Consider the following 67523-nt stretch of genomic DNA (forward strand, 5'->3'; position numbering starts at 1 on the left):
GGTAGCTTGGCGTACATTCCAGTTGGGGAGAGGCCCTTTGCAGTTGATGTTCAGGCTTTGGCCAATCGGATGGTGAGGTTAGATATTTCGGAGCCTAGTAGGGTGTTGGCTTGTGTAGTTTCTCGGTCTTCCTTGTATGACCGCATCAAAGAGCGCCAATATGATGATCCACATTTGCTTGTCCTGAAGGACAGGGTTCAGCACGATGATGCTAGGGATGTGACTATTGATGATGACAGCGTGATGAGGATGCAGGGCCGGATTTGTGTGCCCAAAGTGGATGGGCTTCGGGAGTTGATATTAGAGGAGGCCCACAGTTCGCGGTATTCCATTCATCCGGGTGCCGCCAAGATGTATCAGGATTTGAGGCAGCATTACTGGTGGATGAGAATGAAGAAAGATATAGTGAGTTATGTAGCTCGGTGTCTCAACTGTCAGCAGGTCAAATATGAGCATCAGAGACCCGGTGGTGTACTTCAGCGAATAGATATTCCCGAGTGGAAGTGGGAGAGGATTACTATGGATTTTGTGAGTGGTCTCCCTCGTACATCAAAGAAGTATGATTCGATTTGGGTGATTGTGGATCGGCTGACCAAGTCCGCGCATTTCATTCCGGTGTGTACTACCTATTCTTCGGAGCGGTTGGCAGAGATTTTCATCGAGGAGATTGTTAGGCTGCATGGGGTCCCAGTTTCTATCATCTCGGATAGGGGCACTCAGTTTACTTCCCATTTCTGGAAGACGTTTCAGCAAGAATTGGGTACACAGGTAGAGCTGAACACAGCATTTCATCCCCAGCCGGACGGGCAGTCCGAGCGTACCATTCAGATATTGGAGGACATGTTGCATGCCTGTTATTGATTTTGGAGGTTCTTGGGCTGAGTTCTTGCCACTTGCAGAGTTTGCGTACAACAACAGCTATCAGTCCAGCATTCAGATGGCACCGTATGAGGCCTTATATGGGAGACGGTGTAGATCTCCGGTTGGTTGGTTTGAGCCCCGCGAGGCTAGACTATCGGGGACAGAGTTGGTTCAGGATGCCTTAGAGAAGGTGAAAGTGATCCAGGAGAGACTTCGTACAGCTCAGTCACGTCAGAAGATTTATGCGGACCGGAAGGTTCGAGACGTATCCTACATGGTGGGCGAGAAGGTCTTGTTGAAGGTTTCGCCTATGAAGGGCGTTATGAGATTTGGAAAGAAAGGAAAGTTGAGTCTACGGTTCATTGGTCCTTTTGAGATACTTAGCAGAGTTGGGGAGGTGGCCTACATGCTTGCTTTGCCACCCAGCTTGTCGGTAGTTCACCCGGTATTTCACGTTTCTATGCTCCGGAAATATGTTGGGGACCCGTCCCATGTGTTAGACATCAGCACGGTTCAGTTGGATGATGACTTGACATATGATGTGGAGCCAGTGGCTATTTTGGGTCGTCAGGTTCGGAGATTGAGATCAAAGGATATAGCTTCGGTAAAGGTGCAGTGGAGAGGTCGGCCCGTAGAGGAAGCTACTTGGGAGACTGAGCAGGAGATGCGGAGCAGATATCCTCACCTATTTGAGACCTCAGGTATGCTTCTCGACCCGCTCGAGGATGAGCGTTTGTTTAAGTTGGGGAGGATGTGACGACCCAACCCGTCGTCTCATGTATTACAGCCTGTTTCCCCCATTTATTGCTCTTTCATGTTTTATTATCAGCAACGGGTGAGTTAGAGTTGAATTGAATTGGTTTGGGTAGGAAATGAGACACTTAGTCTCTTTAAGGAAGGTTTGATTTGGAAAAGTCAACCGAACATTGACTTATTAGTTAGAAGGCTCGGATGTGAATTCCGATGATTCGATTAGCTTCGGGAGGTGATTTGTAACTTAGGAGTGCGATCAGAATTGAATTTGGAGGTTCGGTGTAGAATTAGGCTTGAATTGGCGAAGGTTGAATTTTGGCGAATTCCGGTTGGTAGGTGGGATTTTGATCCGGGGGTCGGAATGGAATTCCGAGAGTTGCAGTAGCTTCGCTAGGTGATATTGGATGTGCGGGTAAAATTTTAGGTCATTTGGACGTCGTTTGGTTGGGTTTTTGATCGAATGCGTAATTCGGAAGTTTTTAAGAAACTTAGGCTTGAATTCGATGTGATTTGAGAGTTTTAGCGTTGTTTGATGTGTTTTAAGGATGAGAACAAGTTTGAATGAAGTTTTAGGATGTATTGGTATTTTTGGTTGAGGTCCCGGGGGCCTCGGGGTGAATTCGGGTGGTTGAATGAGAGGTTTTGAGGTGTGTTGCAGGTCTGTTGCTGCTGTCATCTGGTATTTCCGCTTCTGCGGAAATGGACCGCAGAAGCGGGTGAGCGATCGCAAAAGCGGTCCTTGAGGGCTTGGCAATTTCCGCAGAAGCGGACGTGGATCCGCAAATGCGGCGACCGCAGAAGCGGTTCTAGACCGCATAAGCGGTCCGGAGAAATTTAAGTGAGATCGCAGAAGCGGTCGTTTGGTCGCATATGCGGTGACCGCAGGTGCGGCATGATAACCGCAGAAGCGGAAAACGGTCTGGGTTTAAGTGAACAGTGTTTTCAGGATTTTTAAAGGGAAGAAAAATATTTTGGACTTCGGCTTAGGCGGTTTCTTGGGCGATTTTGAAGAGAATTCGAAGGGACTTCATCAGGTATGAACTATTGGACTCGGATTATGTTTATATAGTAAAAAATCATGGATTGAACACTGAAATTTAAGGGATTAAATGCCAAAAATGGAGATTAGGGCTTGAAACTTAAGAGAGCTTAAATTGATGATTGGAGGGGCCAAATGGACTCCGATTTTGGTGAATTTTATATGTATGGACTCGTGGAGAGACGAGGAACCCGGTGATGTGAATCTCGTAATTTTTCGAGAAGTGGGCCCGGGGCTCAGATTTTGCCAACTTCGTGAATTTTGGTATTTTTCGAGTCTTTTCGATTGGGTTATGTTTCTTTAGCCTATTGTAATGTATTCGTTGTGGTTTTAATCAGATTCGGCGTGCGAAAAGGTTGATTCGAAAGGCAAAGGCATAGCGAGCTAGACTTGTGGCCGACTTGAGGTGAGTAATAGATGTAGATGATGACCTGAGGGTTTGAAACCCCGTTATATCACATTGTGACGCTATATTGAGGCGAGACACGTACTCTATGACGAGTGCGGGGTCGATTGTGACCTAGTCCGTTCCGATTGATGTTCGTACTGTGTTCTTGACTAGAAATTGTTTGGTAATCATCCTACTTGGATTTTTATTAATTTGTTTGGGGCTTTGTGCCTATCATGTGCATCCTTCAGGGATCCTTATCACTGTTTCCATGATGCTTAGCATATTTCATGATATCAGTCCTGAGCTAGACACTGCCTCGAAATGATTAGTAAACAAATAAAGGTTTATACACTTAGCTCTATAATTCCTAATAATTGAAACTAAAAATGAACAATTTGACTGTGCCCGAGTGGCTTGCATGCATATATATATCTGGACTGAGTGTGGATCGGGCTGCACGCCGCAGCGAATGTTACGATGATATTGCGCTTGGGCTGTAGGAGCCCCTCCGGAGTCTGAACCCCCACAGTGAGCGCGGGTACCCAAATGGATCGGGCTGCGCGCCGCAGCGGTCATGTGCATTGCATTGCATTGCATTCATGCATTTATACCTGTTTGTCTTACTTGTCCTGGTATTGTTGTTGTTCCACCGTTTTATGTGCTGAATCGCTGATTATAGCTTTATATTGTGATATTTCGGAATTTCTTACTTTCAGCCATTATATATGTTTATTACTCACTGAGTTGGAAGTACTCACTTTACTCCCTGCACCATGTGTGCAGATTCAGGTGCTCCGGAGACTTAGTGGAGCTGTTTGCTGTTTTCGTGAAGTTTATTTTCAGGAGTTGTTAAGGTAGCTGCCTGACGTCCGCAGGACCCAACTCCTCCCCTTTATTTTATTTATCTTTCCATATCCTAGACTTCTTTATTACTATGGATATATTACTCTGTTACACCTAGAGGCTCTAGACTCGTGACTCCAGATCTATTGGGAAATATTTGGAATATTCGTTATTATTTTTCGTACTATTTTATTTAGATTCGGATTGGAACCTTGACATTTGCCATCTTAATCGTATTATTTGTTAATGGATTACGTATTTGGGTTGAGAGTATTTAATTGGTCGGGCTTGCCTAGCATCAGTGTTGGGCGCCATCACGACCGGGATTGGGGTCGTGACATAACTTCTGTGGTATGACAACTGTAATCAGCGTTTTAAACAGAACTTCTGGTTCTGATAGATATCATTAGGAGTGGCAAACAGGCGGGGCGGGGCGGATATGGTTCGGGTCGAAAACGGGTAATAAAAAGCGTATAAATTATGCGACCCGACCCATATTTAATAAGGATAAAAACGGGTTAACCGGCGGATAATATGGGTAACCATATTATCCATAACTTCTTGCATATGATCACTTTTGTGAGAATCCTTAGTCTCCCTAACTTGAGGAACCCCCAATTTGAGGCTTTACAAATAGCCTCTTGATCGATCGATTGATTGGATCGAAGTACGAAGGGGTAGATTGAAGTCTGAGATCAGCCCAAGAATAAGGCCGAGCAATTACCGACTACCCTCTTACTCGCACGCCTACCAACTAGAATGAGGACAGTCAGACTAACCCCAAAAAATAACTATCACTCGAGAAAGCGCCCCCCTTTCTGCCTTCCTTCGGGAAGAATCAAAGTTTTTCTCCTCTGCAAAGCTATCAATGCTTTATTCAAGATCTTTAGCAGTCGATCGTTCATTCTCCCTCCCCAGTGGCTTTCGAAAGCTCGACATGAAAGAATAAAGAAAATTAAAAGTTAGACTCATTAGTTATCCAGAAATTCAAAAATAGTCAGATGTACAAGTGGTCATTCAAAAATAGCCACAGTTTCAAAAGTAGTCGAAATCTAGCCACTTTTCATGTAAAGATAAATCTGAACGAAAATACTGTTCAAAATCCGAAAAAATACTCTAGTATAATATACTGGAATTCCAGCATAATTTACTGGAGTTCCAGTATAATATACCGTCCAGCATAATATACTGTAACTTTTCGCGTGTTGGAGTTCCAGCATAATATGTTGTACACAAGTGCACCAATCTCCAGTATATTATGCTGGAACTTTCCATATGGCAGCAAAATAGTGGCTATTTGTCAATGACTTTGCAAACCTAGCTATTTTTGAATGACCAGTCCGGAAACTGGCTAGCCTGTGCTATTTTTACATTGGTTATCCATTTTCTAAATGGATAATATGGTTCTTATCTATATTTGGTCCGTTTTTAAAAAAGTTCATTATCCAACCCATTTCTTAGTGGATAAGGATAATACGAGTGGTTAGCTGGTATCTTTTAACCATTTTGTCACAGCCTAGATATCATCAACAAAAGGAAAGGAATTAAATCTATGGTATAGCAACAAAAATCACCCTTGTACTGGTCTCTAAGGATGTGGATGTGGATGTGACTGCAAATGAAAACTATAACTCAAGTAGATTTTTTTGAGGGGAAAGGGTCAAATTTGCTCATGCACAATTGGAAATTGAACAGTTATCCTTCGGTAAAATGTGATCTAATTTCGGGAAAATCTTATTTTTTCCATTGATCTTTAATAGAGTTTCAACTTGAGGATAATTTTAAATCATAATCAAACATTGAGGGGTAAATTTGGATATTTTTTCTCGAAGAATTTGGGCACGTAGAGCCCACCTATTTTATTTAGGTGCTCCATTAACAAAGGCAATTATGAAATAATTTGCTAACAGCAAAAGAATGAATGAACCAAGAGTGTAACGGAGGGCAAAATAAGCTATTTCGAATATTATATAGGTGAATTTGGACCTTTGCCCTATTAAAACAATGGAATCCATACAATACCAAATCCAATCGCACAGTTTGTGTGCATAATATTGTTCCAAAAGGTTTTTCTAAAATAAGATTTTTTAAAACCAAAAATCCACCTAAAGATAAGATTTAAATAAACTTAGAAACCCCAATGTCTCCTTCAAGGATAAAGTGAAACAACTTATTATATCATTTAGGAATTTTTACATTCCTATGCCATATAGGAAACTATATTACCCTCAATGTTTAAGGTTTGATATAATTACATTTAGTATACCTAATTACTAATTCTATACCATAAGATGTTTTAACTGTACATTAATTGTACCTTATATCACTCCTTAATTTATGGTATTGTATATTCCTCCATATCCCCACCCCACACGTTTCTCTCTCATAAACCCACACCCTCACCTACGTATCACCACAGTGTAATTACACCAAATTACTCCACAAGTCAGTTTCGCTTCAAAATGATTCAACATTATTATCAGATACAAATCTTGAACATATTGTATTTGGTATTGCATCTAACGAAAAGCATGGTCTACTAGGAAAGAATTAGTTAAAATGTGGTGGAAGGCTGGTTCAAAAATGAGGGGTTGTATTTTTCTTGAAAAAATGCCATCCAATTACACAAATAATACTACAGAAAATGATTCTTTACCTTCGATTTGCATTTCTGGGGACACAACAAGATTTAAATATACGTTTAGAGGTGGAACCCCATCAACAATTCGTGTTGCGCGAGTTGTGACTGAGACGGTGGCATTAAATCATTCAAATGTCAGGTGGTATATTTTTGGGTTGGGTGTTGTTGTAAATAATTAAAAATATGGTTTGGAGTTTATATCTCAATTTTGAGGGGTTTTGGTGAAGATTAAACTTGGTTTTGGCTGAATTTCAAATTGAAACTCGAAGAAGAAGAAGAAGAAGAAGAAGAAGAAGAAGAAGAAGACGACATGACATACATTATATTGCAGAAATTGTAGATAAATTGTAGACTGTTGTTTATTTATTTTTGAGCTTTGTGTTTTTGTGTTAAAAGTTTTTATGGGAGCTTGTTATTCCACTTCGTCTGTTTTGGAGCTAACTTGTGCAGAGGAGAAGATGTTTTTTAAGTTATATATAATGTTATACCTTTAAATTCAAGGAATTATGGTTGTATTGTATTTAAAGAGGCGTGAATTTTTAGAATAGGTTGAATGTGAGGAATGAGTCAAATAAGACTCACAATGGCTTGTTTTCTACATTTAATCTATAAAAGAATTACATATCATTTGAAAAATTAATATGAAAATACAGAATTTCAATGTTTCTACAAATTATTTACAAAATTTCTTAGGAAGATCTATCCCTTCATCATGTTTTTTGGATTCCATATTTTGTATAGCAGTTTCGTAAGGAGTAACAAGAGCATATAGGAGAATCACAGAATTGTAGCATAATCGGGATTTTTGACATAATTGCATTTTTTGCAGAAGATTTGTAGAAGTTTTAGTCGTTTTTGATTTGTGAAAACAGAAAACAAAGCATCTACAATCAGAATACAAATAATCTACAATTTATCGATAAAATATCTACAAACTGGGTACATTGAATTTTAATATCCCAATTTCCATTCAATTGCAGCATAAGTGAGATTTTCGACATAATTGCGTTTTTTGCAGAAGATTTGTAGATGTTTTAGTCGTTTTTAATTTGTGAAAACAGAAAACAAAGCATCTACAATCAGAATACAAATAATCTACAATTTATCTATAAAATATCTACAAAATGGGTACATTAAATTTTAATATCCCATTCAATTGTAGCATAATTGGGAATTTTGACATAATTGCGTTTTTTCAGAAGATTTGTAGAAGTTTTAGTCGTTTTTTATTAGTGAAACAGAAAATAAAGCATCTACAATCAGAATACAAATAATCTACAATTTATCTACAAAATATCTACAAACTGGGTACATATTTGGACTCGACATGCTTCCCCTGAAATGTATGTTTCACATTTTTTATACATATTTTTGTCCAAAACAGTACTAAATCATCCACTTTAGTACAATTTGTATACAATGTTGTTCAACTTTCATACAATAGGTAAATGAATAAAAGAAAAATAAATAAACAACAGTCTACAATTTTTCTACAATTTCTGCATATAATGTATGTCATGTCTTCTTCTTCTTCTTCTTCTTCTTCTTCTTCTTCTTCTTCTTCTTCTTCTTCTTCTTCTTCGAGTTTCAATCTGAAATTCAGTCAAAACCAAGTCTAATCTTCACCAAAACCCCTCAAAATTGAGATATAAACTCCAAACCATATTCCCGATTATTTTCAACAACACCCAATCCAAATAAATAATGATTTTTGAAAACCCAAATTTGAATTCAAAGCTTTCAAGCTTTTTAATGGCTGTCAATGGTGGAATTGCTGCTCTCTTTTCATTTGCTTTGTATTACTGAAATTTAGGATTGAGAGATAGAGAGAGATGTAGAGAGAATTCTGGAAACAGAGTGTATCGCAAAAACAGAGTATGGAAAATCTTGTTCTGCGTTGTGGAAGATCAGAGTGAAGGCGACGATAATTATGGAATGTGTGTGATCTGCGTTTGTGGAAGATCTTGAAGAATATTTAATTCCCCAATTTTAGCGCGCCTAAGTAAGGAATCCTACAGCTACAATGATTCCTTATTTAATGCATGTCTATATTTTGGGGGAATACTATTAGCATGAAGGGTAATATGCAAATTATGAACATATTTGGTATTATAGTTTCCTATATGGTATAGGAACGAAAATTTCCCTATCATTTATTCACTTCAAATTTATTTGAGCCGTGCAGTACCGGTTATCATGCAGAAAATATAAGTTCTACGTAATGGTATATTAAATATTTAAATAATTTAGTGACTTACTAGTTACGAATAAATTTCTCAATAAATATTGTAATAAATAATCACATAATAACTAATCTACAATCACATGGTAGTTGTGTATAACTTATTAATATGGTGAAAAGAATTTTATGCAAAATAGAATTTTTTTTACATGAATTACTTACTCTAAAAAGATAAATTTTGTCTTTAAATCATTCAACTCCTATTTTTTTTAATGTAATTACTATTTCACATTCTATTACCTATAAAATTATATATAAAATTTTGCATAACTTAGAGCTTATTTGCAAGCGTCTAGGATGCCAAAACTATTTCTCCCAAAAAAGCATATTTTAAAAAATTTGAAGTGCTTAGCCAAGATGGAAAAGTGCTTTCGAGCAGTAGCAGAAGCAGTTTTTCTGCTTTTCGGTAGAAGCTTCAAATTCTAGCTTCTTCCAAGAAGGAGAAACAGAAAATTATTTTTTTAAGATAAATATCCTTACCATAAATTTATATTTATCAAATTATCTCTCATTAATTTGATGTTTTTCTTTTCTTTTTCTATTTTTACCACTCCTTAATTTATTTATTTATTTATGCCATACTTTTATTCTTCTTCTCTATTCCTCTTTAGGATAATCTCTCTACTATAGATCTTTTTCTTTTTTTATATCTAGTGATTTGAACTGAATGATGTATTTGAGATATTTAAAAGGGAAAAAGATCATATTTATCCCTTTACTTTGATAAATTATTCATGTTAATCCCTCATTCTACTTTCGGTTCAAATATGTGTCTACCGTCAGTAAAGTATACAAAATCGCTCCTAACCCTAACAGATTTCCTACGTGGCAGTAGGACCCCTCAATTAATGTGCAAACTGGGCAAATACCAACCCCAATTGTAGAGACCCATGCTCATTTTTTTTTGACCCATGCCCATTTCTTTGACCCCACCCTTCCTGCTTACCCTCTTCTTCTCTTTCCTCTTCATTAATGGCTGGCTACCTCTCTTCTTTCCTAGAACCCATAACAGAATTTTTAAGGCAAGAGAAGGAAAGTTAGGTCCAGAATTGCCAACTGGAGATTACAACATCAATAACAAAGCATTATAATCACTGTACTATGGAGTATTTAGGTTTTTATGAGTTGGGTTACCATTGAAATGTACAAAAAAAATCGAGACAAAATAAATTAGAGAAATCAACTAAATGTTCTCTGAATCTGAGTTCATCAACATCTAATACACAATTAAACCACTCGACCGAACTGGACACATTGAAACAGAAAAGAAAAAGAATGAGAAAAATAACATAAATGGGGATGGGGTCATCCAAGTTTTGTCACTGTCCAAAGGGATTTTCCGGTGGTCGGCATTCTCAAAGATTTTCTCAATTAAAAGTTAACACCATCGCCAAGATCCTGCAATCAAGAATCACAAAAGAAAAAGTCCAATATTCCCACTGAACTTTTGTACATAAGATAAGAAACCAAAAACCATGGTTATCTTATGATCAGCCATAATTTCCCAGCTCCAAAATGAAAGAGGAAAAAAAAAGGAAGAACAAGAACTGGAAAAGAAGAATGACAGATTAGGGGCGATTTTGTATACTTTACTAACGGTAGGTGCATATTTGGATCGAAAATAAAATAAAGGATTAACGTGAATAATTTATCAAGTAGAGGATTAAATCTGACCTTTTATCATCACGTAAACTATAAGTAACTATAGATATTCAATTCATTGCTTTGGTATACTATAGTCCATATTTTATATTTTATATTTTATATAAATAAAATTTTAAGATTAATTAATTATTTTATAATAAATATTCTATTTTAATAATATTAATTGTAAACTGAACCTCAATATTATATATTCCTAACTTGAAACTGAGATGTACTTTATAGAAAAATAGGTCATACACAATTTGCTTATCCAATATTAATTAAAAAGAATATTTCTTAAATGAATTGGCCAAACACAAACTACTACTCTCCAATAATACTTTTTCAAAAGATATATTTTAAACAAAAGTACTCTTAAGAGCATGTTTGGATGAGCTTAAAAGCTGGTCAAACTAACTTTTAAGCACTTTTTAACTTTTAGTAGTGTTTGGCAACCAAATAAAGGGCTTAAAAAAAGTTAAAATCTGCTTGAAAAAGCCAAACCAACAAGTTGGATAAATCCAACTTTTTTGAAATTGGCTTAAAAGCCACATTGCTTTGACCAAAGATATTACATTCTTATCCCTTATAATTTTTCTTAATCCCGAAATTACCCCTCAGTATAAAAAAACCTAAAACATACAATATCTTTCTTTTCTCCCTTCTTGTTGCAGACTCTGCGTTCTTCTTCCTCTTCTTGTTGCAGACTCTCCCCAACTTCAGCTCCAATTTGAAAGCATCTTCAGTCCAGTAAGTTTAATTTTCCTGTTGAATTTCAATTCCTAGTGTGTTTTTAAAGTTTTGGATTAAATTTGATGGGAAACCCCCTTTTTATTTGGCTTTTTCTTGGGTTTTGACATGAATTTGTGACTAATTGTTCAACTTTTCCTTGGATTAATTTCAACTCTATCGTTTCACAAGAAAAGGCATATTATAAAGTGTTTTTCTGCTTTGTTTTTTCTTTTGGGTACAATGAATATAGTTTTCAGTCAACCAAAAAATCTTGTTGATAAAAGACAATTTTCATGTTAATAAGTAAAATGTACGTATATTAACATGAAAATTGTACATAAGATGGGAAAATGTACATATATTTATAAAAATTTAACATGGAATTTTATAAATATTAAACTAAAATTCCATGTTAATAAGATGGGAAAATTTGTTGGCGAAGTTGAGGCAGAGTCCAATTTTGGGTTTGTTCCTTTCAATAGTGCTTGCTATTGTAAGCTCATGGCGTCATTATCAAAGATGGTGGACTGTTTGTATTTTGGGTCTCAAGCAATTTTATTCCTTGAACAAGAATCTGGAGAAATTGACAATTTTGTTGGAAAGAAACTGTAAATAAGCTAGATGCTGATTTCATGCTTTTCAAAGATTTTATTGGCTCTTTTATGAAATATTTTGAGGTAGGCTATGGTGTTTGTTGCTAATGGTTTGCTCCTAGAACCTAGTTCATCAAGATGGATGCTCGAACTTGTTGCTTTGATTTTGTAATTGGTGTTTCTTCTGCCTCCAGTTCATACAGGGGGCAAACATATTTACCAACAGCACAATTTTTTGAAAAAGAATAGCAGTTTTGTGTAAGTTCTTAGTTTTGTGTTGCCTTCTTTAGTTCATCACGGAGCCTCAAAGCAAACACTAAAGGCATTCTTTCTGTCAAACACAAGGCCCTTTTAAGCTTTCTTTATGCAACTGTAGTCTTAGCTTCTTGGTTGTTCTGCTTTCTTCAGATTATTTACATTCAATCATGCCGGACAATGCTAAGTGGGACGATAATACACATATTATATTTCTTGAGTTATGTGAGCAAGAGGATATACACTCTCTCATAGAGTTTATGTCTAGCGAAAACACTGCTACATCTCCTGCAGTTGATGAGACATCCATCGAGAAGTGTATTGGCACGTTAGAACAAATTTCTGATATTCTAGCTGGGAGTGAAATTTACAATTTTACTATGAATATGTTCCGCAAGAAAAATAACCGACAAATATTTTTGGAGATGCCTATTGATGAAGCTCGCAAGTCTTGGTTGGAGTTTAACTATCGGTTATACTTCAAGAAAAATGGATAATGTATCGTTGCGGTTGAGTATTTCTATTATTCCGTGTTCTAACATTGTGATTGTATGTGTAAACGTTATTATAGTTTTATGTGTAAACTTTATATATTGTTTCTTGTTTAGACGTTGTGATTGTATCATTAAACTTTTATTTAATTAAAGCTTCTGTTTGTTGAGCTTCTATTGTTAAGCTTCAGTTAACATCATTTGTAAAGCTTCAATAATGCTTCAGTAACTTCAATTAGCTTTTACTTAGCTTCCCTTTACTCTATGTTTGTATAGCTTCAGCTAAGGTTATGTTTAGAAAGCTTCGGTTAACTTTCTGTTTTCATTTTCAGTAAAATGGAGAGTTCGAACTCTAGTGACATAGTAGATCCTTATCCAAGTTATTCATCAAACGATGAAGATGAAGAAGAATTGGAAGAAATACAAAAGGAGCAAGATGAGAAGGAATGGACGGCTTTATTTCAAATAGCAGGTAAATTGATTTTGATGTATTACGAAAAATACCTATACAAGGAACCTTGTCGTACATCTAGTCGCTCTGGAAATGTATTTATTCAAGAGATATTAAGAGGAAACGAGACTCGTTTTTATGAAAATTTTCGATTGAGGAAGTCGGTGTTTGTTGATCTATCGAATGACTTAACTGAAAAGTATGGGCTTAAACCCACACGTGGAATGTCTATACACGAGATGTTAGGCATGTTCTTGATAACTTGTGTACATGGAGCTGGAAATCGATTGATACAGGAAATCTTTCAACATTCGGGAGAAACAATTCATATACACTTTCATAGTATTTTAAAGGCTATTTGTGAGATTGCAAGAGATATAATTAGACCACATCAAAATTATAATGATGGTGCAGGAGCTCACAAGCCATGTAATGGTCGATATCTCCCTTTCTTTAGAGTAGGAAACATTTTTACATAATTATTTTTTATTAAACTTATAACTTAACTTTTATAAGTATTACTAACTTAAGTTAAATTTATACTTGTAAATGTATGTAGGATTGTATTGGAGCACTTGATGGCACACATGTTAAAGCAAGATTACCGCAAGGTTAAGAGATACCATATAATGGACGTAAAGGTTATCCGACTCAAAATATTCTTGCTGTCGTAGATTTTAATATGTGTTTTACATTTGCATGGGTTGGGTGGGAAGGAGCAGCTCACGATAGTCGTATATTTGGTGAGGCCCTTCGTAGACCGGAACTCAACTTTCCACATCCAATTGGAAATAAGAATTATCTAGTTGATGCAGGATATCCGCACATGAAGGGATATATGGCTCCATACAAAGGAGATAATCTGAGATATCACCTAGCAAAATTCCGCCGCGGTGCAACAAGACAATTGCGAGAACCAAGAGAGCGAATTGAAAAATTTAACTATTTGCATTCTTCTTGTAGAAATATTGTAGAGCGCACATTTGGGGTTTGGAAAGCAAGATGGTCTATTTTGCGAGATATGGCTTTCTATCACATTGACACTCAAAGAAGCATCGTACTTGATACTATGGCCATTCATAACTATATTAGAAAGAAATGTAATATGGATGATGCATTCCGAGCAACTGAGAATGGGAGATATGTTCCATCTATTGATCCTGATATTGGTACATCTTTGAGAGCTAATAACAATATAAATACGAAAAATATGGAAGAGCAAAGTGATCTTGTTTGGATGGGCCTTCACGATTTGATTGCTAATGAAATTTGTGAAGCTTGATACTTGTAGTTGTATGAATCTTTTAAAACACTAATATTTATTATTTTACATTCCAATTGAGAAATGTTATTTTGTTTCGTTCTCTAGAAATATGCATATAATGACCTAACTTTCTATAGAATTTGAGAAATCAGTGTTCTGAAAATTTGATGCATTGATTTTATATGTTGAATCTTTATTAGTTAGAGGAACAAATTATTTTTCTTTCCTCTAGTGTACAAGCTAAAAATGAGAGTTCAAGAATTATATTTGTAAAAGCTATCTTAAGTAATCATTTAAATTGAAATTAAATTAAAATATAAATTATTTTTTATTTGCATTAATTTTGAATCAAATATATTATAGTAAACAACTCCTTTATAATGTTAACAGCTTTAAAGATATTTATGTCTTTTTAACAGAAAAAAGTTCTTACCAAACACTTGTTTACCAAACACTTCAACAGCTTTTTTTAAGTTTCAACACTTTTCTTTTGATAAAATTTTAAACTTTATTTCCTGGAAAACAAATACATGCACTAATCAGTACAAAAAAACCTTCACTATATAGTTGGACATGCATCCCCAACCTATATATACTACTTTCACTAATCAAATCAACTACACACTATCAGAATCTATCTAAGGATAAAAATTCAATGTTTGTAGCTTCTTCTCCAAATTTAACCACATTGAACCCCTGCAATGTATATCTTGTACTATCATTCTCACCAACTCTTCGGCCTTTCTTTTCTTCTTTCTGAAAATCCTCCAATTCCTTTCCTGCTATAAGTAGTATACAGCTCCAGCTAGAATCATTCTATATATAACTGCGTCTGATCTTCTTCCTGTTGCATATTTACTGGCCCAACTTATTTCTTCAGACCATATCTTGGCTTTCCTTCCTATTCCAGCCCAATACAATACTTTCTCCCACACATTGCTTGAGTATTTGCACGTAAAGAACAAGTGATTATGGTCTTCATCAGCTTCTTCACATAACACACTCTGCATTCGTAATACTTTCCCATTTCATTAATCTGTCCTTTGTATATAACCTGTTCTGGACAGCTATATACATAATGAATAACCACCTTGGACTACTCAGTTGTTGCATATTAATCTCCTCCATGTGGCCTTTGTGAATTCACCCCTCATCTTGTTATACACCTCTCTGATTGAATACTTTTTTCCCATTCATCACTTCTGCTATATTGATTCTTGCTTCTGTCAGGTCTTTCACAGCTTTTAGTATCTTCTAAGTTGTCCATGCTGCTCGGTTAGCCTTCACATCCCATGTTATCTCTTTCTTTATATAGTAAGTATGCATCCATTTGATCCATAGTCTGTCTTTCTTATTGCATAGGTTCTACAGCTGTTTCAGGACTGCTGCTTTGTTCCAAGTCACTATATCTGTTATGTTCAGGCCCCATGCAGTTTTTGGCCAGCAAAGTTGTGTCCATGCAACCAAAGCCTTCTTGCTCCCCTCTGCCTCCCCTGTCCATAGAAATCTTTTGCAAATGCTTTCAATTTTCAGTAGAATCTTCTTTGGCAATTGGAACACCTGTGACCAGAATGATTGGATAGATAATAACACACTTTTAATCATTTGTAACCTCCCTGCATATGATAAAAATCTTGCAGTCCAGCTTTGCACTTTTGCTAAAATTTTGTCCAGTAAAGGTTGACATTGATTAACTGACAATCTTTTAGCACTAAGTGGTACTCCGAGGTATCTGAAAGGTAAAGAGCCCAAAGAGAAACCCAAACTATTCAGTATTTGCTGTTGCACATGTCCTGATACACCTCCAAAATATATACAACTCTTTCCTTGATTTGCTATCAAACCTGATGAGGAAGAGAATTGTTGAAAGCATTCATTTAACATTTGTGCTGATATGAGATCACCTCTACAGAAGAGTAGAAGATTATCTGCAAAACTGAGTTGCAAGATATTGAGTTTCTCACATTTCGGATGAAAGTTAAAGTCTGGATTATTCTTCAAATCCTTCATTAACCTTGTAAGATATTCCATGGCTAACACAAATAGGTAAGGAGACAAAGGGTCCCCTTGCCTCACCCCACGTTTGGCATCAAAAGGAGTAGTTAGCTTACCATTTATCACTATTGAATAAGTGACTGTAGAAACACAAGCCGTTATCCATTTAAGAAATTGATCTGGTATGTTCATTGCTGCAAGTACTTGCTCTAAGAAAACCCACTCCAAGGAATCATATGCCTTCTGCATGTCTATCTTGATCATGCACCTTGGGGATATACCTTTCCGACCATAACCTTTCACCAATTCATGTCCTAATAATATGTTGTCATTTAGAATTCTTCCTGGTACAAAGGCTGCTTGACTTCAATCCACCAGATAATCCATTACCTTTTGCAACCGACTAGTAATCATCTTAGAAATGATCTTATACAGGACATTACAACAAGATATGGGTCTATACTGCTTAATGGACTCTGGGTTCTTTACTTTTGGAATAAGAGTGACAAGGGTGTTATTGAGTGGTTTATGCATTTCACTCTTTTTGAAAAACTCCAGTACAACTGTTGTGATCTCATGTTGTGACGATCCGACCCGTCGTCACGTGAGTTACCGCCCGTTTTCCCCATGTTATGCTTCTTTAAGTTTTATTATCAGTATTTGATGTGTTAGAGTTGGTTTGGAATGGTTTTGATAAGAAATGAGACACTTAGTCTCTTTTAAGAAGGCTTAAGTTGGAAAAGTCAACCGGATGTTGACTTTTGTGTTAGAGGGCTCGGATTTGAATTCCGATGATTTGGTTAGCTTCGGGGGATGATTTGTGACTTAGGAGTGCGATCGGAATTGATTTTGGAGGTTCGGTGTAGAATTAGGCTTGAATTGGCGAAGTTAGTATTTTGGCGAATTCCGGTTGGTAGGTGAAATTTTGATCCGGGGGTCGGAATGAGATTCCGAGAGTTGCAGTAGCTTCGTTAGGTGATTTTGGATGTGTGTGCAAAATTTCAGGTCATTCGGAGGTGTTTTGGTTGGGTTTCTGATCGAATGCGTGTTTCGGAAGTTTTAGAAGAACTTAGGCTTGAATTCGATGAGAAATGATGGTTTTAGTGTTGTTTGAGGTGTTTCAATGATTGGAGCAAGTTTGAATAAGGTATTGGATCATGCTTGTATTTTTGGTTGAGGTCCCGAGGGCCTCGGGGTGATTTCGGATGGCTAACGGGAAGTTTTGAACTTAAGAGATTTGCAGAACCTGTGCTGCTTCTGGTATTTTCGCTTCTGCGGAATTGGGACCGCAGAAGCGAGAGGAGAGACGCAGAAGCGGCAGGGACCGCAGGTGCGGAATTGGTGACCGCATCTGCGGAGTCACTGATGCGACAGGAGGACCGCAGGTGCGGTATTTGAGCTCTTATGGGGATCCGCAGATGCGTTAATTTGTCCGCAGAAGCGGGAGGCGCAGGAGCGAATGTTAAACCGCAGAAGCGGATATGTCCGCAAAAGCGGTGTATTGACCGCAAAAGCGGGAGCCGCAGATGCGGCCATGGAGCCGCAGATGCGGAAATAACTGGTCAGAATAGTTTTTATTTCCCGTCGCGAATTTTTGAAAGGGTTTCATATTTTCACTTCGGACTTGGAGAATTTGGGCGAGTTGGAGGAGAGGAATCAAGGGACTTCATTGAGGTAAGAATTTCTAAACCAAAAACACGATTTTATGGTGCAAACACATGAAATTAGACTGAAAACTCAAGGATTTAAGGTCAAAAATGGTGGTTTAGGGCTTGAAACCTAAGAGAACAAAATGGGAATTTGAGGGGTCATTTGGACTCCGATTTTGGTGTCCTTTATAAGTATAGACTCGCGCGAGATAAGGAATCCGGTGATGTAAAATTTATAATTTTTCGAGAAGTGGGCCCGGGGCTCGGGTTTTGCCAACTTCGTGATTTTCGATGTTTTTCGAGTCTTTTCGATTGGGTTATATTCCCTTAGCATATTGTGACGTATTCGTTGTGGTTTTGGTCAGATTCGACGCGCGAAGAGGTGAATTCGAAAGGCAAGGGCATAGCAAGCTAGGACTTTGGCCGGCTTGAGGTTAGTAATAAATGTAAATGTTGTGTTGAGGGTTTGAAACCCCGAATTTGCACAACGTAGTGCTATGTGAGGTGACTTGCACGCCGGATAACGGGCGTGGGGTAGAGCACCGTCGGGGATTGTGACTTGGTCCGTCCCGCTTAATAAAAATTAATACCTATTTGTTTGTAGTTTCGTGATATCCTTATAAAAATGGATTAAATTGTTATCATGGGGCCTTGTGCCAACTACTTGAATCCTTCAGAGATTGTTTTAATGATTTCTTACCATATTCATAAATATTAAACTCAGTCCTGGTATTTAATATTGTGTTTGCAAACTCAGCCTTTTTTCTTAAATTAGAAATTAAGTTAATATTTTAAATGAAGTTTGGGCTGAATATTTTTATACTATTGTGCCGAAAGGCTTATGTGATTTTTGGACTGAGTATGGGATCGGGCTGCACGCCACAGCAGTATTATAATGATATTGATATGAGGCCAAGGGCCGGTTTGATGCCACGAGATGGCTTATTATTGCGCTTGGGCCGTAAGGGGCCCCTCCCGGAGTCTGCACACTCCCAGTGAGCGCCGTCGACGTTAAATAAATGGAGCGGGCTGCACGGCCGCAGCGGGGTACTGGAGGTACCAGTTTATGTGTTGCATTGCATACTTGATTGCCATTTACTTATTTATCTGCTGTGATATTCTATAATTGTTTTTCATTAGTTTATTGAGTTGATATTATTTAGATTGAGCTGCTGTAATTACAGCTTACTTTGTGCCTGTCCAGGATTTCTTACTCTCAACCCTTATTTATGTTTATTACTTTCTGGGTTGGAAGTACTCACAATACTCCCTTCACCTTGTGTGCAGATTCAGGTACACCACAGGGTGAGTGAGGACTTGTTTAGCGGAGCAGCATTTATCCGGGAGTATCGAGGTAGCTGCATGGCGTTCGCAGCCTTGATCTCTCCCATCCATTTTATCCTTTTATTCGTATTTTTCTTTCCTAGACGGACTTGTGATAGGTGAATATTCCGTTTTAGAGGCTCATGTTCGTGACACCAGATCTGTGGGCTATTTAGTATTTTATCTTGGGATTTTTGAATGTTAAAAATTATTTCAGAGGTTCCGCATTTAAATTGCTGTTTTTACTTGTGAATATTCATTTATCCACCTAGGTTATTTGGTCAAGGTTGTGTAAATGGTCGGGCTTGCCTAGCAGTGTGTTGGGCGCCATCACGACCGGAGTTGGGGTTGTGACACATGTCCAATTATCTTCCAAGACTTCTTGAAAAAATAAGCATTTAACCCATCATCCCCTGGTGCTTTTGAATCTTCAATCCCCTGCAAAGCTTCATATACTTCCTCCTTTGTAAATTGCTTTGTTAGTTCTAGCTGGTGCTTCCTTGTAAGTACAGGGCCTCTTTTCATAATAGTGAGGTTAATGGCAGGTAGTCTTCTAGTTGATTCACCCAATAGCCTCTTATACAACCCAATGACTTCCTGCTCCACTCCATCTTCATTTGTTATCCAGTTTCCTCCCTCATCCTTTATCATTTTGATTTGATTTTGTGCTGCTCTCCCTTTCATGTTTGCAAAGAATAATGCTGTATTTGAATCACCTAGTTTGAGCCATTGTACCCGTGACTTTTGCTTATAGATTCCTTCCTCTATCGTACTCCATTTTTCCAGTTCTTTCCTAGCTTTCTTCTCTGCTTCAAACATATCCCTACTCAAAGTAGTCTGCCTCATTTGAGCTTGCACATTTGCCAATTCTTCTCTCTTTTGTTGCACCTTCTTTGTTATCCTTGTATATTCCTGCCTGTTTAAACTCTTAAGACCATATTTTACCTTCTTTAGATTCTGTATTATACCTTCCATCTTATTGCCCTTATATTTCCGACCATTCTGTACTATTTTGTCAAACTCATCATGTTCAGCTAGGCAATTGTAGAACTTGAACGCTCTCCTTCTGTTATCATTTTCCTGCTCTAATTCAATACTCAATGGTGAGTGGTCTGAAAACTGAGGATCTAGAACTTGTACTTGCATTGGTGCCATTTCTAGCATCCATTTGGCATTCACTATCCCTCTATCTATTCTACTATATACATGGTTATTTGTCCATGTATACCCCCTTCCCACTGTGACTAATTCCGTCATTTGGCACTCCATCATAAATTCTCTGAAGTCCTTTATTTCATTCATATGTACTTCAGTACCATTCATTCTGTCCTCCATATCCTTGATTGCATTGAAATCACCCATGATCAACCAAGGTACTGTCATTTGTTCTTCCAGCTCCCTCAAATTGTTCCACAAATCACATCTATTAGCTGTTGTATGTAATCCATACACAGCTGTAAATGCAAACAGGACAGTGCCGTTCCTATTTTTTACTATTCCATGTATGAATTGCTGATGAACCTTCAATTGTGAAAACATTATCTTGTTAGAATCCCACATCAGCCATATTCTACCTTTACCATTCACTGAGCTGTTTGCACACCACTTCCAACCTGCAACTATTTTTGTAATCATATTATTAATCATCTCATCTTTAATTGTATGCTCTATTATTGCAATCATAGTTACTTTATTCTCCTTTATAAACTCCTTCATCTCCCTTTGTTTATACACTTTGTTGAAACCCCTAACATTCCACGTGACTATCTTCATACTGTTATGATTGTTTGAGGTTCTTGTCCTGTATTCTCCAGCATCCTCTCCTGCTCATCAACTTTATCTGCCCAATTGTTTTGCTCCATCATTGAATCCCCCCTCAAAGGGGTAAATCCATTTGTGATTTTTAAAGTACCTTGTTGGTGGTTGCTCTGCTTGTTATGTGAACTTCTTCCACTTGCTTTCTGCCATGTTTCCTTATCATTTTCCTCTTTATCATTCTGCTCTTGCTCCCCTTGATTTCCTTTCTCCTCCTCATTTTGTTTATTTTGTTCCTTTGCTACCCATTGTACTGTAGGCTTCTGCATCTTAGCTTGTTGCATTTGTCCTCCCTTCTTTTGCATTATTCTTTGCTGCTTTTGTTGTTCATACCCCTGAACTTTATCTTGTGCTTCCCCATGTCCATTCATATTGTTACAATCATGTCCTACCATACAGCATTTTTGGCAGTAGGTTGGAACCCAGTCATATTCCACTTTCTGTTCAAAATTCTTCCCCGATGGATCCTGTACCACAATACTCATAGGAAGTTCTTTAGATATGTCCATTTCTATAAACACCCTCGCACACGAAATTCTAGCTGCACTAGAGGTGCATTCATCAGCATAAATTGGACATCCTAAAGCACTTGCTATCCTACTTAATGTGATTTCCCCCCAACAATTCAACGGCAAATTTGGGAAACTCACCCATAATGGTATATCCTTCAACACTTCATCATAGAAATTAAATTCAGCAGTCCATGATTTAAGTATAATAGGTTTATTATCTATTGTGTGTGGTCCTGTGTACAGGACTTCATTCTTATCCTCAATCGTGTTGAACAAAACCACAAAATAGCCCTCATTGTGATAGTATACTCTAGGTTTAGCAGCAAAATTCCAATTCGAGGCTATGAATCTCTCTATTGTCCCAATTGATGGTGACGCTCCAATGACATACATCACCACTGCCTTTTTCCACTTCTCATTCTCCTCTTCCATTTCTTCCTGCTATAATTGGACCTTTTTAATCCCATCCTGAATCATTGGAGGGATAAAAATAAGATTCATTCCTCTTTCCGCCAACCTATTCCCTGCAAACAGTTTTGCCCATGGTTTCTCTAATTTCCCTTCAGTTTTCTCACGTTTTCCCTGCTCTTTCTGTTCTTGTGTTCCTTGCCTACTCGTACTAGCCCTCACCTTTGCTGATACTTGATCTGTGACCTCCTTCCCAACAGCTTCATCAACAGTATTCAATGTAACAGTGTTCAATGGAACAGTACTTTTTGATCCAAACATCCCAATTGTTGCTGTAGGCGTCAAATTTGGAGAATTCCTGTTGTTACTACTCAGATTCACCGGTGTTTTCGACTTTGTTGCTTCAAACCCAGCTGAATCTGCTTGCATCAAACTTTTCCCTCTATCGTTACTTAGGGTTTCCTTTGTAGCATTACTCTTTCCTTGACCATTGCTACTACTTCCTAAACCTACAAACTCCGCCAATTGCATCTTTGTCGTGTTTTTCCTTGGTCGTCCTCATCCCATTTCCGATCAGCGTATTTTAGCATTCACACTTAAAATGCGCCGAGAGAAGGAGAGATAATACTATACTTTAGGAATCCTTAGTTTCAACACTTTTATCCAAACAGGTAAGTGATTATTTATAAAACTAGTATTTATAAACGTGCGTTGCACGTTAAATCCTGTCAATTTTACATCACAAGAAATGTTAGATAATATTATTTGTAATTATGTAACATTTGTTGTATGAGGTACAAAATCCAATATTTGAAATAAAGTGACCATATATCTTTATTTATTGTCACTTACAAATATACAGATGCTAAAAATTGTTACTAAAAGCTTAAATTGAACGAATTTCAATATTTTTTTTTGTAAAAATTTGCTTTTGTTGTGCCTTTTTACTATAGGAACGTGAATAAACTTTTAGTCTTTGAATATATCAATAAATATATAAAAAATATTAATTGTTAGCCTTGCATTCTATCTACATTGCTTCTTTAAATTTGTATACAATTGTTCTCTTTTGAAAACTAAATTCTAATTATTCTAACATGTACAATTAAGTAATGACATCAAATTTTGCAATTCGATTGAAGCCGCATTGTGATTACATGAAAGTTCCAACTATAAATTTTGTCCTAAGATTACCATTTTTTTAAGTAGAAGCCGATTTTATTTCTCACAAATTTGTGTTATAGACTCACTGACTTACTTGATATGTTGGATTTTATATCACGTTAATTTATTCACCATACTAAGGCTTTGTGTTATTATAAACTCTTTTAAATATCTGTAAGAGTAATTATTTTATAATTCAGTACTAAAATTCCCAATTTCAATGGACTCCACTCCAAAAATTTACTACGCTTCATATGCTAATTAGTTCAGATTCCCCCTAACTCTTTCGCGATTTTTTTCTCCCTTAAATTATTACTCAAGTACATTAATGTAAATAGTGAACGATGTTAGGTCATATTAATTAGAACTTTTAAAATGATATACAATTTTATATCGAGCATAACATGCAGAAGCTCACGTCGTTCACAATCTTTATTTAGTTTGTAGTTACAAATTAAGCACAAGTCCAAAGGTCATACTGCTCACAATTTTTCCATTTCGATTCTTAATTTTCCCAATTATTTCAATTTGGTTTGAATTTTGTTAAAAAGTTAACCATATGCCAAATTATGATATATTTATTAAAAAAATAATTATACTTAAAAAGTAGAGAAATTTACACTTTGTAATGAAAAATATGTAGTTCGGCTAGGTTTTTTTTCTCCTATTGTTTCTTAATTTCCCAGAATGATCTGCATAGAGATAAATTCGGTATTTTAAATGGAAAATAAAAGATTTTATGGAAAGACATATGAAAAGAGATAGTTCTTTAACCAATTCATATTGAAATTTGATTCAGATCCATTGTTTTCACAATTTTTACTAATCCAAAGTTATTAAATACTATAAATTATTGCTAAATAACTAAGTAAAAAACAACAATATTTTTTCAGCTTCACGTCCAATCTAAGTTGATGTAGTATGAACAAAAGTCATTACCGAAGCTCGGATAATAGCACAAACAGTCAATAACATTTTTATACGACAGAAGTCAACACCAAGTAAATTTATTGAAGCTTACCTTTGAGATTTGCTGGTATAGCTTCCTTTTTCCAAAAGTTGCATGGAAATATAATGAGTTGCTTGCTAATGGCTGAATACTTAAAACACCTTTACTTTTTATACTAAAAAGTTATATAGCTTTATTTTCATTAAAAAATAATGAATTATAAATATTAGTGCTAACCTCTATAATCTTCTGAATCTCTTCTTTATTGAAAAATTATTATGCGTGTTCCATAATATGCTATAGTCTAACTATTGTAGCCATAATGTCATACATAATAACAATTTAAGAAATTTATGTGAACAAACTTTCTTAACTTAATTGAGAGTGGCATAAACCTTATACTTACAGTCATATAATTACCAACTGTACTTCTCGAATAGGATTCACCCAGCAAATAAATAAAAAATTGACGAGCAAATAGCTTAGGGTCGTGAAGCAATCTTATCTTAAGGAGGTTTATCTTTTTCCATATTACTGAAGTTATTTAATAGATAATTAAATATGCTATTTTAACATAATAGGTTTTTAATTTGTCTATGTAATCATGATAGGTATAGTGTACTTTATTAATTGTGCTTTTCTAAACCTAGTAGATAATTAGTGACCGAGCTTTAGACACCAAATTTTAGGTGACCGAGCTTTAGACACCAAAATTCAGAGATAGTATTTAAGTAGATCTCTATTTATATTGTATTTTACTAAAAAACCTATAATTTTATGTCACGACCCGGATTTCCCACCATCGGGAGTCGTGATGGCGCCTACTGTTGGAGCTAGGCAAGCCAAACATTTGAACATTTTCGGATAACAACATAACAATAATAAAATAACGAGTTTTTAAATAAATACGGAAGTCTTTTAAAACATAAATAACTGAAAACCCAAAAATGCGGAAGTCTAATATTTCACTACCCAAGACTGGAGTCGCTATCTCACGAACTACTAAAGAGTGCTACAAACAAGTCTGAATAGAAATACATAAATGTCTGTCCCGTACAATGGAAACAAACTGAAACATAGAAAGGGACTCCGGCCTGCGAACGCCAGCTAGGCTACCTCGTAAGTCCCTGGACTGAAGTCAGCTCCCGATCAATATCCTACTACTGTGGTCCAAAAGCTGCTCCGGTACCGTGATCTGTGCAAAAGAGCACAGAAGTGTAGCATCAGCACAACCGACCCCATGTGCTGGTAAGTGCCTGGCCTAACCCCGGCGAAGTAGTGACGAGGCTAGACAGGACTACCAAGTCAACCTGTGCAGTTCAATGTATATATGTGCAATACAAGGAAAGGATACAGAAATTAAACAGTTAAGAGGGAGGGGAGCATACTATGGGGGAGTACAGCCCGGATATAAAATTGACAATTTAAGTAAGAAACAGGGCAATAACAATAGTTAATAAGAGCAGGAAAATCAACAGTTGCACGGCATCAACCTTCGTGCTTTTACTCTCATTCTCACAAAAAGCAATCAAATAAAGTGCACGGCATCACCCTTCGTGCTTTCCCTCACATACTCTCATATCATGGCACGGAATGATCCTTCGTGCAATTATAATCAAATCAGAGCACGGAATGTCCCTTCGTGCATAAATAATTAAAGCATGGCACGGAATGACCCTTCGTGCAAATATAATCAAGCATGGCACGGAATGACCCTTCGTGCAAATATAATCAAAACATGGCACGGAATGACCCTTCGTGCATTATCACTCTTCCTCACCCAAACGGTAATCACAACCAAACGGGGCGAGGAGATAACCAAATAATAAGAAATGTCTCGACAAGGGAATTACACAATTAGCAGCTAAATCCCGGCAAGGGAGCAACAACAACACTTTCACATCCCGGCAAGGGGGATAATCAACATACTCAAACCATCTCGGCCAGGGATTAATCATATCACTTTCTCTTTCTTTCCTTTCTTACTCAATAGTCTTATTATCGTTGGAGCCAACGCTCCAAAGAATTTACAATTCATATTTAGTCCTCATACCCTTCACATTGCATAGAAAATTCATCAATTAACATGGAAGGGTCATAACAATATCAGGATAAGTACATACAAGGACCCACGGTCATGCTAGACACCGGTGTATAGATACTCGTCACCATGCCTATACACCGTACTCGATCATTTAGCAATTAGCAAATAATAACACTCTAATCCTATTCCTTCAAGCCAAAGTTAGATCAAACACTTACCTCAAATGCTCCAAACCCAACTCAATCCTCTAGTATAGCTTTACCCGTCGAATTCACCACCAAACCGCTCGAATCTAGTCACAAATTACTTGAGTGTATCAATAAAAGCTAATCTAATAAATTTGAATGCATGAAAAGTGAATTTCCCAAAATGCCCCCGGGCCCACGTGGTCAAAACCCGAGGTTCGAACCGAAACCCGATTACCCATTCCCCCATGAACTCAAATATGTAAGTTATTTTGGAATCGGACCTCAAATTAAGGTCCAAAACCCCCAAATTTAGGAACCCTAGTTCTAACCTAAATTTTCAAATTCCCCCATTAAAATCTTTGTTTTGAAGTTGAAATTATGTTTAAGGATGTTAAGGAGTATAGAAAATCAGTTAGAAATCACTTACCAATCGTTTTGAAGAAGAAGAATCGTTTGGAAAATCGCCACTTATGTTTTGGGTTTTGAAAAAGTTTAAAAAAGATTGAAAATCCCGACTTTATATACTTTACTGAAGGCCGGCGCGGACCGCACAAAAATGCACCGCGGCCGCGCCGAGGAAGGGAAGAAAAATGACTCTCTGAACCTACCCAGCGCGGACCGCACTGATTTGGTGCGCGGCCGCGCTGGTTGACCTAGAATTCACTGGCCCTCTAAACCTGGCCACGCGGACCGCGCAGAAATGCACCGCGGCCGCGTGGCTTCCAGCGCGGACCGCGCGAAAATGACCGCGGCCGCGCTGGGGGCCTGCAACACCTGGACCTGCAAATTTCTGATACTTTTAAGTTTAAGACCCTCCCGGGACCCACTCAAAACTCACCCGAGCCCTCGGGGCTCCAAACCAAACATGCACATAACTCCAAAAACATCCTACGGACTCATCCGTGCGATCAAATCGCCAAAACAACATCGAATTAGGCCTCAAGACCCATGATTTCCTTCCAATTTCCATGAAACATCAAATTTTACTGCTTCTAGCTCAAAACACGTCAAATGACGTCCAAATCTAACCAAACTTCACAGCAATTGCTTAACTCATATTTAAGACTTGTGCCGGGCGTCGGAACCAAAATACGAGCCCAACAGCACAGTCTTCTAAACAGATAACACTTTTCAATTCTTTAATTATTTTCAGAAAACGATTTCACGTAAAAATTCATTCCTCAGACTCGGTACCTCGGAATTTGATTCCGGGCACACCCCCAAGTCTCATATTTTCCTACGGACCCTCCGGGACTGTCGAATCACGAGTCCGGGTCCGTTTGCCCAAAACGTTGACTGAAGTCAAACTTAATCAATTAAAACGTCAAAATTTTATTATTTTTCTCACAAATTCATATTTAAACGTTCCGGATACGCGCCCGGACTGCGCACACAAACTCGAGGCAACCCCCAAGTGAGGTTTTCACGGCCTCAGAAATACAAAGTGAGTAGGAATAGAGGTGATGACCCTTTGGGTCGTCACATTTTATGAATCTTAAGGCTATTTTGGTCAACCAACATTATATTCGTGCTTTTATAATAATATAGATATAGATAGATAAGTTTCAGCACTTAAAAGTTACTCCCTCCGGTCCAAAATAAGTGATTTTTTGGCCTTTTTCTTGTGGTCCAAAATAAGTGATTTTTCTAGATTTCAAGAATGAATTAATTATTTTTTTCCAACATTATCCTTGGAGTAAATAGTGTTGGAATGTGTTTTATGAGTGTTTATGTGAGATAGTAAAGGTTAATAAGGTCAATTCCATTGCTAATTAATGCTAAAAGGTGAATTTCTTAATCTGTGTGAAAACATCCAAAAAATCACTTATTTTGGATCGGGAGGGAGTAGTTATTTCCAGCTAATCCAAACGGGCTCTAAATGTCCATATCTTAATATGGCCAACCAAAATCTTCATTAATTTACATGGTCTAAAATTTTCTGGTGTGGCCAACCAAACACAGGTAAACGCTGAGAATTCTCATAAGAAACTTCCAACCGGCTCTGGTTTGAACTCTGAATACATTACAACAGATTGTCGTCACGTTCTTCTCGAAACTCACCTTTATGGCTCCACACACCTCTCCCTACGTATATTCCTTAACAATATATATAACGAAAAACAGTTCATTTACATCCAAAGTTAAAAAACCGCCTTTTTTTAGCACACGCTTATCTCCATATATATATATATGAACTTCCCTTGACTACTATTCATCTTCTTTCTACAGTATACTTTTCAATTTTTAAGTCAAATTCGATTCTCTTGTACAGTATTTTTCCCTAAAATTCGTTATTTCTGTCGAAATTTCCATCAGTTTTCTGGTGATTTGTAGAAGTAATAAAGCGAGATCGATGACGATCACGGAGTCGCCGGAGAGTCTTACGTCATTGAGCGACAATAACAGCAACCTTCGAAGACGACGTAGCGGTGGTGCTAAAGCTGTAGAGGATGTGATTGAATCGGATTCGAGCTCCGCAGTGGAAGCTTCTAGTAGTTCGGATGACGTAACAGGTGACGTCGGAGATGGCAAGTTCAGTGATGGAAATGAAATTCAGGAGGAGCAGAACGAGAAGGTTGAGAATGAGGAGCAGAGGAAAGAGACTGAAACGACGCCGTTGAAGTATGTTTATAGAGCGTCGGCGCCGGCTCACCGGCGAATTAAAGAAAGTCCTCTCAGCTCCGCCGCCATTTTCAAACAAGTATGCTCTTCTTCTTAACGCTTTTGACTTTGTATTTTTATAAGAGTTTTAAGTTGTGTAAAGATTCTTTTACTGTCTCTTAAAAGGAAATAACAGTTAATTTTATTTAATAACAGCTACAATTGTTAACCTATAACAAATGGTTAGCAACATAATATAGCAGGTTAAATTGCACGAATGGTCAGTGTATATAATGATTGGCTGATGTAATTTTTGGTTGAATTCAACTGATGGAAGACTGTTAAAAGGTAGAATATCAAGTTGATGTTATTTGGAGTTGCATTTCAGGTGTCTTACGAATAATTTCTAACATAGTTAGTCTGAATTCCCCATAATTAAGCGGTTTTAGAGCTTTTTTCTAATTTAGTTCGTGCATCTTGTTGTAGAGTCATGCAGGGCTACTCAATCTCTGTATAGTGGTGCTTATTGCCGTAAACAGCAGGCTGATTATCGAAAATTTGATGAAGGTACATTTCTTTCTCTAATGTCAGTCCTCTGTTCCATTTGGCTAGTCAGCGGGAACCTTCCCGATGTGTGATGCATCTTTCTCGACATCAAAGAATCCGTCTTAGGGGTGGTAATAGGCTGCCATAAAAAAACAATAGAAGGAATCATAGGTTGTTCTCTGATGAATATGTATTTGATTAAACAGTTAGTGAGGAACCCACACCACGATTTCAGTATGCTGTGTTCATGTAAGTCTTGGGAAAATTTCCACCCTTAAATCAACCGGGAAAAATGAAATTGGATAAAATTGCAGCTTCACCTTCTTTCCAAAGTGCTATGCTGTAGCTGGAAGAGTATGGTTGGCAGGGGAGGTGGAGAGGAGCAAGGTGAGATGGCACATTATCATAGGGAAAAGCACAGTGGGGCCAACACGTGACAGTTGAGGCCTCATCCCATCTAAAACCGCCCAACCTGCCCCATTGCCGTCTCAATCCCTGTAACGTTTTAGTCGCAATTGGGTTATATGATATGACTATATTTCAGAGGGTTCTAGTATTCTTGTTGCACATGACAAACTCTTGACTATCTATTGCAGTATGGCTTGTTAATTGGGTCGGGCTTCTGGTTTAGTTCAACATCATTAAGAGATTGGCCACTGCTGCTGTGCTGGTAGTGTTCTTAAGCCCTTTTTAATCTGTTTTTATGCTGACATTGTTGAAGATAAAATAATAAAGTTGTTGATGTGCTTGCAGTCTTACCCTCCCAATTTTCCCTCTAGCTGCTTTTCTTGTTGAGAAGCTGGTACAGAAGAAGTATATGACTGAACGTGTAAGTCAGAGTAACCTCTTCTTTCTTCCCTTCATCATATGTTAATCCTTCCATATCAATGAAAAGAGTCTGCTCAGACATGGATGAGTCACACTTCAAGAAGGTTTACACCGGAATAATTCTGGCTCTTGTGACTTGTCCTGCTGGTGTTCTCACTCTTTGAACTCATGTTACCTTTTATTGTTTTTTGACTTTAAGTTTAGCAAGTGAATTTTCTAACTGATCTTGCAGGTAGTTGTCACTCTTCACATAATTATAACAACAGCTGCCATTTTGTATCCAGTTTTGGTCATCCTCAGGTTTGTCCTCATTCTGTCATGAAACTCTTTGATATATACATCCTCTTAAGAGGGTGCTCAGCCAGCCTTCATTGGCGTTTGTGTGTGTGTTGTAAAATTGAGACATTGTTATGGTAGATTTGGTGAATGTTAAAAAAAATGCTATTATCTGGGTTTTAGAAGTTGTTGCTTATGAATTAATTTTGCATTCTAAGTTGGATTTTCGGTTAAGATAAACATTAAGCTATTGCATATGTGGATTATTAAGGAAACTTTATAGATGAAATAGGTTGGAAAATTAGAAAGTTAGTAAAAGAAAATAAATCATTGATCTGAATTAGAAATTTGCTACATGGACAAGGGGACAAGTGAATCATTGCTAATTCAGAGATTTAAAATGATTCATATATATCAACAAATTGCAGCTTTTTAATTCTTTGGTCCATATAAAGATTGTTTATATAGAATTATCATTTCTGTGTTACATATACATATTTTTATTTTTTTCTTCATTGCGCTTTTCTTCACTATAGCTAGTGGTTGCCTAAAGTCTGACAGACATGGTGCTTTTCTATGCTTTTTGCCTTTGATTACACTGGGTATAGCCGCCTGTTGAAACTCAGTTGAAATTTAAATTGCGAGGAGAGAATCTTCAATTATGTTTCCATACTCTATTTTATTGCTAATATACACTGAAAAACTAGTGAGCCAAAAGTATTTTAAATTTCACAGGTGTGATTCTGCTTTTCTAGCGGGTGTTACATTGATGCTTTTTGCTTGCGTTGTGTGGATGAAACTGGTTTCTTATGCACATACAAGTTATGATATGAGACAGCTTGCGAAATCTGTGGATAAGGTATGACTAGTTTATTCTTTCTCGTGGATCAAAAATCTGATCTTGATTAAGGGTTCATTCCCCGTGAAAATGTTCAAGACAACCAACTTTTCTGTTTAAACTATGGTACTCATGCTGGTATTCTGCTCATCTGAGATGATGTCGCAATATGAAGTCTCTCATATTAAGTTTTTAAATGTTTTCAGGGTGAACATTCAGATGTCAACTACTCATACGATGTTAATTTCAAGAGTTTGGCTTACTTCATGGTTGCTCCAACTTTGTGCTATCAGGTAGGTTCAGCTGACCCTTCCGGAGTTGTTGTCACTGATTTCATCCCCTGGCAGAGTGCTTACAACAAGTGCATTATAGATCAGCATCTTGTGTTTCTCCAGATTCACTAAGATATAATTTAGATAACTCTGTCGAGCAACTTAGTTTGAAATTTGAAAAATTCCATTATGTTTTGTTTCTGCCGAGTCTGCATAGATTTGAAGAGATTGTAGGTAATTTAATATGAGTACCTTCCATGTGATTTTATTGCCAAGAATATAAAAAATTTTATTTAGAATTATCTCCGTGCTTAAATTAGAGAGACTATTGCTTTAGACCCTTTTTCCTCTTCCAGTTTGTATTCTGAAGCATGTCCTGGCCCTGAAGTACTCATATGCACGTTAAATGGTGAAGCAATTGGCTGTGTTCAAATTATGCTAAAGGATCAAATTGTGAGTAGGGGTGTTCTTAAAACCCGAAAAACCGAACCAAACCGACTAAAAAACCGATACTTTTTCGGTTTGGTTTGGTTTTGGTTTTAGTAAAAAAAAAAAACTGAACCAAACCGAATATAGAAGTAGCTATTTAAAATTTATTATTATACCCATATATATGTATATTTTTATACAAAGTTTCTAAAATTTTATGTTCCATTTTAATAGTTTGCACTTTTAGTCTAGTTCTTTGCTGTTATGTTAATCTAGTTCTTTGCCTTTACATTCTAGTTTGATTAGTAGTTTTCTTTTGCTAAGTACAAGAATTTATTTCATGTTAAAAATAATTTATTTCATGTGAGCGGTTGGCCGTGGTGGGTACGAGAAGAGGTAGAGGGAGGCCTAAGAAGTATTGGGGAGAGGTGATCAGGCAGGACATGGTACGAATGCGGATTTCCGAGGACATGGCCCTTGATAGGAAGGTCTGGAGGTCAAGCATTAGGGTTGTAGGTTAGGGGGTAGTAGAACTTTTCTTACTTCTTTCCGGGGGTGAGGCGGGGTTGGATTAGGGTTGGCCTTAGATGACTTGCAGTTTATGTTGAATACACACTATACTTGCTGTTTATCTGAGCCCCGGGCCTGGTTACTGTTATTGCATGTCATCCATCTTTTGATTGTTATGCTTCTGTTACTATTACGATTTCTACTGGAGTTACTAATGAATTGTCTTTTCTTGTTTTTCTTATTTCCATCTTTCTGAGCCGAGGGTCTATCGGAAACAGCCTCTCTGCCCTATCGGGGTAGGGGTAAGGTCTGCGTACACATTACCCTCCCCAGACCCCACTTGGTGGGATTTTACTGGGTAGTTGTTGTTGTATTTTTAATTGAGTCCTAAAATTATTCATCACTATTTGGTTTAATTATCATCAATATATCTTGGTAAATGATAGATTTCTCAAAGAGCAATTGGTTTGATAGTGTTATGTTGATAATGTAGTCGCCGGAATATGTGTTTGGTAGTGTATATCTCATATTTAAGAAAAAGCCGATAAATAACCGAAAAAATCGAAAAACCGACAAAAACCGACATACACCGAATCGATAAAAAACCGACTTAATTGGTTTGGTTTGGTTCCAATATTTGAAAAACCGACTTACTTGGTTTGTTTTCTTTTTAGTGAAAAACCGATCTAAATCGAACCATGAACACCCCTAATTGTGAGCATCAAATATTGCTATATCATTTTTCCAGTCATGTGCATATATTGTTATGGAGATGTAATTAGTATACCGCTCTGCTTATGTTCACAAGTACTTGTATTTTTTACTACGCGGATGCGATGGGGCTACAGTTAGTGAACACTACAATGGGGCCCCTCTGATCTTTTTCGAGTGGAGTAAAGTCCCATTCCTTTCATAATAATAGGAAATCAACTATCATCAGCAATTTAACAATGAAAAATTATGAACCCTTTTGATCAACTTTTTCTTACTGTTTGTTTCTTCAACTCATTAGTTTTTGCATATGCATATTCTCTTATCTGAAGCTTAGCTATCCTCGCACTGCATGCATTCGGAAGGGTTGGCTGGCGCGCCAACTCATCAAGCTGGTAATTTTTACAGGATTTATGGGATTTATCATTGAACAGGTAACTTCTCTTTAGCTTGACAGCACAATGTGCCTTCTGTCTTTGCAAAGAAAAATATATTAACCTTAGCATCTTAATGCAGTATATTAACCCAATTGTGCAAAACTCACAACATCCATTGAAAGGAGACCTTTTATACGCCATCGAGAGGGTATTGAGGCTTTCACTTCCAAATTTATATGTCTGGCTCTGCATGTTCTACTGCCTCTTTCATCTTTGGTATGTCCTCTAAATTTGATTTATATATTTAGTATGATTATGATTCTTTTTAATATGAATTCTATTTCTTGATTATTGTCTTTCTCGCCATATTTTTTGATGTCCCAATCTTATTTGCAAGGTTTTTATACTTAATAGTAAAACAAGTGTTAGGAACATTCTTGCTGTGTATTTGTCATCACGCTTTCCTGTTTTCATTTCAAATATGTTTAACTAAACTGTTCCATGTCACTATTTGACCATTTAATACGCAAGTCACATTATACTTGAACTGGATTGTCTAAATGTTGTGAGTACTGAGTAGAGGGGGATAAAGTTTGAAGGACTGGAAGGTGCAAAATGGGATGGGAGGTGCTTGATGAGCCTGAGTGGTTTTAATTCAGTAGTGTTTTATTCCTCCTTGATAGCTATCCAAGGACAAAAACATAGGTAGCTGCCTGTTAAATTTCGGAGCTGAAACTTGAACAGGTGTACTGCAAAGACAGAGAAAAAAATCCTAACAAAGAAGAGTGTGCATTTAAGTTCCGAATAACCTAATGCTAACTATTAAGAGTAATGATTCACATTTTCAATAAACTTTGACCTTATAAAAAAGGACTATTGATTCATACTAGAACTCATATCTCAATTGGGTTTTGGAATAATGTTTTCTTCGTCAAAGATCTAAATCTGTGCCTGATGTTTGCATTAGACTTGTGTACTTTTATGTTAGTGACATAATTGCTTTTATGAGCTTTGATGTTATTATTTCATGCTCTATAGTGAAATAAAAGAAATCTATCCATCCAGCCCAGTTCATGACATCACCATGGTTAGTCTGTGAAGTCCATTCTTTATCAAGAACGAATGTGTGAAAGTCCATAAGATTTCACTGTGGTGGGGGTTTATCTGTTTGCTGTACTCCTAGTAATGGATCTCGTGTTAGATTATGAGAAGCTTCACATTTCAGGATAAGACGCCAGAACTTATTCTGTTATATCTGAATAACTACTAAAATAAATATTTGGATTATGTGTTCTAGCACTGCAACAGAATGAGTTTTATTTAGTCAATACACTTCTTGTAGGCTAAATATACTTGGGGAACTTCTGCGATTTGGGGATCGTGAGTTCTACAAAGATTGGTGGAATGCAAAAACTATTGATGAGGTAAATTAAAATATCACACTGCCTTGCTCTTTTTGTTTCTGTATCCGAATGATACAGAGCTTGCTAGGGTTTCTCATTCATTTCCTTTTTTTCTGGTTGCACCATTGCGGCTGCTGTTACCAGTATTGGAGACTCTGGAATATGGTATGTAATTCTACCCTCTTTTGATGTCATAGCTTGATTTCTTATGCATTACCTAGAAGTGGATCTTTCAGAAGACTATTGATGTTTCAGTCTTGTGATAAATGGCGTCACAAATCTGATCTTGGTCATGTTTGGACTGCTCAGTTTTGCATTAGGGTAAATTTTGTATTAGCAAAAGCGGATGTCATTGTGTCTTAACTTGATTTTGGACATATGTTTTTTTGACAAAGGTAACAGTAATGTAGTATATAAAAAATAAAAATAAAAAATAAAAAAAAGAAACCCAGCACAAAGGTTGTGCTGGTAACCATTTACAGATTCCAAAAGAAGCAAAAACCTATTCTTGTTCTTCTTACAAGGATTCTATGATGTCTAAAATCGATTCTTCATTATTCACATAATTTTCTTTACACCAAAAATGAAACAACAAGATACAGTTCATCTTTAACTTCTGAATAGGACTGCTTCTGTCTTCAAAACACCTGGCATTCCTTTACTTCCAAACTATCCACCATATGCACACTGGGATCAAATTCCACCAGGTTTTTCCTTACAGTGCCCTCCTGATTATGCCAGCATCTCAGTAAATCTGTTGTGGTTTTTGGCATAGTCTCCAATCATACTGAGAAAAAGTTGCCACAACTGGGAAGTAACTCTACAGTGCAGAAACAAATGGCTATTGCTTTCTGAGCCTGTAGAGCACATATAGCATCTGGAGCTCAGTTAAAACCTCTTTTCATTAGGTTCTCATGAGTTAGACAGGCCTGCTTAGCAACTAACCATGAAAAGCATACCACTTTGAAAGGAGCCTTGGTTTTCCAAATTTGTTTCCAAGGCCAATTGTTGTCTCCCTGATTGTTTCCCGATAGTAAGGTGTAAGCTGATTGGACTGTGAATGACTTCTTGCTAGTCCCCTTCCATATCAAAGAGTCTGTTGTATTTGTTGTGCCCTGAAATAACTCCAAATGCCTCAATAGCTCAGCTACTCTGTCTATTTCCCAGTCATTTAGAGACCTTCTGGGATTGAAGTTCCACCCCTGCTGACCCCACATCTCCCCAATTGTTGCTTCAGAACTGGATAGTAAGTTGTGTAAGTCAGGAAATAAAGCTTTAAGAGGATCGTGCCCAAGCCAATTGTCATGCCAGAAAGAAATTCTACTGCCATCACCAATATTGAAGCCACAATGGGTGATGAAATTGGGCCAAAGAGATCTCATAGCTCTCCAATTACTAACTCCAAAAGTAGCTTTCACGTTTTTGGTGCACCAATGGGATAACTGGCCATACTTGTAGTTGATCACCTGCCTCTATAATGCCTCTTCCTCACAGTTATATCTCCAAAGCCATTTTGAAAGTAGACTTTTGTTCTGCTTCCTAAAATCTTTGATACCCATGCCACCCACTTTCTTGCTGGAGATGAGAGTCTTCCAATTTACCAGGTGATAAGTTTTGTTCTCCTTGTTGCCTTGCCAAATGAATTTTCTTCTTAGAGTGTCAAGTCTCTTTTCCACTTTAGTTGGAATAGGAAACAGAGACATTACATAAGTAGGGATGGAATCTAACACACTGTTTACTAGGACCACTCTTCCCCCAAAAGAAAGGTATTAATTTTGGACATATGTGAACCTATTATAAGAGAAGACTTCCCTGTTTCCGGTTGTCCGGCTAGCTCTTGAGAAGACTTGAAAGATCTGACATTCAAGGAGTCTCTGAAGGATGAAAGTGTCCGGCTAAATCTCTCAAGACAAGATTATGCACTTATTTGGCTACCAAGTATATTGATAAATGACTGTTGCATATACGGCTATGCAAATATGTGGCCTGCTAGCACATTAAGAAATGACTAGGCATTGCATCCTGCAGGTAGCAGCATACTTGCATGTGTCCGTATCTGGTATCATGTCTCCAGAGACAGGGGAGAAAATGGTCTTTGCTTGCTTGAGAGTAGTTTTTTCAGTGGATCTGATGCTTGCAAAATGTTTGCTTTTCCAACTGTCTGATCCTTTTTCTCACCTCTACTTTTTCCTGATAAAATGTGATTCCTTATAAGCCTTGGCCAAACAGAAACCCATCAAAGTGTTTCATATATATGCTTGTGTTCTGTTTGGTAATATGAACGACAATATCAGGTTACTAACCACAATCGTTTTTCAGCGTTAGAGAAAGTTAAATAAGCGGTATTGCCATCTGTTACTGAAAAAGGTCTAGATAGAGCAACGGTAAAGTTATCTCCGTGTGACCTATAGGTCACGGGTTCGAGCCGTGGAACCAGCCGCTAATGCTTGCATTAGGGTAGGTTGTCTACATCACAACCCTTGGGACGCGGCCCTTCCCCGGACCCTGCGCGAACGTAGAACGCGTTGTGCACCAGGCTGCCTTTATATTGAAGTGTATTAAGGAAAAAGGTCTGGATTTTTTCTATGGAACAGCTGATTTAAGTCTAGATATTTTCTACGATTCTCTAAACAAATGTAAACAGTTTCAAAAGTGAACTTTAAGATTATATTTAATGCTGAAAGGTAAACCAAAAACTTAAAAAAACACAAGATCAAATGGGGCTGAAAGATTGTTCAATTCTCCAGGTAAATGAAAAATCCTACCCTTGTATTTTCTGGACACAATATTATTCTGTCTAGATGCTGCACAGTTCTCCCTTTTTGAGTAGATGCAATTCTAATCCAGGGGAAACTGGTAACAAGGGATAAATTGTCTTTGTACGCACTTGTTTCAATTTGCTTTAGTCTATCATGATTGTCAAACATTTTTCTGACAATAGTAACCCGAGTATTGGTGACAACTGCAGCCTGTACATAAGTGGATGGTGCGTCACATTTATTTCCCATGCTTAAGGAATGGCATACCTAAGGTACTCTCAGACTTCTCTTGTTCTAGATTCTAATTTGTTTTTGAACTATCTTCTGTCTGCTTAAGTTGTGATCTTTTACGTGCTATTAGTTTCTATATATATACCCGATGTGAAAGCAGCAACAACAACAACAAACCCAGTATAATCCCACGAGTGGGGTCTGGGGAGGGTAGTGTATACGCAGACCTTACCCCTACCTTGAAGGCAGAGAGGTTATCTTGCGATAGACCCTCATATACCCGATATGAAAGGTGTCACGTTATTCGACATTATCTTGCTGTGCAGCAATCTATATGCACTTATTTGATCTTGTACTTACACCTCTCTTTTCACAAAACATAATAATCATAGCACTTTAACCTTGCATACCATATGGATTTTTGAATTACCAAGTTTCGAGTATATAATGTTGAAGATGTCAAAGTCCCACATCGGGAATTTAGCAATTTGGTTGGGAATTTTTCCCTATAAAAGGAGGCCTAATGTTTAGGATTTAGGACACACCTCTCATTTGCCTTCTCATCTTCTTAAGGCATTATCTTCTCTCTCTTTAGTATTATTTCACTTGTATTTTTGGAGTGGAATAAAATATTGGTTGTGTCTGAGGAAGTAGGCAAAAATTGGCCGAACCTCGTAAATTCTGGTGTTCCTTTTATTGTTGTCCTATTGTCTTATTTATTATTTAGTGGCTGCTATAATTTTGGTATAGTAGTTGTGACTCATTCACACTATATACATTTGGCTTCCGCAACAATTGGTATCAGAGCCAAGGTTCTGTCTGAGTATGCTCTGTGGTTGCAGTTTAGTCTGATCTTCCACACCAAAAAGGAAATAATCTTGATTAGTGTTGTCAGCTATTAAATAATATTTGTGTCAAAATTGGAGAAAATAAACAAGAAGAATCTACATCAAGTGTCAATAATAAGTCATCGTTGGCATCTTCGCTTATGACAAGAATTGTGTCAAATGCGAAATTTGCGGTAGAATTTTTTGACGGGTCAGGACATTTTGGGATGTGGCAAGGCAAAGTTCTAGATGTCCTTTTTCAACAAGGGCTAGATCTTGCCATTGGAGAAAGGAAACCAGATGTTATTGGAGAAGAAGATTGGAAAATTATCAACCGTGTTGCTTGCGGTACCATTCGATCCTACCTTGCTAGAGAGCAGAAATATCCATACACAAAGGAAACTTCTGCAATTAAATTAGGGAAAGCACTGGAGGATAAATTTTTGAAGAAAAACAGTCAAAATAAATTGTACATGGAAAAAAGACTGTTTCGCTTCACCTATGTTCCTGGTACCACAATGAATGAACATATCACCAATTTCAATAAGTTGGTCACAGATTTGCAAAATATGGATGCAACTTTTGATGACGGTGACTTGGCCTTGATGTTGTTGGGGTCACTTCCTGATGAGTACGAGCACCTTGAAACTACTCTACTCCATGGAAATGATAAAGTTTCTCTCAGAGAAGTTTGTTCGGCTTTGTACAGCTATGAACAAAGATAGGGAGAAAAACAGAAGGGCGGAGAAGGAGAGGCACTGGTTGTGAGGGGTCGTCCTCAAAATCAAACGAGGACAAAGAAGGGAAGATCCAAGTCAAGATCTAGACCCAGCAACGATAAATGTGCTTTTTGTCGAGAAAAGGGGCACGGGAAGAAAGACCGTCCAAAGTTGGAAGAATAAGGCCAAACATAACAATGGAAAGCCCATTATGGATTCAAATGTAGCTGATTGTGATGATTCAGACTTCTCATTAGTTACAACAGAGTCATCAACATCATCAGATATATGGTTGATGGACTCGGCTTGTAGCTATAATATGTGTCCCAACAGGGACTGGTTCGTGGATTTTCAAGAAAGAGAATATGGAGTCGTCCACACAGCGGATACCAGCCCTCTTACCTTATATGGCATTGGTTCAATACGATTAAGGAACCATGATGGAATGATCAAAACATTAACAGATGCTCGATATGTACCGGGTTTGAAGAAGAATCTTATCTCTGTGGGAGCCCTAGAATCAAAAGGGTTCAAAATCATTGCAGAAAATGGAGCGATGAGAATATGCTCTGGTGCACTAGTGGTATAAAGGCCAATCGGAAGAACAATAACATGTACCACTATGACGGTAGTACAGTTATTGGGACAGCAACAGTGACATCCAGTGACAACAAAGAGGCAGAAGCAACCAGGCTATGGCACATGCGCTTGGGACATGCTGGAGGAAAATCCTTGAAAACTCTATCAGATCAAGGATTGTTAAAAGGAGTAAAGACTTGCAACTTGGAGTTTTGCGAGCATTATGTCAAAGGAAAACAGACAAGGGTTAAATTTAGTACAACGATCCATAATACTAAAGGCATTTTGGATTATGTACACTCTGATGTTTGGGGTTCTTCCAAAATACCTTCATTGGGTGGGAAGCACTATTTCATAACCTTTGTTGATGATTTTTCCCTAAGAGTGTGGGTGTATACAATGAAGAGGAAAGATGAAGTGTTGGGAATTTTTCTCAAATGGAAGACGATGGTGGAGAATCAAACATGCAGGAGGATCAAGTGTATCCGCACAGATAATGGAGGTGAATACAAAAATGATCATTTCAATAAGGTCTGTGAAAAAGATGGCATTGTCCGACACTTCACTGTCAGACATACACCACAACAAAATAGAGTGGCAGAAGGTATGAACCGGACCTTGCTGGAGAAGGTACGATGTATGTTGTGCAATGCTGGCTTGGGCAAAGAATTTTGGGCTGAGGCAATTACATATGCATGCCACCTCATTAATCGTCTACCATCTGCTGCTATTGATGGCAAGACACCATTTGAAAAATGGTATGGAAAGCCTGTTGTAGATTATGACTCTTTGCACATGTTTGGCTCAACTGCATATTATCATGTGACAGAGTCAGAATTGGATCCAAGGGCAAAGAAGGCTATTTTTATGAGGATTACTTCTGGAGTCAAAGGATATCGCTTATGGTGTCCTATGACAAAGAAAGTAATATTCAATAGGGATGTTACCTTCGATGAATCTGCTATGGTAAGTAAGGTAACATATGGAGATACCAAACAAGATGAGGGTGCTTCTAAGCAGGTGGAGTTTGAGGGAAAATTTATTTTTCCTACACAAGAAGCAGAGGAGGAAACAAATGAAGATTATCCTCCGGAAGAAGAGCCAGTAGAGGGGGAGATTCCAACTCAGGAACCTCAACAACAACTTGAATCAATAGCAACCGGCAAGCCAAAAAAAACAATAAAAAAACCTGTTCGTCTCATAGAGACGGTGGCTTGTGCAGCCTCAATTGTAGCTGATGGTGTTCCCACCACTTATAAAGACGCAATCCAAAGTTCAGAAGAAGATAAGTGGAGGATTGCCATGAATGAAGAAATGCAGTCCCTTCATCAGAATCGCACATGGAAATTGGCCAATCTCCCGAAGAGAAAGAAAGCAATTGGGTGCAAATGGGTATTTGCAAAGAAAGAAGGATTTCCTAACCAAGAAGATGTTCGCTACAAAGCAAGATTGGTGGCCAAAGGATATGCTCAAAAGGAGGGAATTGATTATAATGAGGTGTTTTCTCTAGTCGTGAAACACCCCTCCATTAGAATTTTGTTGGCTTTGGTAGCACAGATGAATTGGAACTAGTTCAGTTAGATGTAAAAACTGCATTTTTACATGGAAACTTGGAAGAGGAAATCTATATGACTCAGCTAGAAGGATTCAAAGTTGTTGGAAAGGAAAATATGGTGTGCAAACTCGAAAAATCGTTGTACGGATTGAAACAATCTTCTAGACAATGGTACAAACGATTTGACAAGTTTATGTTGCAGCAAGGGTACAAGAGAAGCAAATACGGTCATTATGTGTATTTGCGCAAGCTTAAAGATGGTTCCTTTGTATATCTTCTCCTATATGTTGATGATATGTTTATAGCTTCCAAGAATTCGGAAGAAATTGATAAGTTGAAGATTCAACTGAAGAAGGAGTTCGAGATGAAGGATCTGGGTGAGGCAAAGAAAATTCTTGGCATGGAGATAATAAGAGATAGACATTCATAAAAACTCTGTTTATCTCAGAAAGAATATTTGAAGAGAGTACTACAGCGTTTTGGCATAGATGAGAAGACTAAGCCAGTTAGTACTCCACTTTCTCCCCATTTTAAGCTAAGTACTACTATGTCGTGAAAAGATGAAGCTGAACGGGAGTATATGTCAAGGGTACCATACGCAAATGTTGTTGGTATCATTTCGTATGAGAAATCATAGAAGAAGGTGGAGTCACGGTGAAGAAAATTCATACTACAGAGAATCCTGCTGATATGCTGACAAAAGTGGTGACTGCGGTCAAGTTTCAAAATTGGATTTGATCAACATTGTTGAACACTGAAGATTGAAGATGAAGACACAACCAAAATTTGTTATTGAGAGAAAATTGAAGATGTGGAATTTTGCCAAGGTGGAGATTTGTTGAAGATGTCAAAGTCCCACATCGTGAATTTGGCAATTTGGTTGGGAATTTTTCCCTATAAAAGGAGGCCTAATGTTTAGGATTTAGGACACAAATCTCATTTGCCTTCTCATCTTCTTAAGACATTTCTTTCTTCTCTCTTTAGTATTATTTTACTTGTATTTTTGGAGTGGAATAAAATATTGGTTGTGTCTGAGGAAGTAGGCAAAAATTGGCCGAACCTCGTAAATTCTGGTGTTCCTCTTATTGTTGTCCTATTGTCTTATTTATTATTTAGTGGATGCTATAATTTTGGTATAGTAGTTGTGACTTATTCACACTTTATACATTTGGCTTCCGCAACATATAAAAGGTAAAAAAAAACCCGTAGAATTACATTTGACATAGACCTTCATATTTTTCATGTCACTATTTTTATTTGGCAGGTAGTTTTTTGGTAAGTGTATACCTGGCTTAAAGCATCAGTTTGCTGCCTCGTATGATTTTTTCACTTTCTACTTTGACAGAAGTTTGGTTCTTACAATTTGTATAGTATACCTTATTTCATGATCTATTGTGTTAACTTAATTGCCAATGAATTCTTGGTGCAGGGGGTTGCGATGTTGATTTCTTTCTTTGTATCTGCTGTTTTCCACGAGGTACTTCCATCTTTTATTTTTAGACCAGAAGCAAATAATACAGCTTATGACAACTCAAAATGACTGGCTTTGAATGACATGTGATGTTGTTATCTTTAGCTGTGTATTGCTGTTCCTTGCCGACTATTCAAGTTTTGGGCTTTCTTTGGAATCATGTTTCAGGTACTGGTGTTTAAACACACGTGCATGTGTGTGTGTATATATATTGGTATAACAAGGGAGCTCTATTCATAAAATTAGTAAATACTTGATCGAAATTCATTGATCTGTATGAGTACTGACATGTAGTGGTGTTTTCTCTGATCAGATTCCCTTGGTCATACTCACGAACTTCTTGCAAAACAAGTTCAAAAGCTCGAATGTATGTCTTCCTGCGCTGTTATTCTCATGAGCTTAAGATAATTTATTCTCTTTTTACTGGTAACTTTATGTAGAGAAGCCAATTAAAGAAGTATGATATTCATAATGGGGGAACTGTTTCAGGTGGGCAACATGACATTCTGGTGCTTTTTCTGCATTCTTGGTCAACCAATGTGCGTGCTTCTGTATTATCATGATGTGATGAACAGAAAAGGTACTGCAAGTTAAGCTTCATCAGAACGCTTTGAACTGTCCAAGTGCTAAGCTAGTCCCCCGGGAGGGAGATCGGTAAAAAACTGCATCAATTGCTACTGCCACGAGTAAAGTTCCTGACAAGGAATACCTGCTGTTTTACTTATCTGTTGAAATGGACCGCATCACGTTAAAATTCTTTTGTAAATGTGATACTAGGGAATAGAGCAGAGTTGTTAATTTGTACTATATCACTCTGTTAACATTGGGGAAATGTATATCATTCTTGTTTAATGTAAGTGTAATAGTTTAATTTACAAAGTATCATAAAAGTAAACCAAGATGGGAGACTTTGAAATTTTCCTATTTCTTATGTCACATTCATAATGGTCAATATATAGTAAAGACATTCACTTATCATCATGCACGTTTATTATTTGCGTACTTGTTATTGTTACTACTTTTACCATCATAAAGTAATGAACATGCTGAACTTATGAAGGCTTGTAAAACGACAGAGCAAGAAAGAACATGAGGGAATTCAATTTTAATACTATGTTTTACTAGGTCTGGTATGCTTCGTGCACGGGGCTGCCTGCCTCTACTGTGGTCTGATGATACTTTTGGAAAGTTGTTCAGCCCGGGAAACGCTATACAACTTTGTTTGAAGAAGTGTTTTTATGACTTAAAATTCAAAAAGAAAAAAAAGTATGTAATTTAATTCTATCTTTGAAAGTTATATTTAATCACATCTCTATAGTCTATAGACTGTGGTTAGTAACCTCCTTCTCCACCTTGTAAGTACCACCAATACCATCGACGTGACCAAAAGGAGACAAAACCAATAGTAGTCGGCAGCTTCACATGAATGATATGCTCCTAGATAATTCAAATAAATTCCACATTCGGACATAAAAATTGAAATTCCACATTCGGACATAAAAAACAATAGGTCAAACAAATTCAGAAATTTATGCTTCTGCAATGGAAGACTTCAGATCCAATTCATATAACGAGTGGTCAAGAACTCAACTAGAAAATTTCACTTATGTTGCTAGTGGAGCTCATGTTATCGCCACCTCAAGCCCAAGTAGAAATCACGACCTCAAGTGCTACGGTAGTAAAAACTTATTTGTACCGAGTGTTAACCCTAAACCAACCTCAAACCTAAGTGGAATTCACGACCTCAGATGTGTTATGAATCAAGCTATTGGGCCGAGAAGAAGCCACAGGGCCAGAAGACCTTCAAAAAAGTTAATTTGGGATCCAGGCCCAAGAAGTGCAATAAGGAATCGGTTAAAAGGGACTAGGCGCTAGCACAGATAGGGTAGGCTGAATTTTGTAGAAACTTCCCCACTCTGGACTCTCTCTTCCTCGACTATTTCTCTCTATGGCTCTGTCTTGCCATCCCCTTTCTTTCTGTTACTATCCTTAGTTATTTTTACCTTTTCAGTGTAATTCCTTGTTATCAGAATTAATATATCAATTTGTTATTTCTGTATTTGGTTGTGGATATTGGATCCATAACAGCTACAGTAATAAAAACTTATCCGTACCGAGTATTTTCACCAAACTAACCTCAAACCCAAGTGGAATTCACGACCTTAGATGCTACAGTACTTCATATGTGTCTTCATCATCTTGGAATAATAGCACCCAAATGGAGATGGTCAAAGAAGTAAAATTCAAGAAAGCAAAGTCAACAAATGGAACAACTTCTAAAAGGTGGGATTTGATTGACCCAGAGTTGCAAAGAAAGAAGAGGGTGGCTAGCTTCAACATTTTTTCAAATAAAATGCATGTCCAAACACAACTTTAATTTTCAAAATTTATTTTTAACACAACTTCAAAAACTCATTTTTCAAAATTCAACCAAATCTATGTCAAAACACTAGAATGGTGTTTTGTTATGATGCGTAATTAATACTAATATCATTTATCTTTTGAAGCCCCAAAACAAAAGGTATGCAAGTAAAATTAAACCAATATTCAGTGTGTTTGTTGTTCTTATTTCCTGCACTTACTTTGTTCTCAAAGTTCCCTAAATTAAAGACAATAACATTTATTATTACGCACCATTTTCAAGCAAGTTAGAGTCCATTATATGAATTCTTATTGTCGATACCCATCTAGATAATTAAAAAAAATTAGTTTCTCTAGCATTAGCAGTTCTTCACATTTTCTACTTTCTAGTGACATATAAATCTCTAACAAGACTAAAGGCTCCTAGCAAATATTGGACCTAAAATAAATATATTAACATGACTAAAACATAACCCCAAGTCCCCAACTAATTAATTGATATTTGACAATAAAAAAAGATGAGCGCTTAATTCCAATGCAGTAGGGGTCTATTATTGCAAGTCACTTGAACACCGTGATTGATGAGTGTGTAGGTCCGTTATCGCCTATATAGATCTTTTACGTCTACTGCGCCCTATTAACCCGAAAATGTTAAAAAACGAAGCAAAAATAGAACCTTAATCATGGTTATCCTTCAAGATTTAATCTAAGAGTAGGGAAGATATATAGATTAAATTCCTCCATTTCTTGTAGAACAGTTCGAGGAAAATTTGATTCAAAGTCTTGAAGTCAAAATAGCATGCAGAACAAAAGAATGAACTCTTGACTAGATTGGTCCTAAGAAGAAAATAGAAAAAGTTGTCCAAGGTAGGTAAGGAGTGAAGAATTTTGAATGTAAAATTGACTGGGAATATAGGAGAGAAAATTCAAAAATTTTAATTTTGGAGGCAAAATTGAGTATTGAAATGAGATGATAAAGTTGAAAAGGATACAGAGGTTTCATATAGCCGACTTCAACTAGTTTGAAATTTTGACTTGTAGATTGGTTGATTGACACAAACTATGCAACTCAACAACAACATACCCAGTATAATCCCACAAGTGGATTCTGGGGCGGGTAGTGTGTATGCAGACCTTACTCCCTACCTTGAGGGTAGAGAGGCTGTTTCCGATAGACCCCCGACTAACTATGCAACTCAGAAAATGAAAAAAGATAAAGACTTTGAGTTATGGTACATTTAGATGGAGCAATTAAATGGATATATTTGTAAGATTGAGGCAGAGAATTGCAAGATTGGACATAGAAACTTTGCTATGTACAAAGAGCTATCAACTCAACTACATTGGAGCAAAAAAATATGAAAGAATTTTACTTGTTAATAAAAGCCAGCCTTCAATTACAAAAGAGGCAAAAACTTTGAAAAAAGATGATTAGGCTCAATAAAAGCCATGCATCTTGTACATATAAAGCAACATGAATGAACGAATAAATTACGATTTTTGTTAGTTTGTTACATCTGTTGGTGTTGTCTTCTTTAGCCGAGGATCTATGGGATACATCCTCTCTACCCTTCAGGGTAGGGGTAAAGTTGCGTATATGTTACCATCCCCGGACCCCACTTATGGGAATTTACTGAGTCTGTTGTTGTGTCGTTGTCTATAGTCAAAGGTGAGGACACCAAAAAAACCAGAAGTTTATCAGCTGCTGCAAATGCAAAAATGTTGCTTAGTTAGCTGCTGAAATAGGTGTCCTTGGACTAGGTAGTCCCATATGTGCAATCCTAGGAGAGAGACGAATCTTCGGGCTTGGCCTTGGTGAGGGGATCGGACCATATATGTTGAAACCTCCGTTAGCCACCCGAGGTGACAAGTTAACTTGTTCAAGTGCTCGGTATTGTAATTCTGTAGGGTAGTCTCTAACACAGCCAATGCGAGGTCCATTTCCTGTTGACCATTTGCAAGATAAACGTTTAGCAAAGCTAAATGATGATTGTGTCTTGTTGTTGATGATGTCTTCGCGATCATCGTCTGTTGTGACTGCTTTTGCCTCAGTTTGATCATTTACAGCAGAAGCGCTTCTCTTGGGTGATTCTTTTGCAACAGAATGATGGACAGGTGGTTGGCGATTTGAGCCCTCGTTGTTAACTTTAAACGAAAGATCATCATCATCAACTGAACATCTCTGAAAACACAAAACAGAATATTGTTGTTAGCAATGTATTCTCTATTACTATAACATTTTAAGCAATGAGGAACATGTTCAACAGTTCAAGACACAAATTTGAACAATTACCTTAACATTTGTAAGATCAACGTTGTGTTCCTCGAGGAAGCCAATGAATTCCCTGAAGTTCTCTTCTGTGGGATGATAGTGCCCGCTGTATGGCCAAATAGCCTGCAGATAACATGGAAAAGATAAGTAAATTCATTTTGTATAATATCGATAAAGATTAAAAGGGCAGCCCGATGCACTAAGCTCCCGCTATGCACGGGGTCCGGGGAAAAGCCGGACCACAAGGGTCTATTGTACGCAGCCTTACCCTGTATTTCTACAAGAGGGTATTTCTACGGCTCGAACCCAACGACCTTCTGGTCACATGGCCTTCTATATTGATAAAGATTGCAGAGATATATTTATTGTGCATTTATATAAAAGATCGTTCGATTATTACCTCTAAAATACCACCATGAGAAACCAATCTTCCAGCAGCAGTAATGGCACCACCGGATAGAAAACTCGAATGTTGAAACACACCTTTCTTCTTTTTTCCAACATACAATGTTCTTGTTGTGCTAAGAACAAAAATCCACTTTGATCCTTCCACTGTCTCCACAAAGACACCACTTTGTTTATAGACAAGTTTCCCATTCTGAATAACTACTTCATACGATTCGCGTTCTTTCTGTAATAGCAAAAAGGAGAAGCAATTAAATTTCCAAGAATCATCATAAGATTCATTGAAGGGAAGCCTTGGAGCAACGGTAAAGTTGTCTCCGTGTGACCTATAGGTCACGGGTTCGAGCATCAGGATAGACTACCTACATCACACCCCCTCAGGATGCGGTCCTTCCCCGGACCCTGCATAAACGGGATGCTTCGTGCTGCCCTTTTTTAATCATTATGTTGTAAAAAGAATCCTTAGACAGAATCCGGACTTACCGGCCCGAGATATTTGATGCATTGATGCTGCAGATTGGTTCTTGGACACTTCTCAAGATTGATTTCTTTCCCATCTCCAACATCCAACCTTCAAAGAACAAAATTCATGATGTAAGAAGACGTTCGCTCGGAGATAATCCAACTCATCGATACGTTTGTTAAGCATTTCTATTCATATAGTAAAGGTGCCAACAGATAACTCACCAGTAGAAGAAAGGTTGAGAGCTTTCGCTTTCAAACCATACATCATAGTAGAAGTGTAAGTTGTGGCCATACCGATGTCGTGGATCAATCTACACATAGGATTAGAGGAAAGAAAGAATCAGTATCGTAATTAACAGACTTTAGATTAACAGAGTTATATGCCATATAACTCAAGATGTCAAAAAAAATTCAACAACTTACAGCTTCTAACCAATGTTGCAGAGCAAGTTTTTGAGCTTTCTCATCTTTTGACAATCCTTTTCCAACTTTAGCAGCTCTTGTACGCGCTCTAGCCCACCGCGATACAGCAGTTTCTGGTTTCTCCCCATTAAAGAAAGAAACAGAACTCCTTTTTAGAGCTGCAAAATCCAAAGCTTTCCACCTTCACACATATAACACACAACCACTTCAATAAACCGGACGATATAACAGAAACATTACATCAACAACAACAACAACATATCGAAAGAAAGTTTTCCCTTCTTTCTTGGACAAGTTGCATCATTTGGCCGGTCGGTCAAAAATAATTGCATCTGCTAGCCAAGTATTCCAAAAATATACACTGATTATCAAAAAATAATAGCCGGCAAAATGTATATTCTTTGTATAATAATGCATAATATACATATTTTATGCATAATCAATGTATATTTTTTGTATATTTGGCTAGCGGATGTAATTAATTCTGGCCGACAGGCCATATGTGTAACGTGCCACAATCAAGAATCATTTTTTTCCAAAAAAGTAAGACCACATACCATAGTTCTTCAACCACAACAGCACAATCCGCGAGATTTCTTCTTGTCCTATAACTCTTGTACACTTTTTGTAGCTTAACAGCAGCAGCATCGAGCTCGCTAACAGGATGCGGAGAAAACAGAATCGAAGGCTCGGGTAATGAAGCTGCTCTTGTCTTAGTTTCGTTCCATTCTGATATATTTATGTCTTGAACCAGATTCTTGAATGATAGAGTTGTCTCAAGCATCAGCTTCTTCGGTTCACAATTCCTTAAATTTATCGAATTCTTTCGTGTCATCTTATCGACACCATGTGATTGAATTATTGTTTCCAAATGTGTTCCTTTAAAACTATTCGATCGTACTGTCATCTCCAAGTTTTATATTAATACTATAGAGCCTTTTAACCTGCAAATTTGTTAAGACAGTTCCATTAAGCCAAAGTTATCAAAGAAAGAACTAAAAATTGAAAACTATAACTAGCAAATATAACTATTCAGAAACAGATTTCCCAAGTGTTGTTATATAGAACATATATTATAACATAATATGAAAATTGGTTTCGGAAAAGCTTGGCTTTTATAGTGAAGTTTTGTTATATAGGGATGTTGTTATAGAATGGTCTGACTGTATATGAAAAAACCATTAAAAACTTTATCTTTCTAACTCTACTTAGAAGCAGAAACCTCAACTATTTCAATTTCTTGAGCTAAATTATCAAACTTTTGATCAAAATTGAACTAAAGCCTATCCAAAAAGAGGTCAAAACTCAGTGTTTTCGACACGAAACATAGCTATATCTGTGTGAAATAATCACTTAGATTTTCCGATAGTTTCAAAAGCATAACGTGTTCAATGCTAAGAACTTTAAAGATCGAAGAGAAAGCCTAAAACACAACACCCCATGTCTCAAAATAAGATCAAATAAACAAAATAAGACTGGCACAAAAAAAAAAAAAAACAATTACCTGAATATTAGAAGAACCAAAAAATATCTCAAAGTTGTAAAGAGAAAAATCCTAAGTTTTTTTTTTTCAACTGAACACAAAGATGTATATGAATATGACTACCCTGTGTATACTTATATATATAATATAATCAGAAGCTAAAAGCGTGGATTTGTAGAGAAAAGAATTTAATATTTTGAGTCAAAGAGTTCGTCTAACTAAAGAATAGCACGTGGAAATGGAAACTAACAAACTGTACAGTGAATATATTACAGACAGCTACCTAAGTTTACTGAGAATTTTAATTTTTTGAATAAATGTGAATGGAAAAACTGGAAAAGAATTGGAATTGTGGGTTTGATTTTTATAACTTTCGTAAGTTTCAAGTTTGAACCCCACGAATTAATATTTGATCAAGTCAAATATTGGAAAATTTGAACTACACTTTTTGGTTTGAAAAAAAAAAAAAAACAAGAAAGCTTTTTGTGTCTTCCTTTTGTAATACAAGAAAATGAGAATATATTGGTTGGAATATTTTATGGTCAAAGAAAGTAACCTTTTCTATGAGGCTTCTTCCATGAAAAATCAAGAATGTATGGTTTTCTTGTTTAACTTTTTTTACTTCTAATTAGAACTTAAAAGTCAATTACTATAGCTTAGGGTTTTAATGGAATGATCGGAACACCTTCATTTTTAATCAGTCTCGTGTGAGGGCTGAATTGGCTGGGCTGTTAAGTTACCTTATTGGGCAAAAATCACTTTAATTAGCCGCAAAAGTGTATAAAATTTTTATTTCTTTTTGTATATAACATACAGAAATATATATAAAAGGTCAACTACTTCTGCGGTCTTGGCTCATGTAAACGCGCCCAACACGTTATCGAGTATGCTGCTGATGATGTTGGGATTGTTAGCTGCAATTTGTCTTCTACAAAATAAATTTTCTATGTCCACAATATAGAATGACATATTTGCCCTTGCTATATTTGACTTATTTTCTTTATAGTACGTAGTAGTTGATGAATTTAAAGAAACCAAAAAAAAAAAATATCTTTCTTTTAGTGTTCATTAAATGTGCAATTGGGGTTTGGGGGTTAGTTAGTTGCAAAAATAAATGAAGTGGAAACAAATATTTTTAGTATGGTTTGGTGAAAACACGGAAACACGCCAACACGTCATCAAGTATGCTCATGATATTGGAATTGCTAGTTGGATTTGTAAGCGCAGCTCGATACACAAAGCATATCGAATTCATATATAGTCCGGAGAAAGGCCGCACCTCAAAGGTGCGATATGGGCAGTGGGCCGCATCCCAAGGGTGTAATATGGGCAGCGAGCTGCGATATAGACAGTCTGTCCTAATGTAAGCATTTTTGGCTACTTATATGGCTCGAACTTGTAACATATAAGTCACACGAAAATAATTTTATCGTTGCTTCTTTAGCTGCATTTGTTTTCTAACTATATTTCCTTGGGTCCTTTTAATTGTCATGATTATTAAAAATAGTTAACTTAAAATATTTGTTATTTTATAAAATTAAAAAAGAATTATTAATTTTTCTCACCTTCACCCTTACTGTAATAAATGTGGATAGAGACTAATTTAGTGAAAACTGTTTGGGATATAGTAGATATGCCCTAGATCCAATATCATATTTGATAATTTGAACATATTTTTGTGAACGTTATTTGATATAAAATATATATATGGCATTTGATATTCTTTTATCATTGTTATTAATTGCTTGATTAATTTGATAAGGTCCTTGATTAAATTTTGAGACTTGACATTGTGATGGAGATCATGATAATGAGAGTAAAGTTTCTTATAATTTAATCTAAATTTGTTCTTGATCGTATGATTATTAATTTGGACATTAGTAATCCGGTTAGATCAATATTTATGTGATCGTCTTTATGGGATAAAGATTAGTTGATCTCATTAACTAAATTACATAGATAGATGATGCATATAGAGATATGATCATTGAACCGACTCATTGGATAATTCCTAATTGTTAGAATTACCATAAACTGTCAATAAGATATTCTCTTGAAGAATGTGATGTAAAAGTTTCCTTTGACCTGAGATCGTCATAGTAATTGACAAGTTATTTATTGTGCTTTGATACCAGGCACCTATGGCCCTAGGGCGATAGTTAAAAGGATATTGGGTATGATTAAATGCTTGTAGAATTAGTGATTGATCAAGATGAAATCTGTCAACTCGTGGTAATGAGTTTAAGCTCCATGTTGTCATGAATTATAAACGACCAAATTAAGACCTTGGCCAAGGCAATTGAATGAAAGAAGAAATGAGTTTCTTAGGTCTTTCAATGCTCGATTATATTTGACATGAACACATAATTGGTCGCCTATTAGGATTTGACAGTTGAACCATATCCTAGGGTGATCCAGAGCTATAAGGACAGAAGGAATTACTACATTATTCTTCTACGGGTTCTTTAGAGTAGATTGTATACTTCATGCTATCCGGTAGTTAAGGAGTGTTGCTAGACGCCACCCTTGATTAGTATATTGATGTGATCAACTTACTACCGGCTTAGTATTGAACCTATGGGGTCGCACACTAACGAGTGTTCTAATCTTTGCTAAAGGATTAATTACTTTATTATTGTTAATTAATTAAATAATTTAATTAGTCAAATAATTTAGTTATTAATTTAAATAAAATATTATTATGTTCTTTGCTAGCACAAAGGATATAATTAATATTGTGAAAAAAATTGAAGTTTTCTATTTGAAATAGAAAATTAAATTATCTCTTGGTTGAAATATATATATATATATATATATATATATATATATATATATATATATATATATATATATATAAAATTAATATTAACATATATGATATGTATATAAATATTAATGAAGATTAATTTTGATCAATCCAATTATTAATTGGATTGACGTGAAAATGCCGGTTTACTTCAACCCCATAAGAATGGGATTGGTAATTTTAATATAAAATATTATTTGGAGTAGTACTTAAAGTCCAATTTGGAATTGGACATTAACAGAACCTTCACGTCAAAGTCCTTAGGAAGGACGTTGGGCACCAAACCCATTAAGAATGCGATTTTGATTTTCGTTAAAAATATTCAATGAAGTTTATTTTTGGAGTAAACTTTTACCCTAAGTAAATCATTACCTCAACCAAATGGGAAAAGGGTTTAGTAAGTGATGTTATATAAAGGGTGATGGAGAAAATTTGCCGGGTTATTAATTCTTGAGAAGAAAAACACTTTGTGAAAGTGTATCTTGTTCTTCTAACATTGAGTTGAGATTTTTGAGAAAAATTTCAGCACAATATTTTGTTCAATTTTGTTCGCGGGTTTCATTGATCAAAGAGTTGATTGCAAGGATTGGTCTCGGTGTGGATACGCATAAAGTCTTCGCACTATCGAAGAATTTTGAAACGAGACTCTCTTCACCAGGTACGTCTTAGATCTGATCATTGACATGTAAATAAATTTTAAACACGAAAGGATCTGCCTAGGATTGTTATTGTCTTCCGCTGCGTGTTACGAATACCTATATGCAATCCTTCAAAAACAAGAGTAATAAATAATAGATTGAGATTAAAAAATAAAAAATAACGACAATTTAATCAAATTATCTTTTTAATTAATATTTTCTTACGATTTGTGGAAAAGCCTAAAACGACAAGTAATTTGGGGGTTGGTTGCAAATAATTGAAGTGGAAACAAGTACGTGTAGTACGGTTTGTTGGAAAATTCAAGTTGCTCTTGACCGACAAATGTGAATATGAAATGAATAGAATTTTTTTATTTTTAATTAGAGGTCTCGGGTTTGAGCTCTCGAAATAAAATAAAAAATTAGTAGGAGCGCTTCCTTTTAATAGACCTTATGCGATGCAAATTTGAATTACAGAATCTTAATGCAGATATTGAACATCGGGTCATGAGAAACAAAAAAGGTGATATCTCTTCTTGCTTAACAACAAAATTAGCTTTAATCACAATTCATATCGTTATATAATTACATATAATACCTGCAGATATACATCCACGTATAATATGTGTACAATTTTTTTAATGGCCAATAAATTAATGATAATGAAATTTCATATACCTCCTTTGATTAATCGAACCTTGTATTCGCTTTGATAGTGAAATAAAAATAATTTATATATGTGCTTACTTCGTCCTTTTATGTAATGTATGTTGTAGAAGACATTGGAAGGATAGGTTCAGCAAAATAAATTTTATGCTTCGAATGCACTAATATAATTATCATCTACTAAAATCCGAAGTAATGATGTTTAGAGTCATTTAGACTATTTTTAATGATTTATGAATATTAGTAAAAAAACTAATAAACTTCTCAGTTGATGAAGAGTTTCTGTTGATGTGAGCAGAACTATCTACTTGAATTATAAGATAATGGCGCTTTATTCTTATTTCGAGGAGTAGATTATTGAAATACTTTATCGCTTTTCCTATTGTTGCTCTCGTCCCGTCCAGTTTCGTCCCAGTGAATAATATTAATAGGGGTGTTTATTGATGAAGATCGAGAATTAGCTCAATCTATAATGAAGAACTGATGAAACAGAAAGTTCTAGAAAGAGAGCTTCATAGAGAGCAAAATGAACTGAGCTATTCTCATTGATTGTGTTCGATCAATACAATGCTATACACTATTTATATATACACTAATTCACTAATCAAGCTTACTCCTCCACTAACTCCCTAACAACCAATCCAATAATTAGTTACAACTAACTACACAACTAACTACTTTGGTTACGTAATTGTCATGTGATACTACTCTCTTCAATACTCCCCCTCAAGCTAGGTGGTGCAAATAGATTGAGCACTCTTAGCTTGCTCATCAAGTACTCGTGTTGTGACCTTCCCAGTGCCTTTGTGAACAAGTCTGCCTCTTGATCCTTGGACATTACATACTTTGTCTTGACAATCCCTTGTTGTACCTTATCTCTTATGAAGTGTAGGTCTATCTCTATGTGCTTTGTACGTTCGTGAAATATAGGATTAGAATTGCTGCTTTACTGTCACAGTGCAGCTCCACTGGCAGCTCAACTTCTGCTCCGAGTTCTTTACAAAGTCCTGTCAACCATGAAATTTCTGCAACTCCTGCTGCCATACTCCTATATTCTGCCTTTGCTGAACTCCTTGATACTGTGCATTGCTTCTTAGACTTCCATGACACTAAAGAATTTTCCAATTTCATCACATAACCTGTTACGGATCTCCTGGAGACTGGACATGATGCCCAATCTGCATCACAGAATGCTGCCAACTTAGTGGACTGTTCAGAACTCATTAACAAACCTAAACATGGAGCTCCTTTGATGTACCTGACAACCCTTATAGCTGACTCCATATGAGACTTCTTTGGACAATGCATGAATTGACTCAATACATGAACTGCATAGCATATATCTGGTCGAGTCATGGTGAGGTATAGCAGCTTTCCTACTAACCTCTGATAAGGACCTGGATCTGCCAACTTCTCATCTTCTTTAGAGTTCACACATTGATCATACTCTACAGTTGTGAACCTTTGATTACACTCCATTGGTGTGGTCACTGGTTTTGACCCTGCCAGTCCAAGATCAATGATAAGTTCTACAGCAAATTTACTTTGATTCATCAATATTCCCTTCTTGGATCTTGCTATCTCTATTCCAAGGAAGAATTTCAATTCCCCTAGGTCCTTGATCTTGAATTTACTTTGCAACATACTTTTGGCCTCAAAGATTAATCCTTGATCATTCCCAGTAATAAGAAGATCATCTACATACACCAGTACATTACCAACATTGTTCCTTGCTTCTTTGTGAATAAGGAATAATCAAAATGGCTCTGCACAAAACCTGAGCTGACCAGTGCCTCAGTCAGCTCTAGATTCCATTGTCTTGAGGCTTGCTTTAGGCCGTATAGGGATTTATGAAGCCTACATACTTTCTCCCCCTGGCTGGGAAATCCCTGTGGAAAATACATATAGACTTTTTCAGTGAGGTCTCCTTGTAAAAAAAGCATTATACACATCCATCTGGTATAGATTCCACTTGTTGGCAGCAACTAAAGCTATGACTACTCTTACTGTCACCATCTTGACTACAGGAGAAAATATTTCCTGATAGTCTAAACCTTCTATTTGGTTATATCCTTTAGCAACTAGTCGTGCCTTGTATCTTTCAACCTCCCCATTGGCTTTGTACTTTATCTTGAACACCCACTTACATCCAATAGGGGTCTTCCCTGCTGGTAGGTCTACCAAAGTCCAGGTTCCATTATCCTTGAGTGCCTTCAGTTCTTGATTCATGGCCTCCATCCATTTGGAATCTGATGCAGCTTCTTCATAATTCATAGGCTCTCTTATACTGGTAATTTTGGACAAATAAGCTTGGAACTGAATGGATAGTCTGGTATGTGTCAAGTAGTTCTGCATTGGATATTTGCAAACCTGCTTGCCTTCTGACCTCATTAGGGAACCATTGCAGATATAATCTTGCATCCACACAGGTTCCTTAGCAGTTCTGGTTGACTTTCTCAACTGGTGTCCATCATGGTTAGATGCCTCTTGTTCTGGAGAAATAGGCTGCTGATGTTGTGTGTTTTCAAATGACAGAGAGTGTGGTGATGGAAATTGCATATCTGTACCAAGATTACCTGCATCAGCTTGGATTAAAGTGTCATCTGGTTGTGTGGCTTGCTCTGGAACATTTTCATCCTGAAGTGAATCTGCATCATCAGTGACTGGAAAATCCGGTACACCATTAGGAAATAGCTGCAGTTTTCCTTCCTTAAGCAATTGGAATGGAAAAACGTGCTCCATAAATTTGACATCCCTGCTTACAAAAAGGAATTAGTTAAGATATTATATAGTTTGTATCCCTTCTGGGATGATGAGTACCCCATTAGAACAGCTTCAACTGATCTAGCTGCAAACTTGTCTCCTTCTCCTACTGATTTAGCAAAGCATAAACATCCAATGGTCCTCATATGCTGTAGAGATGGCACTCTTCCATACACTATCTCAAAAGATGATTTACCTGACAATACTGATAAGGGCAGCCTATTTATGACATAGACAGCTGATTGTACACATTCCCCCCAAAGCTTCAGAGGCAAAATACCCTGCAACCTAATGGCTCTAGCCACTTCCAGTATGTGTCTTTGTTTCCTCTCACTACTCCATTTTGCTGTGGAGTGTGAACACAAGAACTCTGATGAAGCATTCCATATAACTGATATAAGCTGTTGCATTCAGAATTAAAGAACTCAGATCCATTATCACTTCTTAATACTTTCACAATCACATCAAATTGAGTCTTTATTAATGCAAAAAACTGTTTATACACAATTCCAGTGAGTAATTCATTACTTACTGCATTCATGATCCACGATAGGACTATCGCATTACATTTCTCCCAAAGCTCATGTAAGGATCGATCAAATTTATCTTTAGTACAACGACCGTTAACAAATCCTAGCTTACTTTTACCAATTAAACCTATTTTCATAGATCTGCTCCACAACGCATAATTTTCAGATCCAGTCAATTGAATAGAGATCAAGGAACTACCCAGAGTGTCACAAGGCTGTAAGTACAGAGGATGATGATGATCTATGGTTATTCCAGCGCTCGTTTTAGTAGCAGTAGAGTTCACTTCTCCAATCGCCATGGTTAACAAATTCAGCTGAATTAAGCTTTGATTCAACGGATTACAGATTCGCCAGTAGCAAATCGAAGAAATTTAGGTCAACTGATCAGTGAAAGTTCGAGCAATCAGCAACCTAAGAATTGATCTGTAAAAACTGGAAAATATCAATCACAGTGAGCATGCATCTAGCTCCCGTGCTCTGATACCATGATGAAGATCGAGAATTAGCTCAATCTATGATGAAGAACTGATGAAACAGAAAGTTCTAGAAAGAGAGCTTCATAGAGAGCAAAATGAACTGAGCTATTCTCATTGATTGTATTCGATCAATACAATGCTATATACTATTTATATATACACTAATTCACTAATCAAGCTTACTTCTCCACTAACTCCCTAACAACCAATCCAATAATTAGTTACAACTATACAACTAACTACTTTGGTCACATGATTGTCATGTGATACTACTCTCTTCAATATTTATAGATCGGTTTTTCCCTAAAAAGAAACCAAACCAAGTAAGTCGGTTTTTTAAATATTGAAACCAAACCAATTATGTCCCGGTGAGGCCGTGAATAATATTATTATATTAATGTCTAGTGCAAAGTTAATTTTACACATGTAGTGTATATAATCGATTGTTAATCACGTAATTGAACGCTAATGACGTTATTGATCCCCTTATCCTACGCCAGAAACGTAACGAAAAATATAAAAGAAAAGAAAAATGGATAGGGTGCCAAACCTAAAATCTAGACCTTGAAAATTAATGGTCAAAATCAAGAGAGATTGGTCAAGAATGAGGACAAATGCCATTCTGGATTTTGGAATATATTTGGATCAAATTGACCACTTGAAAGTTGAAACAATTATTTTTCTAATTAATCCTGTCAGCTCATACTGTTAACCTTTAAACCGTTTTTGTCAACTTGGTTTCTCTATTCATTTTTTTATTGTTTAACTACTATTTTTATTACAACTAAGAAATTTTTTATTTCAAAATAAATTTAAAGAAATATGTTTTTACACTAAAATTAAATACATGGAACCTCGCATTTAAGCTCCACGGATTACCAGACCAAGGAGTGCGATTAAATGGTTGAAATCTCTCCATCCTTAATAAGAAATTTCAGGTTTGAACGTTAAAATTAAATACATGGATCCTTGCATTCAAGCTCTTCGTCGCTAATTTATCGCTAAATCGCTCGTGGCTAACATAATTTTTTGATAATCTGACCCTAAATAGGATTAGCAACGGATTTTGATGTTTAACTACAGAATTTGTACGTCGCTAATTCCTGTTTTTAGTAGTACGGAGTGTTTTTACTCCCACGACAAGTCTATCATATGTGAATCCGGATTAGTAGGACCAATGAACTTTCGAATATGGAATAATTAATTAAAAAATAAAATACATTATTTTATTGGACAAAGGGAATCCATGTGCATGTTAGCCACCTCTTTAAAGCTGTAGCAGTGACCCTGTGGACTAGGAATCTAGGATAATACATGTTAGCCACCTCTGAATATAATAGTCTTCATTCCTCATTGTTTTTCTAACCCTATATATAGTTGTATACCTCCTTTTATATTTAAAGATAACATAATTAACAAAAAATAAAATCTTTTGTTTGTTAGCCACCATTTGGTTAGACTTTTATAATCTAAAATCTTATTAGAGGCTGTTTGGTTAAAAGGCTAGTTATATAAGAATTAACACCTGAATTATCATGCATTGAGTATTAATAATATAATACATATATTATTATTCTAATAATAACAACATTTAGAGATGAATACGCAAAATGTGTTACTATACCAAATTCAAGAATGTATCTTAGTATTGTTATATATACACGTATTTTTTCCACATTTCTAAAGGACTTCGCCTTTTTCCTTGTAAAAATGCTTATGTTCTTTCTTTTTCTTTTTAATAATATTTGATCACGCCCAACTCTAGTCCTAAAAAGGATAAGCGGTCGCTGCAAATATAAATGTGATGATCCAAACGGTCATCACTTGTTTTAAATTAAATTCTATGACTCCGAGGCCTTGAAAACCTCATTTAGAGTTGCCTCGATTTGCGTGTGCAGTCCGAGCGCGTAGCCGGAAAGCTTAAATATGAAATTCTGTGAAAAATGCTAAATTTTGATGTTAAAATGAATAAATTTGACTTTGGTCAACATTTTGGGTAAACGGACCCGGACCCGTGATTTGACGGTCTCGGAGGGTCCGTAGAAAAATATGGGACTCGGCCGTATGCCCGGAATCGAATTCCGAGGTCCCGAGCCCGAGAAATGAATTTTTGAAAGAAATTGTTTTCTGAAATTGTTTAAGGAAATTGGAAATGATATTTGATTAGAACGTGTTGGTATCGGGCTCGAATTTTGGTTCCGGTGCCCGGTACAGGTCTTATATATGCTTTAAGTCATTTCTGTGAAATTAGTTGAAAACGGATATCATTTGACGTGATTCGGACCTTAAATGCAAATTTGATGTTTAAAGAAGTTTTGAGAAATTTCATTGATGTTGAGGTTTAATTTGGTGTTCATGATGTTATTTTCGTGATTTGAGTACACGAATAAGTCCGTAGGATGTTTTTGAGGTTGTGTGTATATTTGGTTTGGAGCTCCGAGGGCTGGGGTGAGTTTTGGATAGGCCACGAGGTGAAATTTTGGACTTAAGGAATTGCAGGCCTGCAGACTTCGCATTTCCCAAACATTTTTCGCAATTACCAGGCTTGTTCGCATTTCCCAAACATTTTTCGCAATTCCCAGGCCTGTTCGCATTTCCCAAACTTTTTCGCAATTCCCAGGCTTGTTCGCATTTCCCAAACTTTTTTCGCAATTCCCGCTTCGCATTTCCCAAACTTTTTTTTGCAATTCCCAAGCCAGCAGAGGTTGGTTCGCAATTGCGAACCCCTGTTCGCAATTCCCACATCTGAGACCTGCAGTTTTATACTTAAACGATTTTGAACCCCATTTTTCATATTTTCTCAAACCCAAACACACTTAGGCGATTTTCCAAGAACAAGTCTTCTTCCAAATCAATTGTAAGTTAGTTTTTACTCATTTCTTTCAATCATTAACATCTTTTAACATGATTTCAACCTAAAATCAAAGATTTTCATGGAGGAAATTGTGTGTTTTGGGTAGAACCTAGGTTTTTCAAAAATCGGGGATTTGGACCTCAATTTGAGGTCCGATTTCAAAACAAATTATATATTTGAGTTCGTGGGGGAATGGGTAATCGGGTTTTGGTTCGAACCTCGGGTTTTGACCACGTGGGCCCGGGGGCGATTTTTGACTTTTTGGGTAAAACTTTGGAAAACTTATTTTCATGCATTGGGGTTGATTCATTTAGCACTTATTGATGTAATTAAGTAATTTGTGATTAGATACGAGCGAATTGGCGGTGGAATCAAGGGGTAAAACTATAATTGAGACTTGAGTTGTGTTCAAGGCATCGAGGTAAGTGTTTGGTCTAACCTTAGCTTGAGGGATTAGGAGTTGAGTCCTATTTGCTATGTGATAATTGTTGAGTACGACGTATAGGCATGGTGACGAGTATCTATACGTTGGTGTCAAGTATGACCGTGAGTCTTATATTGTGATTTTCATGATTTCGTTGTATTCTTCATGCTTTGGTGATGATTTCTAGTTGTTGTGAAAAGTTTGTGGAAGGAATTGAGACCTTTGAACATTTTGGAGCATTGGCTCGAGTTATATTATGAATTGTGAAAGTATATGAGATGATTGAACCCTTTGGAGCATTGGCTCAAGTGGTAAAGTGAGTTATGAAGTACAAGTGAAAGATAGAGAAAGAGTTATTGAAATGTTCCCTTGCCGGGATTTAATTATTTAATTGTTGTTCCCTTGCCGGGATTTAATTATTTACTTGTTGCTCCCTTGCCGGGATTTAATTGTTAAATCGTTGTTCCCTTGCCGGGATTCCTATATGTTCTTGTTTATTTCCCTTGCCCTTGTTTGTGATTGTTGTTTGGGTGAGGAAGAGTGTTAAAGCACGAAGGGTGATGCCGTGCATTGTTTGCTATTGTGAGGAAAGAGTGTAAAGCACGAAGGGTGATGCCGTGCCGCACGATGTACCATTCCGTGCCAATTCTATTGATTATATGTGAGGAAAGAGAGTAAAAGCACGAAGGGTGATGCCGTGCACATTTTATTATTCTAATTGCTTTGGTGAGGAAAGAGAGTAAAAGCACGAAGGGTGATGCCGTGCACGTTTTCATTATATTATTGCTTGGTGAGGACGAGAGTAAAAGCACGAAGGGTGATGCCGTGCACTTGTCTTTGATTTTCCTGATTCTTGCTGATAATTGAGTTATGTTGTCCTTTACTTTTATTTACTGATTTTCTTGTTGTTATCGGTTCAAGTGCATTAATTGTCTTATTCCACTATTACTGTGATTCTTTATGTTGGCATTTTCCTTTATTGTGTTACTTGTTATTATTGGCTCGAGGTATCCTTGCGCAACATTATGCCTTGAATTTATGCTATAATTGCTACATGTTTATGTGACTTAATTGCTACTTGACATTTAGCATACTAAATATTAAATTGCCTATTTGCTCCTTAAAGTCCATAATTAATTGCTACTTGTCATTACTTGTTTTCCTCAGTGAGTCATAATTATTGTGTACTTGTTGTCTTATGAATTCGTATTAATTGTTGCGTTTGTTGGAGTAAATTTCATTTGGAAGAACTGTTGATTTAATGAAATGGGAGCGGGTGGTACGCCTACCACGAGATTTAATGAAATGGGAGCAGGTGGTACGCCTACCACGAGATTTAATGAAATGGGAGCGGGTGGTACGCCTACCACGAGATTTAATTATTGAGAAATGGGATCGGGTTGCACGCCTGCAACGAGATATGTACTGACAGTGAAATCTGCTTTTATTTCCCTTATCCGTGTTAGAGTTAAATTATTGATGTTCTTTATTATTTTCTTGAAATTCTGTATTATCTGCTATCCCCGAAGCATGTTCCCCTCCCATTTAAAATGTTTGTTCTTGTTATTTTCCCGTTGTATATATATATATAACTGTACAGGTTTATGTGGTAGTCCTGTCTAGCCTCGTCACTACTTCGCCGAGGTTAGGCTAGGCACTTACCAGCACATGGGGTCGGTTGTGCTGATACTACACTCTGTGCTCTTTTGCACAGACCCAGGTCCCGGACAGCAGCAGTAGCTCGGGAGCCAGCCTTCAGTCCACCGAGACTCCGAGGTAGCCTTGCACGCGTCCGCAGGCCCGACGTCTCCTCTACCTTATATTTCATTCTGTTATCTCATATTTTCGAGACAAACAGTGTTATATTTCTTTCAAAAGATTGTATTTAGTAGTCTTAGTAGTCCGTGAATGTTGTGACACCGGTTCTGGGTAGAGGCATATGTGGATTTTTCCTTATTATTTGGTTTATATCGTTTAAGTCTTCCGCTAAATTATAAATTCCGCTGTTGTTTAATTATTTATTTCCTGTTAATTAAATTGGTAAAAAATGGATTTTAAACAAAAGAATTTATGGATTCTAGATGTGTGGCTTGCCTAGCTTCTACGAGTAGGCGCCATCACGACCCCCGAGGGTGGGAAATCCGGGTCGTGACAAGTTGGTATCAGAGCTCTAGGTTACACAGGTCTCACAATTCACGGACAAGCTCAGTAGAGTCTGAGGGATCGGTACGGAGACGTCTGTATTATCCCCCAGAGGCTACGGAGTTAGGAAAACTTCACACTTGTTCTTTCCTGTCGTGCGGTTTTGTTTCTCAAATGCTAAATTGAAACCTCTACTCTTGTCCCTTCACGAATGGCGAGGTCATGTACCGCTTCTTCAGCTGAGCAGCAGCACAGACCAGTGATAGATCAGCTACGTCTTCGGAGGCTTTGTGGAGGTTGGATAAGTTTCACCAAGCTCTTCACTACTACATTCAGCGGTACATCTACTGAGGATCCCCAGGATTTTTTAGACAGTTGTCATGAGGTTCTCAGGAACATGGGGATCGTGGAGACCAGTGGGGTCGATTTTGCTACCTTTCGCTTGTCCGGATCCGCCAAGACCCGTTGGAGAGATTATTGATTGGCTATACCAGCACCAGCTTTGACTTGAGAACAGTTCACGCAGCTATTTCTGGAGAAGTTTCTCCCCATCACTCAGAGTGAGGTCTATCGGAGGTAGAGGTATTAGAGGTGGAGGTAAAGGTATTAGAGGTGGAGTTAGAGATGCTAGAGGTGGAGGTAAAGGTATTAGAGGTGGAGGTGCAGGTATTGTTCTGGTTTGTGGTAGAGAAGCTTCGGTTTTATTTTGCGCTGTATCTGGTCATGCCTAGTGATTCTTTGAGTGCCCCTGTTTATGTGTCTACGCCAGTGGGTGATTCTATTGTGGTGGATCGCGTCCATTGTTCATCTATAGTGGTTATTGGAGGTTTCGAGACTCGTGCAGATTTGCTTCTTCTGGACATGGATGATTTCGGTGTTATATTGCTGATGGACGGGTTATCACCTTACCACGCTATCTTGGACTGTCATGCCAATACTGTGACCCTAGCTTTGCCGGGTATGCCTCGTTTAGAGTGGAGATGGACTCCTGATCATTCTACCCGCAGTGTTATATCGTATGTAAAGGCTCGGTGTATGGTCGAGAAGGGGTGGTTGGCCTATTTAGCATATGTTCGTGATTCTAGTGCTGAGGTTCCTTCTATTGATTCTGTGCCCGTTGTTCGCGAGTTTTCGGAGGTATTCCCTTCAGACCTGCCGGGTATGCCGCCCGACAGGGATATTGACTTTTGCATTGATGTGGTTCCGGGCACTCAGCCCATTTCTATCCCGCCATATCGTATGGCCCCGCCGGAGTTAAAGGAACAGTTGCAGGATTTGCTTGAGAAGGGTTTCATTGGACCCAGTATTTCGCCTTGGGGTGCGTCGGTGTTTTGTTAAGAAGAAGGATGGGTCAATGAGAATGTGTATTGATTACCGCCAATCGAACAAGGTTACAATCAAGAATAAGTATCTATTGCCGAGGATTGATGATTGGTTTGATCAGCTTCAGGGTGCCAAGGTATTTTCAAAGATGGACTTAAGATCTGGCTACCATCAGTTGAGGATTAGGGCATCCGATGTCCCTAAGACAGCTTTTCGCACTCGGTACGGGCATTATGAGTTCTTGGTTATGTCATTCGGGTTGACAAATGCCCCAACAGCTTTCATGGACTTGATGAACCGAGTGTTCTGGCCTTATTTGGATTCGTTCGTGATAGTCTTCATGATGATATTTTGATATATTCCCGCAGCCGAGAGGAGCACGAGCAACATCTTAGAGTGGTTCTTCAGACTTTGAGGGATAGTCAGTTGTACGCCAAGTTTTTGAAGTGTGAGTTCTGGTTGAGTTCAGTTGCATTCATGTGTCATGTTGTATCAGCAGAGGGTATCTAGGGGTGTGCATTCGAATCGGTTTATCGATAAATCGAATCGATTATTTGTTATTGGTTTATCGATATCGGTTTATCGATTTCGATTTCTATTTCGAAATTTTCCTTATCGAGTTATCGATTTCGATTTCGATTTTGTCCTTTTCGGTTATCGGTTTATCGATAAACCGATAAGATATACATTTTTTTTACCCTTATTCTATAATACTCTTTCCTTTACCCTAAGTCCCTAACCCTATTATTTTCTCTATCACACTTAAGGAATGATCATATTTAAAGCTCAAGGGAATGAAGTTCAAATTAATGGAAAACAGAATTAGCCGTCATGATGTATTTTTTTTATATTTTTTATACCGTTGGAGTGTTGGTGGCATACACTTGATCCCTTACTTTAGTTTCCTTGTATGTGCTTGTTGACAAAAATTTTATGTTATAAATGGTGTTCGTCTTATTTTAGCTTCTTTTTGTCCATATTAGTTAGGCGTGTTTATAGCGATATACTTTCCGTGGAATCCCGCAAATTTTTTTATTGATGTAATCGGTAACCGAATCGATAAGCCCCAAAAATTGATAATTCGAAATCGAAAAAATCGAAACCTTATTGAAACGATAACGATAAGCATATGTACAAATCGATAATCGATAAGTAATTATCGATAAGGGTCAAAATCGAATCGATAAATCAAATGCACACCCCTAAGGGTATCCAGGTTGACCCAGAAAGGTGCCCCGTTCAGATGGTCGGACGAGTGTGAGGCGAGCTTTCAGAAGCTCAAGATAGCTCCGACTACGGCACCGGTGTTGGTTTTGCCCACAGGTTCCGGGCCTTATATAGTTTATTGTGGTGCATCTCGTATTGGACTTGGTGCAGTGTTGATGCAGGATGGCAAGGCTATTGCCTATGCTTCGCGGCAGTTGAAGATTCATGAGAAGAACTATCCGGTTCGTGATTAGGAGTCGGCGGCCATAGTTCACGCATTGAAGATTTGAAGGCATTATCTGTATGGCGTGGCATGTGAGGTGTTCATGGATCACAGGAGTCTTCAGTATTTGTTCAAGCAAAAGGAGTTGAATTTGAGGCAAAGGAGGTGGTTGGAGTTGTTGAAGGATTATGATATCACCATTTTAAATCATCCGAGAAAGGCCAATGTGGTGGCCGATGCTTTGAGTAGGAAGTCAGCGCATTTCATTCTTGTGGCAGTCTCCTATTCATCCGAGAGGTTAGCTGAGATCTACATTCAGGAGATTATTTGTCTTCATGGTGTGCCCGTATCTATCATTTCGGACCGGGGTACGCAGTTTACCTCGCGCTTCTGGAGAGCAGTCCAGCGAGAGTTGGGCACGAGAGCTGGGTTGAGCACAGCATTTCATCCCCAGACGGACGGACAGTCCGAGCGGGCTATTCAGATTTTGGAGGACATGCTCCGAGCCTGTGTCATTGACTTTGGAGGTTCGTGGGATCAGTTTTTGCCTTTGGCGAAGTTTGCCTACGACAACAGCTACCAGTCGAGTATCCAGATGGCTCCTTATGAGGCTTTATATGGTAGGCGGTGTCGGTCTCCGGTTGGATGGTTTGAGCCGGGAGAGGCTCGGTTGTTGGGTACGGACCTGGTTCAGGAGGCCTTGGACAAGGTCAGGATTATTCAGGATAGGCTTCGTTCAGCTCAGTCCAGGCAAAAGAGTTATGCAGACCGCAAGTTTCGAGATGTGGCTTTTATGGTTGGTGAGCGGGTATTGCTCCGAGTGTCGCCTATGAAGGGCGTGATGAGATTTGGGAAGAAGGGCAAGCTTAGCCCTAGGTTCATTG

General features: G+C 37.2%; 5 protein-coding genes across 5 annotated transcripts; 2 read left to right on the forward strand and 3 right to left on the reverse strand.

Annotated features, from left to right (window-relative positions):
- On the forward strand, positions 12822-14218 carry LOC109227603. Its single transcript, XM_019392802.1, has 3 exons — positions 12822-13394; positions 13496-13547; positions 13653-14218. Exons 1-3 carry the CDS (start codon positions 12822-12824, stop codon positions 14216-14218), a joined length of 1191 nt encoding a protein of 396 aa, XP_019248347.1.
- On the reverse strand, positions 19498-20850 carry LOC109227605. Its single transcript, XM_019392803.1, has one exon. The coding sequence runs from the start codon at positions 20848-20850 to the stop codon at positions 19498-19500; it is 1353 nt and encodes a 450-aa protein (XP_019248348.1).
- LOC109227606 lies at positions 20937-21926 on the reverse strand. Its single transcript, XM_019392804.1, has one exon. It carries the CDS (start codon positions 21924-21926, stop codon positions 20937-20939), a length of 990 nt encoding a protein of 329 aa, XP_019248349.1.
- Positions 28270-44154, forward strand: LOC109226554 (diacylglycerol O-acyltransferase 1-like). The gene is made up of 16 exons (XM_019391340.1): positions 28270-28948; positions 29335-29415; positions 29991-30064; positions 30148-30223; positions 30455-30522; positions 31234-31357; positions 31543-31629; positions 33591-33692; positions 33775-33911; positions 34978-35059; positions 35183-35203; positions 38007-38069; positions 43138-43185; positions 43285-43347; positions 43493-43546; positions 43669-44154. The coding sequence occupies exons 1-16, from the start codon at positions 28601-28603 to the stop codon at positions 43771-43773; spliced, it is 1533 nt and encodes a 510-aa protein (XP_019246885.1). The 5' UTR covers positions 28270-28600; the 3' UTR covers positions 43774-44154.
- LOC109226555 (IQ domain-containing protein IQM1-like) lies at positions 46835-50709 on the reverse strand. Its single transcript, XM_019391341.1, has 8 exons — positions 50610-50709; positions 49663-50049; positions 49106-49286; positions 48905-48993; positions 48701-48788; positions 48213-48443; positions 47834-47935; positions 46835-47722 (listed from the first exon to the last, which is right to left on the reverse strand). The coding sequence occupies exons 2-8, from the start codon at positions 50010-50012 to the stop codon at positions 47267-47269; spliced, it is 1497 nt and encodes a 498-aa protein (XP_019246886.1). The 5' UTR covers positions 50013-50049; positions 50610-50709; the 3' UTR covers positions 46835-47266.

This window comes from Nicotiana attenuata, chromosome 6 (assembly GCF_001879085.1).
Source record: "Nicotiana attenuata strain UT chromosome 6, NIATTr2, whole genome shotgun sequence".
Taxonomy (NCBI): domain Eukaryota; kingdom Viridiplantae; phylum Streptophyta; class Magnoliopsida; order Solanales; family Solanaceae; genus Nicotiana; species Nicotiana attenuata.

Bases quoted from the DNA above. Each gene is read 5' to 3' on its own strand.
- LOC109227603 (XM_019392802.1), top strand. From the start codon at position 12,822: ATGGAGAGTTCGAACTCTAGTGACATAGTAGATCCTTATCCAAGTTAT. The intron at 13,395-13,495 runs GTAGGAAACATT...AAATGTATGTAG, and splicing joins GATATCTCCCTTTCTTTAGA to GATTGTATTGGAGCACTTGA. The intron at 13,548-13,652 runs GTTAAGAGATAC...TTGGGTGGGAAG, and splicing joins TAAAGCAAGATTACCGCAAG to GAGCAGCTCACGATAGTCGT.
- LOC109227605 (XM_019392803.1), bottom strand. From the start codon at position 20,850: ATGATTGCAATAATAGAGCATACAATTAAAGATGAGATGATTAATAAT.
- LOC109227606 (XM_019392804.1), bottom strand. From the start codon at position 21,926: ATGGAAGAGGAGAATGAGAAGTGGAAAAAGGCAGTGGTGATGTATGTC.
- LOC109226554 (XM_019391340.1), top strand. From the start codon at position 28,601: ATGACGATCACGGAGTCGCCGGAGAGTCTTACGTCATTGAGCGACAAT. The intron at 28,949-29,334 runs GTATGCTCTTCT...ATCTTGTTGTAG, and splicing joins CCGCCGCCATTTTCAAACAA to AGTCATGCAGGGCTACTCAA. The intron at 31,630-33,590 runs GTAGGTTCAGCT...TCTTATCTGAAG, and splicing joins CTCCAACTTTGTGCTATCAG to CTTAGCTATCCTCGCACTGC.
- LOC109226555 (XM_019391341.1), bottom strand. From the start codon at position 50,012: ATGACAGTACGATCGAATAGTTTTAAAGGAACACATTTGGAAACAATA. The intron at 48,789-48,904 runs GTGAGTTATCTG...TGTTCTTTGAAG, and splicing joins TCTCAACCTTTCTTCTACTG to GTTGGATGTTGGAGATGGGA. The intron at 47,936-48,212 runs GTAATAATCGAA...TGTTATCTGCAG, and splicing joins CTCATGGTGGTATTTTAGAG to GCTATTTGGCCATACAGCGG.